The 52,851-nt window shown below is 39.6% G+C and overlaps 2 protein-coding genes across 28 annotated transcripts; both read right to left on the bottom strand.

The window, feature by feature from the left end:
- Positions 1-4,447: 4,447 nt before the first annotated feature.
- ZNF404 (zinc finger protein 404) lies at positions 4,448-6,534 on the bottom strand. The gene is given in 4 exon segments (XM_077979919.1): positions 4,448-4,780; positions 4,782-5,544; positions 5,547-6,123; positions 6,526-6,534. Coding segments are annotated over 4 exon segments (1,551 nt in total). The 3' UTR covers positions 4,448-4,578.
- A 20,792-nt stretch (positions 6,535-27,326) lies between these two features.
- Positions 27,327-49,920, bottom strand: ZNF45 (zinc finger protein 45). 27 transcript variants are annotated; one of them, XM_077983143.1, is made up of 10 exons: positions 49,873-49,920; positions 49,069-49,336; positions 47,272-47,350; positions 45,907-46,028; positions 40,610-40,768; positions 40,446-40,518; positions 38,455-38,501; positions 35,860-35,986; positions 35,159-35,251; positions 27,327-31,231 (listed from the first exon to the last, which is right to left on the bottom strand). In XM_077983143.1, the coding sequence occupies exons 7-10, from the start codon at positions 38,467-38,469 to the stop codon at positions 29,415-29,417; spliced, it is 2,052 nt and encodes a 683-aa protein (XP_077839269.1). In that variant the 5' UTR covers positions 38,470-38,501; positions 40,446-40,518; positions 40,610-40,768; positions 45,907-46,028; positions 47,272-47,350; positions 49,069-49,336; positions 49,873-49,920; the 3' UTR covers positions 27,327-29,414. The 27 variants fall into 27 exon arrangements, with proteins under 27 accessions (XP_077839269.1, XP_077839265.1, XP_077839262.1 ...); XM_077983139.1 differs by having other exon boundaries at positions 45,907-46,025; positions 47,268-47,350; XM_077983136.1 differs by having other exon boundaries at positions 47,268-47,350.
- Positions 49,921-52,851: the final 2,931 nt, after the last annotated feature.

The raw sequence follows: 52,851 nt of genomic DNA on the forward strand, positions 1-52,851 counted from the left end.
ACTCCCCATCACTCACATTACTGACTAAGGTCCCCTTCTGTAGATCAGTGGAGGCATTAAATTGTCATAGTAGCATGAACCCTATCATGAAATGTGCATGCAAAAGTTCTAGGTTGTGTGTTCTTTATGAAAATCTAATGCCTGCTGATCTGTCAGTGTCTCCCATCACCCCCAGATGGGACTGTCTATTTGCAGGAAATCAAGCTCAGGGCTCCCACTGATTCTACATTATAGTGAGTTATATAATTATTTCATTATATATTATAACGCAACAGTAATAGAAATAAAGTGCACAATAAATGTAATGTGCTTGAGTCATCCCAAAACTATCCCTTCCCTGGCCCCAGAGCACGGAAAAATTGTCTTCCAGGAAATCGGTCCCTGGTGCCTTTAAAAAGGTTGGGAACCACTGCTTTAAAGTGTTGGACAGGAGCTCTACTACTAATTTAAAAGAAGCAGTAATGAAGGACATTCTTGCTTTTTTTCCTGGTATGAAGTGAAATGAAATAGATTTCCCCAGTATTAATTTTTGCTAAAGGTTTTCTGACTATAACCTTGAATAACTCTTGTGAATGACAGAATTTCATTCTTTTTATGGCTTAGTACTCCACTGTGTATATATATATACCACATTTTCTTTATCTATTCATTTGTTGTAGGACACCCAGGTTGATTTCATGTCTTAGCTATTATAAATAGTGTTGCAATAAATATGGGGATGTAGATGTCTCTTGGATATATGGATATCCTGTCCTTTGATAAATGTCTGGGTGTGATTGCTGGACCGTGTGGTTACTCCTCTTCATAGGTTTTGTTGAGGAGCCTTCATACTGTTCTCCATAGTGGCCATACAAGGTTACATTCCAATCTGTCAAAGAAAAATTTCTGTTAGGTATGAAAAAATATTTCTATCACAATAGATGATACACCAGCTGTATTAGGTTAAAAATCTGAATTCCTTGAAATTTTAATGCAAGAGACTGATGTCTCCCTAACTGCTTTGCTCTACTGTATAAAGAGTATACCTATGAAGTATATACATGTAAATATTATGAATCATGACTACTTCATGGAACTGTTAAAAGACAGAGGCCAGGCGTGGTGGCTGACGCCTGTAATCCCAGCATTTTGGAAGGCTGAGGTGGGTGATCATGAGGTCAGGAGATCGAGGCCATCCTGGCTAACATGGTGAAACCCTGTGTCTACTAAAAATACAAAATATTAGCCAGGTGTGGTGGCAGGCACCTGTAGTCCCAGCTACTTGGGAGGCTGAGGCAGGAGAATGGAATGAACCCGGGAGGTGGAGCTTGCAGTGAGCTGAGATCGCGCCACTGCACTCTAGCCTGGGTGATAGAGCAAGACTCCATCTCAAAAAACATAACAAAACAAAACAGAAATAGAGAACAATTTATCTTATGTTCTTTCCCAATGCTCACCTGTTTAATGGTGTAAGAGATTTACAAAGATTTCTTGTACTTCGAACTCCGGTTCAAGACTTCCTTTAAGGAAAGTTTCCCAAACATTTAATAATCAAGGAAAAAAAGACAGTGATTTTTTTCTTACCAGTATCACATTGCGTATGAATAAACAAAATCTGAAACTCCAAGGAAAGGAAAAGCTTTTTTTGTGACCTAGTCAAAATAATAGGAACATTCATTGAAATGAAAACTTTTCACAGTGTAAGTTCATAAAAATGATTTTATATATTTTTCTAGTATGAATCAATATATAGAGGATTTTAACAGGACTCAAAAGCCTTGTGAAAAGATGCATGCAATGAAGACATAGGTAATCTTAGTAAAGAAATAGGAACTATAAAAGTACTAAAGGAAAATTCTAGAACTGAAAAATGCAATATCTGAAATTAAACAATTTGATAGATAGGCTTGGCAGCAGAACTGAAATGATAGAAAAAAAGAATAAGTGAACTTGAAAATAGAGTAACAGAAGTTGTCCAAGCTGAAGAACAGGAAAAAATTACTGAAGATAAATAACAAAGACAGTGACCTGTGGGACAGTACCAAAAGACTTAATGTATGAGTAGAGTAAATGCAGAAAAAATATTTGAAGATATAATGGCCAAGAATTTCTGGAATTTGGTGAAAGGCACATGTGTACAAGTTTCAGAGGCTCAGAGTATCCCAAGCAGAATTAACACAAAGAAAACCATACCTAGGCACATCATATTCAAACAGCTGAAAACCAAAGGTAATAAGAAAATCTGGAAAGCACCCAGAGAAAAAGGACACATTACATACAGAGAAAAAACAATTCAAATGACTTCTTCTTGCAATCTATGGAGACCTGAAGACCGGAAGTCAGTGATTTTTATATATATGAAACAATGTATATCTCTTTACCTTTATAAGTATATATATGTGTGTGTATTCTTTGTGTGTGTGCGTATACACACATATATATTCATATATCTCCAAAAAACTGCCAACCCAGAATTCTATAGCTAGAAAAAATCCTTAAAAAATAAGGGCATTTCAATAAAAGAAACTATGAAAATTCATCACCAGCAGATATTCACTCCAAGAAATGCTAAGTTAAGTTCCTCAAACTGTAGGGAAATGACACCAGAGAAAAAGTCAGATCTCTGGAAAGAAATAAAGAGCATGGGAAATAGTAAATATTTGGGTAAATATAAAAGATGAGGATTTTCATCTTAATTTCTTTAAGCAACTGGACGTAGCACTGTGTGCCTATAGTCCCAGCTACTCCAGAGGTTGAGGCAGGAGGATTGCCTTAGCCCAGGAGTTCAAGGCTATAGTGTGCTATATCACATCTGTGAATAGCCACTGAATTCTAGCCTGGGCAACATAGCAATACCCCATCTCTAAAAATAGAATACAGAAGACTGTTTAAATTTCCAACATGACTTTCCATGGATTACTTATTTAATTGCAAAGAAAAAATTCACCCATACAATGGAAGGAGCTGGTGGTCAATACATGAATCAAGGGATAAAACATAGTTTCACTTGTAGGCCACCTGACATTTTACAATATTAAGTACACAATACTATCTATGAAGTAGTCTTTTAAAAATATTTAATCTGAAACCCAATCAAGCCTCTAATCATAACCTCCAGGTCACAGTAAATATAGAGGACAAAGAAACAAGTTAATCACACCTTCAGAAACAATAAGACAAACACAGGATGTGCAACACTATTTAGGTCAAATCTAAAGTCTCTAAAAGTCTATGTCACAAAATGATGAAGGGTAGGCTCTTGACTAAAACAGACTTAATAAGTCATAATCATATAAAATATATGAGATTAGTTTAGTTCTTGGCTTGTAAAAAAGCCAGTCTAAAAGCCATTATTTTAAAAATTGAAGAAATTTGCAAATGGAGTAAATATTTTAAGACATTATAGGGTTACTTAATTTTTTATGACAATAGTTAAGTAGACATCTAGAAGATTAATTTTGATCCTAGCAGTTGTACGTTGCTTTTTAGAGGTGAATGATACCTAAAATATTCGCTCAAAAAACAGGAAAAATTATGTATGTAATATATATATATTCATGTGTAATAAGTATGATATATATGTCTATGTATATACATAGATATGAGACATGTATGGGTATATATGTATTTGTGTGTATATATGTGTTAGTATATACATATAAAAAAGAGAGACATCAGATGTACTAAAACTAGGTGAGGGGCAAACAAGCCTTCATTGCACCAATGTAAACAGTTACCTTTTCTCTAAGTATGTAAATCTTAACATTTTCATAAACTTGGGGAAACTTTTCCAAGTTAATATCTGTCTTTTGGCTACCTAACTGCTCATTTCTAATTTATTTTAATTGTAGAGGATGTCAAATGTATGTTATCTGTATTACAAAATTTGTGAAAAAATTTATTTAAACCACTCTCTAATTTTCAACAGCTATACTTTCATTATTCAGTAAATACACAGTATTTATTCCAGCATTAATCTTCAGGGGTATGAATTTTGAATTTAAAAATTTCTCATTTAATATATTCTACAGGATTTTGTCCAGAAAAAATTATATGAAGTGATGATAGAACATTTTCAAAATATCACGCTCATAGGTCTTCCTTCTATAAAATTTATTTTTAGTAATTCTAACAATTATCATAAAAATAATATATTTAGTAAGCAAATACTATGTGCCAGATGCCTTTCCAAGTGTTTATATTCTATATTAACTAGTTTAATCTTCTCTATAGGCTGGGCGTGGTGGCTCACACCTGTAATCCTAGCACTTTGGGAGGCCAAGGCAGGTGGATCATGAGGTCAGGAGATCAAGACCATCCTGGCTACATGGCAAAACCCCATCTCTACTAAAAAAAATACAAAAAATTAGCCAGGCATGGTGGCGGGTGCCTGTAGTCCCAGCTGCTCTGGAGGCTGAGGCAGGAGGATGGCGTGAACCTGGGGGGCGGAGCTTGCAGTGAGCCGAGATAGTGCCGCTGCACTCCAGCCTGGGCAATAGAGTGAGAATCCGTCTCAAAAAAAAAAAAAAAATCTTCACTATAGCATCATAATAGTGACAACGGTAAAAGATGTGCCATGGCTAAAGGCTTTCCCTCTTATTACATTAAGAATCTCTCACCACGGTGAAATCTTTGATGTTGACTAAGTTGATAGCAATGACTAAAGGCCTTACCAGATTCTTTGCATTTGTGTGGTTTCACACCAGTATGAATTCTCTGATGTTGAGTAAGTCGATCACTACGATTAAATGCCTTACCACATTCTTTACATTCATAGGGTTTTTAACCAGTATGAATTCTTATGTTGAGAAAGATCTGAGATAGAACGAAAGGCCTTCTTACATTCTTTGCATATATAGGGTTTCAAACCAGTATGAATTGTCTGATGATAAATTAGTTGAGAATTAAGTCTAAAAGTTTTTCCACATTCCTTACATTCATAGGGTTTCTCCCCAGCATGAATTGACTGATGTGTCTTAAGGTCTCTAACATGACTGAAGGCCTTCCCACATTGCTTACATTCATATGGCTTCAAATCAGTATGAATTATCTGATGTTGAATAAGATATGAATGAAGCTTAAAAGTCTTCCCACATTCTTTACATTCATATGGCTTCTCACCAGTATGAATTCTCTGATGCTGTGTAAGTTGAGAGCCTCTACAAAAGGCCTTTCCACAATCCTTACAATCATAGAGTTTCTCACTACTATGAATTCTCTTATGTTTAAGAAGGCTTGAGCCCCTACTAAAAGCCTTTCCACATTCCATGCATTCATGAGGTTTCTCACCAGTATGATTTCTTTGATGTTCAACAAGTAGATAGCTGCGAACAAAGGCCTTTTCACATTGTTCACATTTATATGGTTTCTCACCAGAATGAATTTTCTTATGTTGGTAAAGACCTGAATGATGACCAAAACCCCTTCCACATTCTTTACATTTATAGGGTTTCACACCATGATGAATTTTCTGATGCAGACACATATGTCGATATAATCTAAACGTTTCCCCACATTCCTTACATTCAAAGGGTTTCCAGCCAATATGAATTTTCTGATGTTCTATAAGTGAGAATAAAGTCTAAAAGACTTCCCACATTGCCTACATTCATAGGGTTTCATACCAGCATGAATTATCTGATGCTGAATAAGCTGTGAATAAAACCTAAAGGCCTTCTCACATCCATTGCATTCATAGGGTTTCAAATCAGTGTGGATTTTTCAATGTCTAATAAAATGCTGGGAAACTACAAATGCTTTTCCACATTCATTACATTCATAGGGTCTCACACCAGTATGGTCTCTCAGGTGTTCAGTAAGGTGTGACTATTTTCTAAAGCCCTTCTTATATTCCTTACACGCATATGATTTCTCTTTTGTGTTATTTCTCTGATGTAGGGGAAGGGATTTATGTTTTCTGAATATCACTTGACTAAAACATCCCACTTTAGGTCCCTATTGTCTCCCAAATTCAATTGTGTACCGTGGGTCATTTCTGAAAATAAACCTCATAAGGTTGAAGGTTTTCTTTCTTTTCAGTGTCTCCTGATGGTATGCATTTACCTCATAATTTCTTTTTTCTGAAGACAACTTGTCACTTTCAGTTGTGAAATCAAGGTCTGGAAGAAAATGAAAAAACAAATGCTATTTTCCAATAATAGGGGTAGGGAGAGGACATCTATATTAAAAATAGTGATAAACTAAAAGTGTATATCTTAGTAGTAAAAGAGTTTAGAAAATTCTAAAATACTGCCATGCAATTTTTAAAAGGCAAGAAGGGCTCAGAAAATTATGAAAGTGCACAGGAGGATGCAAGATTTATGAGTAGGCAAAGAAAAAGTCACTAGTTCACTGCTCTTGACAGAAGACTGAACATACAGAAGATTGTGAAAATCAGTTCAAAAAAGGAGGGCAAATGAGGAGGAATGTGAAATAGGTTCCAAGAGACAGCTTTCTGAGATAGGAGGTTTCAGGATAAAAAATGAAAATATTACATGAATTAAACAATCACAATATGTCAGAAAAGCAAAAGAGACATCTACTCACCTGGGCCATGGTTTTAGAAATGCTAGATCTCTTCAGGTATCCTCTACCAGAGAAGCAGAGTTCAGAGAAGCCAAAGCTAGGTAATCAAGGCATCACCTGCCAAAAGATACGTAACTTTACTGAAGAGATGATGTTTATAAGCAATAAGATACTGTCATTTTACAGGCATTTAGTTGTCAGATTTAAAAGGTTGATGATATACCACATATTAGTGAGGTTGTAGGGCAAAGTGCATTCTTATGGTGTCCTGTAGACTTGTGAAAATCAAGGGCATTAATACATGTAGGCAAATCTCTGCATAAGAAGAACTTAACCATGTAAGGTCATTTCTGAGACTCTGTCCAAAGGAAATAATTATAAAATGTGCTTGAAGATGTATAAAGGAATGTGATGATACATATTAGTTGTAATGAAAAAAGCTGGAGAAAAATCTAAAGATACAAAGATGGGTAGTTAATTAAATAAATGACTGTGTATTCACATAATGGAAAATAAGGTAGATATTAAAAACCATTGTGTAGATCACTGGTTCTGAACAGGCAATGAATTTGTTCTTAAGAGAACATTTGGCAATGCCTGGAGACACATTTGGTTGTCATAATGTAGGCAGAGGTGTTAAGGTATCTAGTGGGAAGAGACCAGGGATGCTGCTAAACAATGTACAATGCACGGGAAAGTCCCTAAAACAAAGAATTAGGTAGCCAAATATGTCAGCAGTGTCAAGGGTGAAAAACCCTGAAGTAGACTCATTAAAGGAAGATAACATAATCCAGAGTCTCTATAACATATAATAGATTATGCCAACACATGATAACTGCTAAACATGAAAAAAACAGGAAAAAGTTACTAATGAGCAGGAGAAAACAAAATATAAACAGAAACAGACTCACAAAGAATCCAGATATGGGAGCTAGCAGACAAGGGCTTGAAAATGTGATTAACATGCTAAAGAAAAGAAAGGAAAAGATGAGCAAAATGGAGTAAATCAATAGAGTATCAGATCTGAAAAGACAATCACATGAATATTTTAGAATTATAAAATTAATTAAGAGCTTATTGGGCTGGGTGCAGTGGCTCATGCCCGTAATCCCAGCACTTTGGGATGCCAAGGCAGGTGGATCATTTGATGTCAGGAGTTTGAGACCATCCTGGACAACATAGTGAGATCCTGTCACTACTGGAAATACAAAAATTAGCCAGGTGTGGTGGCACTCGCCTGTAATCCCAGCTACTTGGAAGGCTGAGGCAGAAGAATCACTTGAACTGGGGAAATGGGGGTTGCAGTGAGCTGAGATCGTGCCACTGCACTCCAGCCTGGGTGACATAGGGAGACTCCGTCTCAAAAAAAGAGCTTATTATGCAACATTAAGTCAAATTTACAATGATGTTTCTTTCAAAAAATCCTCTATGTTTATTATTATTATTTTAGAGATGGGGTTTTATTCTGTCACCCAGGCTGGAGTGCAGTGGTATGATCATAGCTCACTGCAGCCTCAAACTGCTGGGCTCAAGTGATCCTCACACCTCAGCTTCCCAAGTAGCTGGAATTACAAGTCTGAGGCAATGCACTGCGCCTCAAATTAACAACAATCTTATGCAGAGAGGGGAAAAAAAGAGAACACAATTGAAAAGAAAAATTCAAGAAACAGTGAAAATGTGACACTGAACATCTAGAAGAAAATAAGAGAGAATGGGACAGAAAAATTATTTAAAGAAATAATGAACAAAAACATTCCAAAGCTCAGGAAATACCTTGATATATAAATAAAAAACTTGTCAAACCTAATCAAAATAAAATGAGGAAATTCACACCTAGAGATATCATAGTCAAACTGCTGAAAAACAACATTGAAAAACATAACTTAAAACCACATAGTTAAAAAAAAAAAAGCTGTCAGCTATAAGAAAACAGTAAGAAAAATGGTTGACTTCTCAATAGAAACTATCATAGCCTAAAGAATGGAACGTATATCTTTAAAGTGCTGAAAGAAAAAAACTGAGAACTCTGAATTTTATACCCAGAGAAAAATTTTTCAGAAATAAAGGTGAACTAAATACTTGTTGAAACAAATGCTAAGAGAATTCTTTATCAATAGATCCACAATATAATACTAAAAGAAAGCATTAGGCTAAAGGAAAGTAATCCCAGATGGAAGCATGAATATGCAAACAAGCAATGAACAGCTGTAGATGGAGTAAAGACATGACTGATATGACTAAACAAATGAATTATTTAAAGCAATGAAAATAATAATGTTTTATGGGGCTTGTAATATAGGATCGAGGAATGACAATAAAAGCAAAAATGATGAGCAAGGAGGTTAATGGAGTTAACATATTAACCTCTATTAATGACTACTGAAAGGTCCTTGCACTATGGGGACTCTATTAAAGACACATATTATATTATAATATCTCAGCGGCCAGGAGTGGTGGCTCATATCCGTAATCCCAGTACTTCGGGAGGCTGAGGTGGGTGGATCACCTGAGGTCAGCCTGGCCAACATGGTGAAACCTCGTCTCTACTAAAAACACAAAAATTAGCTGGGCTTGGTGGCATGCCTGTAATCCCAGTTACTTGGGAGTCTGAGGCAGAAGAATTGCTTGAACCTGGGAGGTGCAGGTTGCAGTGAGCCGAGACTATGCCACTGCCCTCCAACCTGGGCAACAGAGTAAGACCCTGTCTCAAAAAATAAATATATAAAACAAAAGAATATACAAACATGTACAATTGAAAAACCTGATAGACGAGGCCAGGCATGGTAGCTCATGCCTGTAATCCCAGCACTTTGGGAGGCCGAGGAGGGTAGACCACCTGAAGTCAGGAGCTCGAGACCAGCCTGGCCAAGATGAGAAAATCTCGTCTCTTCTAAAAATACAAGAATGAGCCAGGCATGGTGGCGGGTGCCTGTAATCCCAGCTACTCGGGAGGCTGAGGCAGGAGAATTGCTTGAACTTGGGAGGTGGAGGTTGCAATGAGCCGAGATCGAGTCATTGCACTCCAGCCTGGGCAAGAGGGAGACCCCATCTCCAAAAAAAAAAAAAAAAAAACCCAAAACAACAACAACAAAAAATTGACAGAGGAGATGAAATGGAATAAAAAAAAAAAAAAAACTGAATTTATACAAAAAAGTCAGGAAAAGAGCAATTTAAAAACTAAAGAATGAGACAAACAGAAAACATATAGCAAGATGGCATTCTTAAACCAAAGTAATTATAGTAAATGTAAATGAACTAACCATTGCAATTCAAAACCAATATTAGCAGATTAGGTTAAAAAGAAAAATAGGATCAATTAGGCTGCTTACAAGAAACGTTCTCTAAATGTAAAGACACGTGTGTTTAAAAACATGGAAAAATCTATCAAACAGTATTCAGAAGAAAACAGACATAGCTATACTAATAACAGATAAAGTAGATTTTAATGCAAGAAGTATTGTAAGTAATAAAGAGGGTCATATTCTGCAATTCAGCAAGAATACAATGGTAGGCCTATATTTGTATGTACCTAATAACATAGTTTCAAAAAATATAAAATAAATGTCAACAGAATTAAAGGAGAGACAAATTTGAAATTAAAGTTAGAGATTTCAACACTCTCTATTGGTAACTATGATAGGAACATCAAAAATAAATCCACAAAGGCATAAAAGTTTGAACAAGATTAACCAAATTAAACCAAATGAACATTATACTCCCAAACTGCAGACTACACATTCTGTTCAAATGATTACATCATATTTATCAGAATAACATTCTGTGCTATAAAGCATCTATAAATTACAAAGGATTAATGTAAAACAATGTATATTTTCTGAGCCTTTACAATTAGCTTAGAACTCAAAAAGAAGAGGTTCTCAAATATTTCCAAATACAGACAGACCATGGAGATATTGCTGGCTTGGCCCCAGACCACCACGATAAAGAGAATACTGGAGTAAAGTGAGCCACATGAATTTTTTGGTTTCCCAGTGCATAGAAAAGTTATGTTTATACTGTACTATTAAGTGTGTAATAGCATTATGCCTAAAAATTAAGGTACATACCTTAATTTAAATATACTTTATTGCTAAAAAATGCTAATGGTCATCTGAGCCTTCAGAGAGTCATAATCTTTTTGCTGGTGGAAGGTAATGCCTTGATGTTGATGGCTGCTGACTGATCAGTGTTGCTGAAGGGTGGGATGACTATGACAATTTCTAAAAATAAGACAGTAATGGGCCAGGTGCAGTGGCTTATGCCTGTAATCCTAGCATTTTGAGAGGCCGAGGTGGGTGGATCACGAGGTCAAGAGATTGAGACCATTCTAGCCAACATGGTGAAACTCTGTCTCTACTAAAAATACAAAAATTAGCCTGGCACGGTGGCTCACACCTGTAATCCCAGCACTTTGGGAGGCCGAGGTGGGTGGATCACAAGGTCAGGAGTTCAAGATCAGCCTGGCCAACATGGTGAAACCCTGCCTCTACTAAAAATACAAAAATTAGCCAGGCGTGGTGGCGGGCACCTGTCATCCCAGCTACTTGGAGGCTGAGGCAGAGAACTGCTTGAACACGGGAGGTGGAGGCTGCAGTGAGCCGAGATCGTGCCACTGCACTCTAGCCTGGGCGAGAGAGAGAGACTCTGTCTCAAAAAAAAAAAAAAAAAAAAAAAAATTAGCTGGGCGTGGTGGTGCACAGTTGTAGTCCCAGTTACTTGGGACGCTGAGGCAGAAGAAGTGCTTGAACCCGGGAGGCAGAGGTTGCAGCGAGCCGAGATCACGCCACTGCACTCCGGTCTGGGTGACAGAGCAAGACTGTCTTAAAAAAAAAAAAAAAAAAAAAAGACAATAATGAAGTTTGCCACATCAATTGACTCTTCCTTTCCAAAAGATTTCTCTGTAGCATGCGATCCTGTTTGATAGCATTTTACTCACAGGGAATCTTTTTTCAAAATTGGGGTCAATCTTTTCCAACCCTGTTGCTGCTTTATCAACTAAGCTTGTGTACTATTCAAAATTATTTGCTTTCATTTCAACAACATTCACAGCATTTTCACCAGGAGTAGATTCCATTTCAAGAAACCACTTTAGCTGCTCATCTGTAAGAAGCAACTCCTCATCCATTAAAGTTTTATCATGAGATTGCAGAAATTCAGCCACATCTTCAGGCTCCATGTCTAATTTAAGTTCTCTTGCTATTTTTGCCACATCTGCAGTTACTTCCTCCACTCAAGTCTTGAACCCCTCAAAGTCATCTGTGAGGGTTAGAATCAGCTTCTTCCAAACTCCTGTTAAACATTTTGACCTCTTTCTATGAATCAGGAATGTTCTTAATGGCATCCAGAATGTTAAATCCATTCCAGAAGCTTTTCAATTCACTTTGCCTAGATCCATTAGAGAAATCACAATCTATGGCAGCTAGAGTTTTATGAAATGTATTTCTTAAAAAAATAAAACTTGAAAGTTGAAATTAATCCTTGATCCATGGGCTGCAGGGTGGATGTTGTGGTAGTAGGCATGAAAGCAAAATTTATCTTTTCCATACATCCCCATCAGAGTTCCCGGGTGAACTCTGTCGATCAGCAGTCATATTTTGAATCTTTTTTTTTTTCTTTCTGAGCAGTGGGTCTCAACAGTGGGTTTAAAATATTGAGTAAACCATGCCATAAACAGATGTGCTGTCATTCAGGCTTTGGCACAACAGTCCCATTTCTAGAGCACAGGCAGAGCAGATTTAGCACAATTCTTAAGGGCACCAGGATTTTCAGAATGGTAAATGAGTATTGCCTTCAACTTACAGTCACCGGCTGCATTAGCCTCTAACAAGAGAGTCAGCCTGCCCTTTGAAGCCAGGCATTGACTTCTCTCTAGCTATGAAAGTCCTAGATGGCATCTTCTTCCAACAGAAGGCTGTTTTGTCTACATGGAAAATCTTTTGTTTAACGTAGCCACCTTCATCAATTATCTTAGCCAGATCTTCTGGACAACTGGCTGCAGCGTATACATCAGCACTTGCTGCTTCATCTTGCACTTTTATGTTATGGAGATGACTTTTTTCCTTAAATCTTATAAACCAAGCTCTGCTAGCATCCAACCATTCTTCTGTAGCTTCCTCACATCTCTCAGACTTCACAAAATTGAAGAGAGTTAGGTCTTTGCTCTGGCTTTGGCCTAAGGGAATTTTATGGCTGGCTTGATCTTTTATCTGGACCACTAATCTTTCTCCGTATCAGCAGTATCTCCATATGACTCGAGTAGCACTTTTCATTTCCTTCAAGAACTTTTCCTTTGCATTCACAACTAGACTAACTGTTTGGCACAAGAGGTCTAGCTTTTGGCCCATCTTGGCTTTTGACATGCCTTCCTCACTAAGCTTAATCACTTCTAGCTTTTGATTAAAAGTGAAAAATGGAGGACTCTTCCTTTCATTTGAACACTTAGAGGCCATTGTAGGGCTACTAATTGGCCTGATTTCAATATTGTTGTGTTTTAGGAAATAGGAAGTCACAAAGAGAAGAAGAGAGACAGGAATAGCTGGTTGGTGGAGCAGTCAGAAGACACAGAACATATATTCATTCAGTTCACCATCTTATATGAGTGTGGCTCATGGTGTCCCAAAGCAATTACAACAGTAACATCAAGGACCCTGATCACAGTCACCGTAAAAATAATGGAAAAGTTTTAAATACTGCTAGAATTACAAAAATGTGACACAGAGACAGAGTGAGCACACACTGTTGAAAAACAGAGACAATGTACTTGCTCAATGCAGGGTTACCACAAATCTCAATTTGTAAAAATTGCAATATTTGCAAAGTGCAATAAAGCAACATGCAATAAAATGAGATGTGCCTGTGTAAAAGGGATGCTTCTAAATAGTTACTGGTCAAATAATAAATCAACGGAAGCTAGAAAATATTTTGAGTTAAATGATAGTGAATGTAAGATATATCAAAGCTTGTGAGATGCAGGTAAACCAATGTTTATGAAAACATAAGCTTTAAATATATGTTTTATCAAAATAGAAAGGCTGAAAACCAGTGATATACATCAAGAAGCTTGAAAAGGAAAAGCAAATTAAACCTATAGAAAGTATAACATACTAAAAGTAACGAATAACAGAAAAAACCCAGATATACAATAAAGAAAAATCAATAAAGCCAAAGCTATTTCACTGAAGAGATTAATAAGAATAATAAACTTCTAGTTACACTGATCAAGAAAAAACTGCTAATATCAGGAATATAAAAGAAGATATCACTACATATTTTACAGGCATTAAAATCAGAATTGTATGAACTTCATAACTTTTTAATAAACTTGAAAATTTAGATGAAATGTTAAAATTCCTTGAAAACACAATTTGAACTGATGTAAGAAATTGAAAATCTAAATATTGTTTTATTTATTAAAGAAATTAAATCTGTATTAAGGATCTTCTCACAAAAATAATGTCAGGCCAAGAGGATTCCGTGGCGAATTCTCCCAAACATTTAAGAAACGAAAAATGCCAATCATACTCAACTGGGTTCCCCAAGTTTCCCCTACTCTCTGTGTTTCATAGAGTGCCTTGACCTCCCTGTGACCTGTTCAGTTGCATGTTTTCCCCTGTAGGTTTGAACCCAAGGCAAGGCCTTGAACATTCCTAGGCACTGGTGAAGTTGTGTAGGTTATGACCTGAAACAGTGAAAGATGAAAATGTGTTGCAAGCTAGCTGTGATCCTGAGCCAAATTTCTTAAGCCCTCATGTAAATTTCATTTTTTTTTTTTTTTTTTTTTTTTGGAGACGGAGTCTCGCTCTGTCGCCCAGGCTGGAGTGCAGTGGCCGGATCTCAGCTCACTGCAAGCTCCGCCTCCCAGGTTCACGCCATTCTCCCGCCTCAGCCTCCCGAGTAGCTGGGACTACAGGCGTCCACCACCTCGCCCGGCTAGTTTTTTGTATTTTTTTAGTAGAGACGGGGTTTCACCGTGTTAGCCAGGATGGTCTCGATCTCCCGACCTCGTGATCCACCCGTCTCGGCCTCCCAAAGTGCTGGGATTACAGGCTTGAGCCACCGCGCCCGGCTGCCCTCATGTAAATTTCATAACCCAGCCCATTTATTGTGGACATACCTAAGCAGATAGGTCTTCGTTAAAATTAAGAACATCTATTTATAATAAGACATGATTAAGAAAGTGAATAAGAAGCACAAGAACTCTTTCCTCTCTCCCTCTCTACCTCTCTCTCTCTCTCCCTTCCCCCTCCCCCTCCCTCCATTTCTCTCCTCCTCCCCGCTCCTTTTTATGTCTGTATACACACACAAAAGACTTGTGTTCAAAATACATTTATAAATTCCTACAAATCAATAGGAAAATGACAAATCAAATTTAAAAATGGGGAAAATAGTTGATTGACCCAAGAGTATATAAAAATAGGTAATATCATATGAAAAGATGTTAACATCATTATCAGGAAGATGTAAATAAAAATAACAATGAGATACCACTACACATGCACCAGGTTGGCTAAAGTTAAAATGTCTGACAACACGAAGTATTGGCAAGTTTGAGGAGCAACTGGACCTTATACACATTGCAGTTGGAATGTAAACTAGGTAACACGCCCTCCCTTTGGTATGTACCCAAGAAAAACAAAAACATATGTCCACACAAAGACTTGTAAAGGATGTTCATAGAAGTTTTATTCATAGTAGTCAAATACCAGAAACAACCTTATTTTGTCCAGCTGAACACTCAGCTGGAGTCACTCCATCATTCTCATGATGATAGGTTTGTAAATATGATTACATTTATAAAATATATGTATTTATCAATATAGAGAGAAAAACTGACATCAATAAGTTGAAAAAAGTATGGAAAACATAAACCCGTATATTAACTTACTTAGTATTTATTTTACAGTCCTGGGTTTCTGCCTTTTCCTAAAAGTATATTTCATAAAATTAAACCTTTTCTTAAAAAAGCAACTATCTTACTTATTCCTATTTTTATTTATTCTTCCTTACTGGATACCAAGTCATTTGAGGATAGCAACTATATCTTTTTGTCTTGAGACGTAGTTAGATAGATTTCTGAATTTTTAACAGAGCAATCTTCTTTCTGAACAGGTGGGAAAAAATCCTCCCCGCCTTACCTTGTAAATATCTTTTGATCCGGAGGAAAAAGCTTAGAATACTCTAGAACAAAGGTCCTCTAAATATAGTCCCTGGGAACTTGTTACCAATGCAGATACTCGGCTGTACCTCAGACCTACTGAATTAGAAACTCTGCCGCTGGGGCCCAGCAAACTGTTTGAACAAGCCCTGCAGGTGATTCTGATGCATCCTACATTTGAGAACCAACGCTGCTCTAAAAACTGCTGCTGTGTTTTATTGAAAGCTTTTACTTTATTTTCATCAGTTCCCATTACCTGAATCCACCCTATGATTCGTTTGCCTGTAGAAAAGTTATGTCAGTGTAAATCGGAGACTCTGATATTTTGTATGCATTACTGGTAGTCTCAAAGCTGCTTCCTATTATATATTCCTGATAGATGGGTTTATTTTACTTCTGTATCTATCCTCCTAATCACAGGGTCCTGCAAACAGTTGTTAAGACATCTTGTTCCATTTAATGTCACTTTGCATTTAACATCATTAGAATAAAAACTCTAAGGTGTAAGACCCATTTTCTTTCACTGAATTCTCACAGTTTGATCATATCCTGACAATGCTGCTATAGTCAGAATAATGTCTCTTCCCTGTGAACTCCCAAGACAGGTCATCTGAATTTCTCTAGTGGCCTTTCACATCAACTATCTTTCTTATCCCTATTCTGATTTCATTTTCCTTACTGGATACCAAGTCATTTGAGGATAGTAACTATATCTTTTTGTCATTGTATCCCAACAAGTACAAGCATATGGTAAATATCTGATATTTGACTCACATTTTGAAACTAGGGTTTATACTTAGGGAATGGCTATAAAAGGATGCAAAGATCTCTGCAAAATGGTGTTCATTATAGACTAGTTTTTAGTCAACAATTAGAAATATAATAGCTCGCAGTAGGCAAAACGTTAAATTATGAAGAGAAGGGCTTAAGGGCCCTGAAAGGAGGCTGTAATGGCATATTCACAGATATGTCACTGTTAGGACATTTCCAAAGAGAAGAAAGGGTTTCCTGTCTTTAAAATTAAAGAGCATTTTACGAGTAATGAGGAAATATAAACTCACCTGGACTTTAGCTTTCAGATGTGTAACAAAAATTCTTTCCTCTTTCAGGATCATTTTTTTTTTTTTTTTTTTTAACAGAAGGGCAGCACTGGAAAAGAGAAGGCAATCATGAGACATCTGGGGTTTCTTGGATAGCACAGTAACTTAGGAAATACCCTCAATGATCATACCTGCTCAGCTACTTCACTGAGCACAACCAGATGGGAAGAGGAGGGAAACTGGAACAGTGTTGACCTTCCCAATACAAGAGAGGCCAAGGTCACTGATGTCTAGGGTGGAACCTGTCTCTAATTCACAGCAGGTTCCTGGGCTGGAGCTTTAGAAAGGCTATAGTTACAAACATAGCTGGCTTCTCGGAGCTTCCAAGGGGGAAATATCCAGGAGGGATTCCCATTGCTGAGAACTCGTTATCGAGTCTTCTCAGAGCCTGCCTTGAGGCCGCAGCCAACTTCAAAAATCTCATCTCAAGATCAAGTCTGTGTTTTCTTGCTGGGATTCTTCCTGCCTCCATGGATCTGGCTTCTCTCTTTATCTGCTGCAGATCCCAAGTGTCTGTGAGGCGACAGGGCTGAGGAATCTGCAGAGCCTAGAGCCTGGAGTCACAGTGACAATTCACACAGGTACACAACCCTATTCATTCGTCTAACACATACACACACATACACAACACTATTCGTTCATCACACCCACCCACCCACACACACACAACCACACAGTCTCTCACAGGCACACACAATCTCCTCCTCTGCTGCTCAAGAAGACAGGCCTGAAATTCCACTGAAACTCCAGGCATGACACCCTCGTCCACGCCCTGGGTCTTCCGGTCTTCAGCGCCTCTCACCCTCATCGCCGGTTCCATTCCAACCAGGGACCGTGGAAGCCTCCGCTGATTTCTTTTCTGTGGACACGATCTACTCACCACGTAGGGCCTACAACCGCTCGGACACCGGAAAAAGACCTAGAGCTCGAGGGCGATCCAAGCACGGTGACTTCTGGGAAATGTAGTCCATCTGGAACAACCATGTCCACGGCGCCCGCCATTCTGTAGACTATGCTCGGAGGGCGCATGCGCAAGAGCTTGGCCCTCTGGACCGTTGGTTGACTTGCACCGTTAAGGGCTATGATTTCAGGTCGTCCTGCGTGTTTAGAGGAGGCGAGTGGAATCTTGAGTCTTGGCCGGAGAATGCAGAGCACGGGTATGCAGACCTCAAAGCCTCAAACCTGCGTGTGAGAGAAGGTGGCGAGCTCCAGAGTACGGTCCGCGGTTGGTACTCTAGGTGCGAGCTCTCTGAGAACAGGGGCTTTTGTTTTTCGCGCTCCCAGGTAGCGCCAGCGCCTATAGTAGCTCCAGGAGCACAGCAGGCGTTAAGTGTGCATTAGTTTTCCAGCAAGAATGCCTGTGTGTTTTATATTTTCACTCTGTGACATTGTGGAATTCACTGCGTGAGACCATGAATGGGGTTGTATTCCTGATTATGGTTTGTTTCTAAGTGTGTTACTTTGGACATAAAATGGTTTGTTTCAGACTTTGAGATTATATAAATTTTTAAAGCCCTCTCCCTTCACTCCAACTCCCACTCTGAAATTTCCCATGCCCATTTGCCATCCTCTCACTTAAAATACGAATCTGGTTGATTTGTCCAAGGTGCATACTACTACGGCCTACTTATCCATTAGGCAGAATGGGCGAAGTACCAAGAGCCCACAGAAGTGTTTTCTTTCAAAATAAGAAAATGAATTTTAAGGTCAAAGAAACTTAATATCGTAGTTTACTGGCGAGTGTATAAATTGATACAATCACTTTGGAAAACTATTTGGCAAGATCTGTTGAATTCGAATATATGCATTTGCTATAACCTAGGAGTTCCATTCTTTAACCCAAAAGTGTGTATACATATTCACCAAAATACATGAATGGGGATGTTTGTGGCATTGTCATTTTAATTGGAATTGCATTCAATATATGGGTACTTTTCAGGAAAATTGGTATTTTAAACGTTGTGAAAAGGCTGGGTGTGGTGGCTCATGCCTGTAATCCTAGCACTTTGGGAGGCCAAGGTGGGTGGATCACTTGAGACCAGGAGGTCGAGGCCAGCCTGGCCAACATGGCAAAACCCCATCTCTAGTAAAAATACAAAAATTAGCCAGGTGTGGGGGCACGTGCCTGTAGTCCCAGCTACTTGGGAGGCCGAGACAGGAGAATCACTTGAACCCAGGAGGTGGAGGTTGCAGTGAGCCAAGATCATGCCACTGCACTCCAGCCTGGGAGAAAGTGTGAGATTCTGTCTCAAAAAAAAAAAAAAAAAGAAAGAAAGAAAAGAAAAAAAGAAAATTGAGAAGGGACTTCCAGGAAGATGGAATAGATGTACTTTTTTCTATTCATCCAATGAAGTACAATCAAAACCCTGGGCATTGGTTATTAAAAAAAAAAAAAAAAAAGAGAGAGAGAGAGAGAGAGAAAAAGAAGACTGAGTGGTAGAGAAAAGGTAGACTGGTGCTGAGTTCCCTTGGTTTTCTTTGTGCCTCCTTTGTGCCAGACTGAAAGCCAAAGAAGCCAGCAGTCCCAGTACACCAATGGGCACAGACAAAAAAGTCCCAGCAAAAGCCTGCTCTCTTTAGCCAAAAGACAAGGAAGAGGGCAGCCTAGCAAGAAGGAAAACTTTTAGACAATTACTGCCGTGCTCTAGTCAAACACCACAGGAAAAACCTTCACCACTATCCCCAGCATGCAAGCAAAGACCCATGCTTCCACTGTTGCCTGGAGAGTTAGGACTTTCCTCACCACACAGTGAGGAATGAGGCCACTCCCCACCCCTTAACCCAGTGCTAACAGTAGAAACCACATGGAGTGCAGTAATAAGGCACTCCGTTCCCTCCAAAGAAAGGTATCAGTGGAGGTCTAGTGGGAACTCCCATCCCTGCAACTAGTAATAAGCATCCCCGTGGGTATCAATGGAGGCTGAGTGGGAAATCTGGATTTCTGTCACCACCTCATAATAATGAGGCAGGACCCAATTCCCCTACCACAGTGATGTCAGAGGAGAGCAGGTGATATAAACTGAATTGTGTACTCCACTCCCTGAGTTCATATGTTGAAGTCCTAACTCTCAGTACCTCAACATGTGGACTGTATTTGAAGATAAGGTCTTTAAAGAGGTAATTAAGGTTAAATGAGGTCTTTGGTATGGGCCCTAATCCAGTATGATTCGTATCCTTATAAGAAGAGGAGATCAGGACACAGATACTCAAAGGGTGTGTGAAGGTAGCACGCCTCCCAGAAGAATATGGCCATCTACAAGCCAAAGAGAGAGGCCTCACAAGAAACAATACTGCTGACACTTTGATATCAGACTTCTACCCTTCAGAACTGTAAGGAAATTAATTTGTGTTGTTTAAGCTGCCCAGTCGGTGGTACTTTGTTAGGTATTATCCAAAGCCTCACATCATAAAACCAAAAATGTTCAGTTCTAACAGAAAATCACTTATCACACCAAGAACTAGGAAGATCTCAAACTGAATGAAAAAGACTCAATAGATGCCTACACTAGGATAGAAATACTAGAACTATTTGACAAGAATTTTAAAGCATCCACCTTAAAAATGCTTTAGACAGTAATTATGAACATGCTTGAAACAAATGAAAATATAGAATGGGTCTCAGCAAAGAAAGCAAAGATATAAAGGAACAACAAGGAATTCTGAGACCTGAGAAATTTAGTAACCAATTAAAAACTCATTGGATGTGTTCAGCAGAATGGAGAGAACAGAGGACAGAATCAGGAAACTGGAAGACAGAACAGTAGAAATGACCCAGGATGAACAACAGACTGGATAAAAGACCAAAAACACAAAAATGTGTAAAACTACACAGAAGTTGAAATAACAATTATAGTCAAACATAGCAACATTCTGCTGACACTAATTGATAGAATAGATGAAAAATCAATAAGGACAAAGAAAACTTGAACAATATTATCAACCAATTAAATGTAATTGACATAACATTCTGCCAAACAACAGCAAATTGCCCAATTTTTCCAAGTACATATGTCAAGATAGGCTATAACCTGGACCATACAACAAATCTCAGAAGCTTTATAAGGATTCAAGTTATATAGAATTTGTTCTCTATTCCACAATGGAATTAAATTAGGAATCAATAACAAAAAGACAGCAGGAACTAAATAACCTTTTTTTTTTTTTTTTTTTTTTTTTTTGAGACAGAGTCTCGCTGTGTCACCCAGGCTAGAGTGCAGTGGTGCAATCTCAGCTCACTGCAACCTCCACCTCTTGAGTTCAAGCGATTTTCCTGCCTCAGCCTCCTGAGTAGCTGGGACTACAGGTGTAAGCCACCACACCCGGCTAATTTTTGTATTTTTAGTAGAGACAGGGTTTCACCATGTTAGCCAGGCTAGTCTCCAACTCCCGACCTCAAGCGATCTGCCCTTCTGGGCCTCCCAGAGTGCTGGGATTACAGGTGTGAGTCACCAGACCTGGCCAGCATTTCACAGTCAATAGGTCAAATACAATAAAATTAAAAATAAAAACAACATATGAAAACATATAGGATGTAAATAAAATAAGACTTCAAGGAAAATTTATAGCATTAAATGCCTGTATTAAAAGAGAAGAGTGTTTCAGTGACTAATACGGTTTGGGTTTCAGATGATCTTCTTTTGCTCTTGTTTCTTAAGATAAACACTATTAGTCCATCAGTGACTGATATGGTTTGCATCTGTGTCCCCACCAAATCTCATGTCAAATTGTAATCCCCAGTGTTGGTGGTAGGGCCTGGTGTTAGGTGAATAGATCATGGGTGTGGAGTTCTCATGAATGGTTTAGCACTATCCACCTTTGGTACTGTATAGTGAGTGAATTATCAGGAGATCTGGTTGTTTAAAAGTGAATGGCACCTCCTCCCTCGCTCTCCTCCTCCTGCTCCAGCCATGTGACTTGTGCCGTAAGTAAGAGCTCCTTGAGACCTCCTGAGAAGCAGAAGCCACTGTGCTTCCTGTACAGCCTGCAGCACTGTGAGCCAACTAAACCTCTTTTCTTTATAAATTACTCAGTCTTAGGGATTTTATAACAGTGTGAGAACAGACTAATATAGTGGCCTAAGCTTTTACCTTAAGAAACAAGAAAAAAAGAACATCTGAAACCCAAAGTAGGCAGAAGAAAGGAAACAAACAAACAAACAAGACAGCGAGAAAGAGAGAAATCCATGAAATATGCATACCTGTTCATGATAAACAACACATTCAACAAATTAGAAATGGAAGAGAACTTCTTCAACATGATAAAGGGCATCTATAAAAAACCCACAGCTAATATCATACTTAATGGTGAAAGAGTACTAAGATCAGAGACAAGACAAAGATGTGCACTCTCACCACTTTTTTTTTTTTTTGAGATGGGAGTCTTGCTCTGTTGCCCAGGCTGGAGTACAGTGGCGTGATCTCAGCTCACTGCAACCTCCACCTTCCAGGTTCAAAGGATTCCCCTGCCTCAACCCTGCCTACCCCTCCTGAGTAGCTGGAATTAGAGGCGCCTACCACCACGCCCGGCTAACTTTTGTATTTTTAATAGAGATGGGGTTTTACCATGTTGCCCAGGCTGGTCTTGAACTCCTGACCTCAAATGATCTCCCTGCCTCAGCCTCTCAAAGTGCTGGAATTACAGGCATGAGCCACCATGCCCGGCCAACTCTCACCACTTTCATTTGATACACACTGGGGGTTCTAGCCAGGGCAACTAGGCAAATAAATGAAATAAGAGACATCCATATGGAAATGAAGAAGTAAAATGAAGTAAGGCTATATTTGCAGAGATGATTTTATACACATAAAGTCCTAAAGAAATCACAAAAAACTAGTAAGACTAGTAAATGAGTTCAGCAAAGTTACAGGAAGATAATATGCAAAAAAAATTGTGTTCTTACACACTAGCAATGAATAATCAAAAAAATGAAAGGAAAACAATTCCATGTACAATAGAATTTAAAGGAAGAAAATACTTAGGAATAAAGTTAACAAATGAAGAGGAAAGTTTGTACACTGAAAACTATAAAACATCATTGAAATAAATTAAAGATGACCTAAATAAAAGGAAAGACATCTGTGGTTCATGGATAAGAAAAGTTAATGTTAAGATCCAATCCCTCCCAAATTGATCTATGGATTCAATGCAATCCTTATCAATATCCTAGCTGGCTCCCCCCCCCCCCCACCACATCCAGAAATTGACCAGCTGATCCTAAATTCATATGGAGACACAAGGGACCCAAAATAACCAAAACAACTTTAGAAAGGAAGAACCAAGTTGGAGGACTCAATTTCCCAATTTCAAAAGTTACTAGAAAACTACAGTGTGGTACTGGCATAAGGGTAGACATACAGATGAGTGGAATAGATTTCAAAGTCCAGAAATAAGTCCTGACATTTATTGTCAATTCATTTTCAACAAGGGTGCTATGGCCATTTAGTAGGGGAAAGAATAGTCTTCTCAATAAATGATGGTAAGACAACTGGATATCTGTCTGCAGAGAAAGAATGAAGTTGGAATTCTACTTTATACCATACACAAAAATTAACTCAGATCACTGACGTAAACATAGGAGCTAACACTATAAAACTCTTCAAAGACAACACGGGCAAATCTTCATGAGTTTGGAATAGGCAGTGATATTTTAGATACACCAAAAGCACAAGCAAAATAATAAATAGGAGTATATCAAAATTAAACCTTTTTACTACAAATGATACCATAAAGAAAGTGACAAGATACCCACTAAATTGGAGACAATATTTGCCCATCATACGTATGACAATGGACTAGTATCTAGAATACAAAAACTCTTAGAACGCAACAATAATAATTTAAAAAAAAAACAGATAATCCAATTTCTGGAAGTCAGTCCGATTTCTGGGAGGATCACTCCCATCCTCACAACAACAAAAAACTAAAGAAATTAATTTTTTCTGGATCTGTCAGATAATAGAGGTCAAAAGGCAAACCACAAGCCCTAAATCTGGAGAGAAAAGCAAATAGAGATCAGCTTACTTGGAGCAGGATCAAGTAAGACCATTTAGGCAGGGAAAGAATATTGGTAACTAAGTGTTACCAATAACACTGCTAATTAAGTATTACCAGCTAATTGGTAATATTTATTAGCAGTTTAATTAAGTATTACCAGCTAATTGGTAACTAAGTGTTGGTAACTGTTACTAATTAGCTGGTAATAAGTAATTAGCAATGTTATTGGTAGGAATGCTTAATTGGTAATTTAGAGAATTCATTGGAGGCTAGCTTCAAAAATCTTCCAGGGACCCAGTCTTAGGGGGAGCTTCACATTTTCATGAAATTTACCTCCAGTAATGCTACTAGGTTCTCATGGTGAATACACAAGAAAAATCTCATGTTTTGGAGGAGGATAAAAGTAACTATTTTGAAATACACTGAGAGTGTTCCACGTAACAAAGGACTGCTCTCCAAGGGAAATGACTTTATCAAATACTTATATAACTTGGGAGAAAGGCAATATGCCAACTCCTGCCCTCTTTAGCCTTCCTGTCTCACCTAAGGGGAAAACAGAAAGACTAAGAACTGCGTCTGAAGGTCACAGGCCAGGGACTCAGGCCTACTAAAAGACAGATTAAATCGTATGATTGTAGAACACTTTCCCTCTCCCCACACTTTACCACATATCAATAGGATTCTTGTGTAACAACAGGATAATAAAACTGAGAAGGCTGCAAGACACAGATTCTGTTTTTAAACTTCTTAGGGAAATTCAAAGACAACAGGGAGGGAAAAAGAAGGGACATGAGAGAAAAGTAAAACTGCAACCTTTGACACCTTCAGCTAAATCAAACATTAAACACAGCCCAACACCTAGCCAGATTAACATAAAACCTTACACTTAACTGAAGCTCCCACACTGCCTGCTATATAGCTGTCTACAGTCATGTATTTTCCTGTCCTGCACAATGTAATCACACTCTGCAAGAAGCTAAAGCTTACTGGCAGGCCCTTACTTATCTAGGTATATCCAAACCCTGATGAATGACAGCACACAGGGACCTACCATTGCCAATGACCTACTCTGCTGCATCAAGGAACTGCAGTAGATTTGTCCTTGTCCCATTCTATTGGCTCCTCATGTGATGCCCTTTTGGTGTAAGCCAATGCCCTATAAACTAGCCAACTTACACCCATTGGTGCCCCACCACTTAATTTCATCCTTTGGGTGAAATGACCCCCACACAAAAGCCTTTAAAACTATACCTCCCTTCATGCTTAACGCTTGGGACCTGGACATGATAACTACTCCCTATGGTCTCCACAGTGACCTCCACCACTGCATTAGCACGAGTCCCATTGTCCAGCAATCCATGCTTCACTCTGCACTATTCCTTCGTCATGACACCACATCCTACTTTCTTCAACTTGCCAGATAATACATGTGAAACAGCAACAGAACATGTCATCCAAGAAATAAAACTCCAACAACGCTGGGCCTGCCAGCAGGCGTCCCAATCTGGGTAACCACTCGTACAACTAATTTCCACACTCTTGGGAGGTATTTGATATCCATACTACTATCTAGTTGCCATCCTCTCTGGTCACCCTCCAGCTCCTTTACTTCCCCAGGCACTCCCTCAACCTCACCAAGGTTCTTCCTCATGAAATTTCCCTTCACAGTCCCACCTTTCCTGCCCTCTATCAACGATAGTATATAAAGCCATTGAAAGTACAAGGGTCTCACACGTATGCACTGGTGAATGCCCTTCCCATAAAAGGGGATACCAGGCCACCTTTTTATATATTATAAATTGGGCCTCGTCACAATCTCTGGTATAATAGGCATAAGTCTAGATCTTTTCAGTTCTGTAGCAGACTTCGTTCTTAGAGCTGCTAAACAATGTCACAATTCCTGGCAGACCATATATACCAAATAGCCCAAGATTTAGAAGCCCTTAATGAGATAAAGCTCTGTAGCTGTCATGGTAGTTGATAAAATACTGCATTAGATGAACTAGTGGCATCTCAAGGTGGCCCTCTGAAGGGAACCTCTGGCTGCGTGTAGGTCAATAAAAACAGGAAAGCTCTCCGGAATCATTCAATAGACAAACCAAAACAGTCAACGATGTTACTCAGTTACTAAAATGTAGCAAGAGTTTCTGAATCCCCATTTCTTCTCCTGACTGCCTCCTTCTGCCTGGATTAACATCATCTGGTGCCACATTATCTTACAGGGAGCTATCATCGTTGTTGGCCTAATTTTATTGGGTCAACTTTGCATATTTGGCCTCTCTCAAATGCAAGTTTATTTACAGGAAACCTGGGAGTTTGCTGCTAACCCAAACATCAGGGGTGGATTGTTAAGATTGGAGGAAACTTGGAGTTTGACTTAGTGCAAGCCACCTCTAGGTATCTCTTGCCTATGTCCAGTCTCCCTCACAATCCTGATAACGTTCACTTACTGCTCCACAAGTGCATATGCCCTCCACCACCTCTTTTAAACTCTGTGCTGGCAGGACATCCCCCTTTATAAACTGACTGAACACTGACTATTCTTCCTCTCTGTTTTGGACCTTTTTCTGGGCAGCCCTCCCACCCCTGTAATCATCTTTCTTTGATCATTCCAAAGGACTACTGTCAGGAGTTTTGACATACAAACCTAATCTTGGAAGGACTTTTGACATTCAAACCTAACCTTGGAAGAAGTTTCCCCATATCATAGTAGAGGGGCTGTAATAGGCATATAAATTGGGAGGGAAAAGCACATTTTTTTTCCTTCTTGTTTTTTTGCAGATGACAGGATTGTCTACACAGAAAATCCCAAGCAATCAATAGAACAGCTACTTAAACCAATAACTAAGATTGGCAAGATCATGGGACACAAGGTCAACATAAAACAATCAACTGTATTTCTATATATTGAAAAAGAACAATTGAAAATTGAAATTTGAAAAACAGTACTAATTTAGAACCCCCAAAAAAGGAATGTGTAGGTATAAATCTAACAAAGTATGTGCAGGATCTGTAGGTTAAAACTACAAATTACTGAAGAAATAAGGGAGTCCTAAACAAATAGGCAGATACTGTGTATATGGTTTAGAACATTCTCAGTATTGCTAAAATGTCAATTGTCCCCAAACTCATCTATAATATTCATTGTAATCTCAATAAAAATCCCGGCAAATTATTTTTACAGATGACAAAGCTGATTCTGGAAATTATGATAAGGCAAACAAATTTGATAGCCAAAATAAAATAATGAGTTGGAAGACTCACACTATCTGGTTTGAAGACATTATATACAGATACAAAAGTCAAGATGTGCAATATTTGGCAAAATGATAGACACATAAATCAATGAAACTGCACTGAGGCCAGAAAAAGACCCATACACGTATGGTTAGTGGATTCATAAAGGTGCCATGGCAATACTGAAAGAATAGTTAATTGGATTCTCATATGCAAATAGTGGACCTCCGTTATATAAAGGTTCACATCTTACATAAATACTAACTCAAATATATCATAGACCTAAATATAAAACCTGAAAACATAAAAGTTGTGATAAAAAAAGTGGGAGAAAAATCTTTGTGACCTTGGATTAGGCTGAGTTCTTTTATTTGAAACCAAAAGCACAATCTACCAAAGACAAAAAAGGAACTTCATTAAAAAAAAAATTTCTAGTGTGAAAAATACTGTTAATGGAATAAAAACACAAGTCACATAATGGTATACAATATTTGCAAAACACATAACTGACAAAGATATCTATCCAGAACATATAAAGAACTCTCAAAAATCAATAACAAACAACTCAGGTTTTAAAAAAATGGACAAAAGATTTGAACATATTTCACAAAAGAAAATAGGCATATGGGTAGCAAACAAGCAGTAAAGATGCTCAATGGCCATTAAGGAAATGTAAATTAAACCAAAATGAAATCCCAGTATAAAACCTTTGAAATCCTAATAACAAAATAAAAACAAAACAAAACCCTGACATACCAATTGTTGGTGAAGTTAAGGTACTGGGACTTTCATACACTGGTAGTAGGAATGTAAAATGGTACAGTTATTTTAGAAAAGTCTGTCAGTTTTTCATAAATATACTGTTACCATACAACCCAGCAATTCCACTCCTAGATATTTACTAAGACAAAAGAAAATGTGGATACACAAAACTGTTTGCAAATGTTGACAGCAGCTCTCTTCATAATCACTACAAACTGAAAACCCAAATATCCCACCAGTGATAAATGTATAAACAAACTGGCACATCCATATGACTACTATTCAGCAATAAAAAGAAATGACTTCTGTACTGATACATGCAACAAGACAGATGAGTCTCAGAAGCATTAAGTGAAAGGTGCCAGACTCCAAAGGAAACATACTCTAGGATTCCATTTATATGACATTCTGGTAATGATATAAACTATACAGATGGAAAATAAGTCAGTGGTTGACAAGGGCTGGTGATGGGGAGAGGGACTGACTAAACAGAACAAGCAAGTTTCAGGGCAGGGGGTGCTAGAACTGTTGAATGTCTTGATTGTGATGGTGGTGTTCATATGACAGTACTTGCCAAAATGCATGATGATACACTAGTCAGTTTCACTGTATATAAATTATTCCCTAATAATGTAAAAAAAGTCAGTTTCACTGTATATAAATTATTCCCTCATCTGTAAAAAAATAAGGTTAGCTTGTATGATTTTCATGGATGCCTTTTATGAAAAATTTTTTCATCATGAGTGGATGCTGAATTTTGTCAAATGTTTTCTCTGAATCTACTGAGATCATCATACATTTGATCATAAGAATCTAGATATAAGAGTACATACTAAATCCATAGGAAGCTCAGGAACAGACCTAAGTAATTTATGGTATAGAAATCATAATACTTGGCACTGGAGGTGGGATTGACTGGAAATGGGCACAAGAAAACTTTTTGGTTTAATAGACATTGTATACATGGATCTTGGTGATTATTACATTTGTCAAAATTCAGGAAGCCATAAACTTGAGACTTGTGCATGTTACTGCATGCAGATTACACCTCAATAAAGTACTGTTAACATACAAAATTTCTAGTTGCTAGCCAGAAACTGATCTCTGGACCCACTAACAAGCTGCAACCTTCAGTTTGATAAACACTCATCCACGAGACCTGCAAAAATGGGAAAATCAGGCCATATGACTAACTTATATATCTTCCAAGCATTGCAGAATTCTTCTTCTGAGTACAATTTTAGAGAAACTTTTAGAGATAAATGTCAAATATTACTGAATTTCAAGTATGACAGTAATTTCAAATATTACTGAAAAATTACAATGTGTTAGGCACTGAAAAGGCAGAGTAGATTTGGCAGTCAACAAAGTCCCTACCCTCTTGGACCTTATATTCTAGTGGAATAGCGTTCAGCATTCCCATCTTAGTACTTCTGGTTTACTCCAGATCAGACTCATCCTTCCTGATCCTCTTGTCTGCATGTATCAGCTAATGGTCAGTGTTCTGAATGCAGTCCATATGTCTCCACTCTTGTGAGGTTTCTCTGCTGTGTGGTCTCCCAATCACTCGGCCGAACTACTGACTTTATAAAACAAATGTTTTGTCTATGATAGCTCTGATAATTAAAATATTTCAGCACCCATCTGAGATAGTAAAACATATTTTATCGAGTTTTCCTGTGTGAATCCTCTGATAAAGGAAAGTCCTTGTCACCCTCATCATCAACATGGACTCGCTGATGAATGATAAGACTTGAGCTCCAACTGAAGCCCTTCCCACACTCCTCACATTTGTATGGTTTTTCTCCAGTGTGAACTCTTTGATGGGCTTGAAGGTATGAGCTCCAGCTGAAGACTTTCCCACATTCCTCACATTTGTATGGTCTCTCTCCTGTGTGGACCCTCTGGTGGGCCTGAAGGTAGGATCTTTGCCTGAAGCGCTTACCACACACATCACATCGGTATGGTTTTTCTCCTGTGTGGACTCCACGATGTGCCAGAAAATTTGAGGCCCGACAGAAGCCCTTCCCACACTCCTCACATTGATAAGGTTTCTCTCCAGTGTGGCACCTCTGATGGGCTTGAAGCTGTGAACCTACACTGAAGCCTTTCCCACACTCTGCACACTGATATGGTTTCTCTCCAGTGTGGACTCTCTGATGCACCTGAAGGCTGGAGAACTGACTGAAGGCCTTACCACACTTCTCGCATTTATAGGGTTTCTCTCCTGTGTGGATTCTACAGTGTACATTAAGATCTGAGCTCCGACTGAAGCCCTTCCCACATGTACCACATTTGTAGGGTTTCTCTCCAGTGTGGCCTCTTTGATGGGCCAGAAGATTGGAGGCCTGGCTGAAGCCTTTGCCACACTCCTCACATTTATAGGGTTTTTCCCCTGTATGGACTCTAAAATGAATGTTAAAATCTGAGCTACGACTGAAGCCCTTACCACATGCATCACACTGATATGGTTTCTCTCCAGTATGGCCTCTTTGATGGTCCAAAAGATTTGAGGCCCGGCAGAAGCCTTTCCCACACTCCTCACATTTGTATGGTTTCTCTCCAGTGTGGCTTATCTGATGGGCCTGAAGGTGTGAACCCACACTGAAACCTTTCCCACACTCCTCACATTTATAGGGTTTCTCTCCTGTGTGGATTCTACAGTGAATGTTAAGGTGTGAGCTGTAACTAAAGCTCTTGCCACAAGCATTGCATTTGTATGGTTTCTCACCAGTGTGGATCCGCTGATGAGCCTGTAGTCGTGAACGCCAACTGAAGCTCTTCCCACACTCTTCACACTTATATGGTTTCTTTCCAGTGTGAACTTTCAGATGAACCTGAAGATACGATCTCTGACTGAAGCCTACCCCGCACTCCTCACATTTATAGGGTTTCTCTCCCGTGTGAACTATCAGACGAGCTTGACAATGTGAGCTTTTCCCAATGTTCCTCCCACACTCTTCATATTTGTATGGATTCTCTCCAGTGGGAACTCTCTGATGATGGTGAAGATGTGACCTCTGACTAAAACTCCTATAAGCTGCATCATCTGTGTATGATTTTGCTCTACTGTGGACTCTCTGATGGGCTTGAAGACTTGAAAACCGACGGAAGGCATTATCACATTTTTCACATTTGTAGGGCTTCTCTCCTGCATTAGCCCTTTGGTTAATTTGAAGATGAGGGCTCCAGCTGAAACTTTTCACACAATGTTCTCCTTTGTAGGGTTTTTCATCAGTGTGGACTCTGTGGTGAACTTGAAGATGGGAACTTTGATTACTGAATCCCTCGTCTTTATAGTGCAAATCATCTCGTTTTTCCAACTGACAGCCTGTTCTTTGAACGTTTACCACAGAATCTTGATACTTGGTTAACTCTCTTGTAATCTGTTGCCAGATCTGGGAGCAGAAAAATTCTTCATGAGACGGGTACCTTAATCCTACTTCTTGAAGAGTCTCCATCTCTTTTAGATTCTTGCCTCCTAAAAGGATAAAGAAAATTTGGAGATGGAGCATGTGAATAATGTTTTGTTCCAAGATGTCAAGTTTATAAACTCAGGCCCACAGCCTAAGGCTTCATTGAACCAGGAGAAGGTTCCGTTTCTCATTATCATCATGTACATGTACCAAGACACCAAGAGGGAGTCATCAGGTTCTCATTCATTACACATTGATGAGACCTGCTTAGAATCACACTAAATTTCTGTGTGAGCTACCAGGTAAAAATGTGGTGGTTGCAGAACAGGAAACATGTTTCCTAAGAAATCTTTACCAAGAAACTGCACCTTACTAAAAGCCTAATTTTTTGCTATAGCAGATGTCTAATGAATAGCTTCCACAAAATTTGCCTACTGCATAGACATCTGAACAAAGTGGCCCTGTTCAAAATGTCTAGCAAAACTCCTACCATAAATTATCAAAAACCTTTGCCTGGGATTATTTCATTGGAAGTTTATTCCAAGATTGGGAGATTTTGAGGCACTGTGCTAGTTAGAAAGACATACATTTTTCAGAAAATACCTTATCACCTAAGTTAGGGTCCCCAACCCCTGGGCCGTGCACCAATACCAGTCCGTGGCCTGTTAGGAAATGGGCCACACAGCAGGAGGTGAGCAGGAGGCAAATGGCCATTACTGCCTGAGCTCCACCTCCCATCACATCAGTGGCGGCATTAGATTCTTATGGGACCGTGAATCCTATTGTGAACTGTGTGTGTGAGGGATCTAGGTTGCGTGCTCCTTTTGGGAATCCAACTGAGGTCTGATGATCTGAGGTAGAACAGTTTCATTTCAAAACCATCCCCCCGCCCCCAGTCTGTGCAAAAACCATCTTCCAACAAACCAGTCCTTGATGCCAAGATTGGGGATTGCTGACCTACATACCTAAAGTTCAAGTGTAAACAGATAGTGGTCCTTTACCTCTTGCTAGGAAATATCCTCCATGAGAACACCTGGGAGAAGAGGTTTATGGTAATAACATACATTATTCTAAAACCTAATAGCAATTAAAGTTTCCATAACCACCAGGGGAGTTTCACCATGTTGGTCAGGCTGGTTTTGAACTCCTGATGTCATGATCCATCCGCCTCAGCCTCCCAAAGTGCTGGGATTACAAGTGTGAGCTACCGTGCCTGGCCCTTTTTGTTTTTTTGAGACAGGGTCTCACTCTGTCACCCAGGCTGGAGTGCAGTGGCGTGAACCTGGCTCGCTGCAGCCTCAACCTCCTGGCTCAAGTGATTCTCCTGCCTTATCCCCCCAAGCTGCTGGGACTACAGAGGCACACCACCACACCTGGCTAATTTTTGTATTTTTTGTAGAGCTGGGGTTTCACCATCTTGCCTAGGCTGGTCTCAAGCCCCTGAGCTCAAGCTATCCACCTGCCTCCGTCTTTCACAGTGTTAGGATTACAGTTGTGAGTCCCCATGCCCGGCCCAGTGAGGCCTCTTTCCCACTCAATATCAAATAGTAAATTCTCCCCATCTACCTCACTCCCCTGGCAAGTTCCATTCACGTGTTTTGTTTTGACAAAGCACGTATTACCCTCTGACAAACTAAATATGTCCCTTATTATTTTTTATGTCTCTGTTGAACGGATGTTGCCATCCATGAGCACAAGCATTTTATATCATTCACCACTTTATCATCACCCAAGAGCTCCGCCTGACACACAGTGTTCAATAGATGTATTGAATAAAAGAATTCCCACTTGTCTTCTCTAGGAGACTTTGAGCCAAATTACAAAAGTGAAAGAACTTTTTCAAGTAAACTATGCCTAATGGGAAAGGGACTGGAAAGAGCGATTCTTCTGGGAAGTTTTAAGGTTTTACTGGATGCAGGGCTAAGCTAAGTGGATAGTGCTGATGAGAAAATCATGCTGATCACAGAATCATGGTAACAATTACCTAGGAAAAAAAAAAATCGTAAGGCAGAAAAGTGGCCAGGGTATCTAGGGATTGATTGCTTCTAAAATTTTTGTTCTCTCATTGTTTTTGAAATTTTTCCTTTTTCAAGTAGGAGTCAATATTTAGAGACTCGGGAATAATGTTGTCTCTGAAAGCAGACTATGAAAATGGATGGATGTAAATACATTTTTCTATATGGATCACGCCATTGTTTTTCAAACTGAAGGCTAGGACTATTAGTGAGTTTGAAATAAATTCAGTAACTTGTGACAAGCATTAACAGAATAGAAAAATATTAGATGTGTTTTGTAAGCAGTAATGTATTTCTCTGCATAAATTATTGTTTAAGGCCACACACACACACATCTACCCATATGTGAATGTTTATATTATTTATGATATAAAATGTATTTCTTATTGTAACTCATACTCAAAAGTTTGACACCTCCTAGCCTAAATGATTAAGAAAGGTATTAATTTCTTAATCAAATAAATTGTTCAAATAGAAAGTTATATTGTAATAATGGAAACTTGGAAAACAGATAAATGTGTTTCCTTTAAGTTGAAGCCTACTTAGTTTGTCATGTCTGTATATATTTTGCAAGTTTTGACTTTTATGTTTATTCATTTTTTTTGAGATGGAATTTCACTCTTGTTGCCCAGGCTACAGTGAAATGGCGCGCTCTAGGCTCACTGCAACCTCCACCTCCCAGGTTCAAGTGATTCTCCTACCTCAGCCCCCCGAGTAGTTGGGATTACAGGCGCCCGCCACCATGCCCAACTGAGTTTTGTATTTTTAGTAGAGACGGGGTTTCACCATGTTGGCCAGGCTGGTCTGGAACTCCTGGTCTCAGGTGATCCACCCACCTCAGCCTCCCAAAGTGCTGGGATTACAGGCATGAGCCACTATGCCTAGCCGCAAGTTTTCACTTTTAAATGTGACTTTTTTTTTGTCTTCCTGAGAATGTGTCAATTTGAGTAGGGCAATTTCCCTATTTTGCCCAGGTTATAATGTTTCTAATTGAAAATGATATGTTAGCCCCTTATTACAATGAAGAGAAAACTAAAATCTACCTTCTTTAGAATATGTTTATTTAATGGCTATCTTCTATAACATTTATTTGCTTAGTGGCTAATTTTGTAGATAATAAAGGCATTGCCATACATACCATATTTGAATAGGGATGTCTAAAATGAGAAGTAACATTCTTTTCTGTAACTCTCTTTGGAAGAGGGGGATGGTTGCCACAAAGAACACTTTTAAAGGGAAAGACTTAAAAGCTATTCTCTAAACATTATTTTTTCCTTGTGTAAAGTGATTTTCTTTTATAGAGACTTGCCTCAAAAGTGGCTATGAGAATCTTTATTCTACAAAGTAGTTCTTCACCAAGTGAGCAAGATTCACTATTAATGGCTACAGGAAAGCCACAAGGGGGAAATGATACTCAATTTGATTACAACTAAAGCTAAGCTTTCATTAGATGTGGGTGCTATGGTCTCAATGTGTGTGCCCTTGCCATTTGTATGCTGAAATCCTAACTCCTAAGGCATTAGGAAGGTGATTAGGTCATAAGGGCAGATCTTTCATGAATAGGATTAGTGCCCTTATAAAAGAGGCCTGAGAGAGATTTCTTGCCCCTTCCATTTAAGGACGTAGCAAGAAGGTGCTGTCATTGGATCAGGAAGTGGGCCCTCAGCAGACATCGAATCTGCTGATGCCTTGAACTTGGACTTCCCAGCCCCCAGAAATGTCAGAAATAAATTTCTGTTGTTTATAAATTCCCCAGTCCATACTATTTTGTTTTAGCATCCTGAACAAACTAAGTGGGTTAATGAATACAGATCTTCATATATCCAAAAGCACCCAATAAATTAGAATTAGATTAGATATTTATCAGGGGGAAAAAACTGTTCTAGACTATGCCTTCATCACATATTTTTGTTTACCAACCTTGGAATATCTCCAAGACTAATAGAAAAAAGTCCAGCAGCCCCAGCCCCTCCTCACCTGAGGAGTTATCTCTCTGGGTTGCCATCTTCATCATCCACAGCTTTTCTTCTCTCTCTAACTGGGGCAGACCATCTGGTGTGGACTGATGCCCTGTGAAAAGGCAAGGACATAGGTTTATAATTAATACATTAGAGGCCAAAATTACTAAAAATTCTTGTCCTCATTTCATCGTCTTCAGGACATCAAAATTAGTGTTTTCCACACTTCTAATCATGACCCATTGGAGGAAGTATATTTCATGCAAAGACCCAAGATATGCAGATATAAGTATAAATTACTAGAAAAAAAATATGTTTTCATCATACCCTCTCCATTGTCTCTCACATTCTTCTTGGCAACAAGACATAGTCTTTGCTGCAATGTGCAGTTATTGCCAAGTGCTCTGACATTTTCTACCCCATTTTATTTCATTAAAAAAACCAATGGTACAATTCATCAAATGTATATCATGAGCCATTAATTGGAGATGACCACAATTTGAGAAAGTATAAAAGTGTATAGTTGTCATGCTGTCAAGTTATAGTTCATTAACAAAATACACACTTTTGCCAGGGGGAAAGACTAAAAATTCCATATCTGTCTTATGATGGATGATTAGAAAACTGAAAACCAGTTCAAGAGCTCCAAAGCCCTGTATACCCAAGGACAGAGAGACACCGGAGGGAGACAATGTTCAGTCAGAGAATGCCTGTCCTCACCCACTGAGACCACATTCCTGAAGTTCTCCAGCATCACATCTCGGTACAACTTCCTCTGGGCAAGGTTCAGCAGTCGCAGCTCCTCCTCAGAGAAGACCACAGCCACGTCCTTGAATGTCACTGGCTCCTACAACATCAAACACACTCCACCTAAATCTTGCAATATAGGTCCACTGGAAGACAGATAGCACTGAGAAATGTGAAAAAGATGTGTAGGGAAAGGTGCCAGATTCTTAAGAGACCATACTCAACTTTACTATCATATAGTTAAACATTCCATATAAAGTGTATTATATTTTAGAGATTTTTCCTTTTTATAATAAATGCTGTAAAGAACAACTTTTTACATAGATATTACCCACCTATTTTCTTAGGTAAGTTCCAAGAAGTGAAAAATCACAATGTCAGAGAATATGCAACTTCCAAATTATGATGTACGACAGATCTTCTTTTCAATTTTTCCCTATCTTATCCTATCCCCAAGAGAAAGTAAATATCATTGATTCTCCATACCATATATAACATTGAATATAACTGACTTTTTCAAAATCCTAGGCAATCTGTTCAGTAAGAAACAACTTGGTTTTTTGGTGTGTACTTAATTAGTAAGATCATATTTTCATATATTTACTGGACATCTTTATTTTTCTTTGGTATCTCGCCTGTTACTGTCCTTTTATTGATATTCCATTTAGAGTTTTATCTTACAACTCTGTAAAATTTCTAGTGATGATTTTAAGTCTTTTTTTTTTTAGCATATACGTTGTTGTTCACCTACATTTTGCTGGTGTCGTATAGCTTTGTGTAGAGGAGGGTTTCTCAAACTCAGCACTATTGCTATTTCAGGCGGAATAGCTGTCTGCTGTGTGGGGGTGTCTAGGGCACTGTAGGGTGTTTTGCAGCATCCTTAGCTTCTACCTACTAGATGCTGGTAGCACCCCTGACCTGTGGTACCAAAAATGTTTCCAGATATTGCCGGGGAGTGGGGGGCGGGGTGGTAAAATCACCCATGATAAAGAATCACTAGCATATCGTATAGTTTGTTTGTTTGTTTGTTTGTTTGAGACAGAGCCTTGTCTGTTCCCCAGGCTGGAGTGCAGTGGTATGATCTTAGCTCACTGCAATCTCCGCCTCCTGGGTTCAAGTGATTCTCGTGCCTCAGCCTCCCAAGAAGCTAGGATTACAGGCATGCACCACCATGCCAGGATAATTTTTGTATTTTTAGTACAGATAGGGTTTTGCCATGTTCGGCCACGCTGGTCTCGAACTCCTGACCTCAAGTGATCCACCTGCCTCAGCCTCACAAATTGCTGGAATTACAGGTATAAGCCATGGTGCCCAGCCAGCATATCATATTGTTTTAATCATATGAACGCTGTTCATCCCTGGAGCCCTGCACATTCAGGTGCCCTAAATGAATGACAGTGATCATAGAGAAGAAGAGGCCACTGGAGAGAGAATCAAGTAGAGGTGGTATTATCTGAGGCATCTTCTACTAACCAGGACAAGCTAGGCACCCACACAAAAAGGGCCAGGTCCTCTGAGTGAAGAATTCTTTTCCTTTGCCTCTCTCTCTTCAATTAAGTAAAAATCCTGGAGTCTTTTGAAATCAGTTGGATCTCTGGTATCCTAAGTGAAACTAAGCAACTTTCCACAATTCTACAATCTTGTTTCTTTGTAATTAAAATGCGCATGAGACCAAGTACTGCCTCATAAAGTTGGTGTGAGGAATAAATACAGTAAGAAAAGTATCTGGTAAGTCCTCTTGTACTACTGGACTTCTAAAATTAAGTACATTATTACTTGAATAAAATAAGTTAACATAAGAGTAAAACAATACAGATCAGTAAATAAACATACATAGGGTACAACTCAGGCCTGGGTAAGAAAAATCTAGCTTTCTTACATGGAAATACCTAATAATGTTTTCTCTGATCAGAGATATCATGTTGCACGATGTCATATTTGAATCATTGATATACGAAATACCCAAAGTACCACATATCAAAAGTACTTTTTCAATATAGTGTTTCTATAACATTAAAAGTAAATAATAGCAAAACTCCTTCAAATTGCTTTTTGGAAAAAAATGGTTATTTGTGGGAAAACTGTAGTAACCGTTTTCAGTAAAAATTCTAAACTACCTAAATGTTGATGAATGAGGAGAAAAGTTATTTCACACACACACCACAGAGTAACATCAATTCAAGGGACTATAAAAATATGCGGCAAATAATATTAATTAGAAAAGGTGTAACTTGAACATTTTATCTATACAATGCTTACAAATACACAGAATACATCTGAGGAAAAGAACATGGAAAATCAAAACAGTTGTTTTGTAAGGGAAATAGTAGGAAAATGAGAGATTTTTATTCTGTTACTGACTTTTCTATGCTTATTTATCAAATCATAAAGTCATAAAGTGAAGCAAGAAAAATTAACACAAAAGTAAAAAGCAGCAAGCATCTGGCACACAAGAGGTTCTTAAATGTCTACTGTTCTCCTTCATCTTCCTAACAAAAAGAATAAGGTGTGTGTAATCTTTCAGAAATGAGATGACAATTTTTATGGAGAAAGGGAGGTCCAACTCACCTTAGACTTCGTCATTTTGTCCTCCTCCTTCTGGAGAAGTGCCAAGTCTTAAGAGGGAAGGAGAAAACAAGGGGGAAGGAGAAAAAAGCCATGAGAGTTTGGCCAAGGATGTCACTAACCCACATAGCTGTTTTTTAAACATGAAATAGCAACAGTGTTCCTTCCTCAGGCTGGCTTGATGAACAGAGACTAGGCTGGATTCCAGATACTACTTGTCCCTCTGACTGTAAGACTCTGGCAAGCGAGTGACCTGCCTGACCACACACAGTGTGCCCCTAACATAGTATCTCCTTGTGGCTCTCAGGGTATGACTGATTCTAGGGGGAGTAGAAATTGAGAGTAAAATGCTCAGATTAAGAGTAACCTCTGGGGCCAAGTGCCTAGATTTATGGCATTGTTATTTGCTATGAAATCCTGGACAAATTATTAATATCTCTGTGCCTCAGTTCTTTCACGCCATAAAATGAAGAGATTAACAATGAGAGAATTAACCTCATAGGATTGTTTACGAATTAAATGAGGGGAAAAGCTCAAAGAACATTTTCAGGGTACCTTACTTCTTAGCTGCAGAAAAGCATATAACATTCAGTAACATAAAACCTGTCCTCATTAATGGTTTCTACCAATATATATATATATATTTTTTTGGAGACAGGGTCTTGCTCTGCTGCGCAGGTTGGAGTGCAGCGGCACAATCATGAACTCATACCTGGGCTCAAGCGATCCTCCCACCTCAGCCTCCCAAGTAGCTGGGACCACAGGTGTGCACCACCATGTCCAGCTAATTTTTTGACTTTTTGTAGAGACGAGGTCTTGCTATGTTGCCCGAGCCGGTCTCGAACTCCTGAGCTCAAGTGATCCTCCTGCCTCAGCCTCCCAAAGTGCTGGGATTACAGGTCTGAGCCACCACACTCAGCCAATGAATTTTTTAGTAGAGGTTTGTGCTTTAACCTTGCCTTTAACCTCTGAAATACCTGTTATTCTCTCTTGGTTTCCCACACTTAATTTGAGGCTTTTGCAATAATACTTAAGATTACAGAGGTCCTTCCTATCCATAGTTTTGCTTTCTGTGGTTTCAGTTACCTGAAGTCAACTATGGTCCAAAAATAGGTGAGTAGAGTGCAGTAAGATATTTTGAGAGACAGAGAGACCATGTTGATAGAACTTTTGTTACAGTATTTTATCATTATTCTATTTTGAGTTATTGTTAGTCTCTTACTGTGCCTAATTTATAAATTAAGCTTTATCATAAGTATGTAGGTAAAGGAAAAACATAGTATATTGAGGCTTCGGTAATATCCGAGGTTTAAGTCATTCACTGGGGCTCTTGGAAGGTATTTGCTGTGGATAAGGGGGGACTACTGTACATAGATGACTGCTTTTTTGATAGTAAAATACGTAGCATAAAATTTACCATTTTAACCATTTAAGTGGTTACGTTCGGTAAGTACATTTACATTGTTGTGCAACCATCACCACCATCCATCATCAGAATTTTTTCTGTACCCATTAAGTAATAATTCCCCATTCCTCCTCCCAGCCCCTGATAACCACGTTCTCTCTATGAATTTGACTATATGGACTGGTTTCTAAAAGGTATAAGACCCTGAAAAATTTGGCTGTGCATGGTGGCTTATGCCTGTAATCCTAGCACTCTGTGTCCAAGGTGGGAGAATTGCTTGAGGCCAAGAGTTCAAGACCAACCTGGCCAACAGGGCGAGACTCTATCTCTAAAGAGAAAGACAAAATCTAAAAAAAAAAGACCTTGCAAAATTTACTTTAACAGTACGGCCTTAAAAAGATTATCAGAGAGACAGAGGAAATTGAATAAAAAATCGTGACTCTGCAAGATTTATGCAGCTATAAATTAGATAATCAATGTCACTGAAATTAACAAGCTACAGTAAGTACAGTAATAACAACAAAAATGGTGATGTTTAACATATGAAGAAGCTGGTCCATGATGTTTCATTAAGGTACTTCACACATACCTGTGAAGAACCTACTGTTGCATCAGTTGTGTGACCTTGGTCCAACCACCCAAACCTCTGTGCCTATGCTCAGCTAAAAGAAAGGAAATGAAAACAGGATGTTAATCATAGGATTACTGTGAGGAATCAATGAGTGAATTTATGCAATGCCCTTGGCATAATACCTGGCATTTTAGGGAGTTCTCAACAAATATGATGATGGCAATTGTATCCATTTAACAGGCGAGGAAGCTGAGGCTCGGTGAGGTCAAGAGGCAGGAACAGTACCTGAATCTGGCTTTCATACAAGAGCCACTATTCCAAATCTTGTCTCTCTGTTGCTTCTAAAGACAAAAATAAGCAGATAGGAATCTAAGGTTTCATGGAAGGAGAAATGAGGGCTCCAGAGTTAGGGGTAAAAGGCAGAGAAATGGAGATTGGACTCTGAAGCCAAGGGAGCTGCTTAAGGGAGTAGAGAACAGAGTTGTGAACAGTCTAGACTCCAGAACCAGCCCACCAGTACTGGAATACAGGCATCTCCAACTTGCTAGTACTTTGTGCTCTAATGTCTAATCTATAAATTGGATATAATAATAATAACTACCTCATAGGAAGATCAGTGAAAGTGACTAAGTATACATAAAACACGTGGAACAGTTTCTGGCAGCTTAAACAATCAATAGAAGTTATGCATAAACCCATGCAGCTGCTTTACATGAAACAGTCAAGGAGCCCCTCCCTTGCTGCTGTGGACCAACGTCTGTGTCCCCTCAAAATTCTTATGTTGAAGCCCTAATGTGATGTTATTGGGAGGTGGGGCCTTTAGGAGGTAATTAGGTCATGAGGGTGAAGCCTCCATAATGGGATTGCTGTCCTTGTAAGAAAAGCAAGTAACCTAGCTCCTTCTCTCTTCCCCGCAGGAAGATACAAGACAATAGCTTCTGCAAACCACTAAGAGTGGCCTCATTAGACACTGGATTTGCCAGTGACTTGATCATGGACTTCCCCATCTCCAGGACTGTGAGTTATAAAGGTTTGCTGTTTAAGCCACCCAGTCTATGGTATATTTTGTTATAGCAGCACAAACGGACTAAGACACTCAGGGAGTCTGCAGCTTCACATGGCTTGATGATGGGGAAGCATGGGCTGGATTCCAGATTCCACTTGACCCTTCAGGAGAGAGCCCCTGCACAGTGAAAAATGGAGTTCTCCTTGTAGCTCTCAGGGTATGATTCTGATTCTATGGAGGGTGGAAACAGAGTAAAATACCCAGATTAAAAGTTTAGTATTAGTTAATTACTGTTTCATTTATTAGTAAATTATTCTTAGTTCTCTCAGTTCAGATAGAAGAACCCTTACTACGGAAACGGGAAACATAAAACCTTCCAATCTTAGAAGAAATATTTATTTATTTTTCTGAAATGGAGTCTCACATTGTGGCCCAGTCTGGAGTTCAGTGGAATGATCTTGGCTCACTGCAACCTCAGCCTTCTGGTTCAAAAGATTATCCTGCCTCAGCCTCCCCAATAGCTGGGATTACAGGCACCCACCACCATTCTTGGCTAATTTTTTTTGTTTCTTTTGTTTCTTTAGTAGAGAGGAGGTTTCCCCATTTTGGCTAGGCTGGTCTCGAACTCCTGACCTCAAGTGATCTACCCACCTTGGCCTCCCAAAGTGCTGGGATTATAGGTGTGAGCCACCACACCCAGCCTGAAATACTTTTAGAATTTGTAATTCACTTTGTTCTAACTCTATTATTTGCCCAGCAACCTCTTCTCAATAAGAATGTTTTGCAGGGGGCATATTTCCATTGCCTTGGGGAAAAAAGTGATAATAGCACATCAACCATCTGTCTTGTGATGAATGCTTATTCAGCTTTATATCCCAAGTACCTAAAACAGTTCCTGTACAAAGTAATTGCCCAGCAGAAATGACTGAAAGAATGAATGAACCCACCATCAGACATGGAGATGCACATAGGAAGACTAGACTAGTTGGTCTAAGGTCTCTCTGAGTTGTATAATTCTGAGACTGACTCCAGTTGGGAGGATTTGGAGAGCAGAGATTTTATTTCCAAGTTTTTCCTCTAGGTCTTTCACAATATTTGCTGTCCTTGGGCAAGATCAAAGTCATTTTTGGAAGGAAAAGCATCTCTGGATTTTGTTAAATACATCTTAGGACAGTACTCTCTGCTCTTCAAAGTCAATGCAGCATGAGTCACTGTTACGGAACCTACAGAATATGTCCCTTAAAATACTGAGAACGAACACTGTTTTACTGCCTGCATAATTAGCACTAGGCAGGTGAATTTATTACTACTTCATTAAATAGATGAGTTTATTAACTCAATGAAGACTTGTGGGAACCTTACTAAAAGAGATGCAATTCTCCAGCCTCAAGATGCTCACAGTCTAGTGATGAGGAAACTGGCAATTCCACTACACATGGCTAAATGCCAGAGTAGTGCACAGCATCCTCTGGCAGCATGAGGAATGGGCTCCTAAGCCCACACTGGAATGCAGGGGGTTCTACACAAACGTGGCTTAATCTGAGCCCTGGAGGATGACTGAGCTGTATTAGCCAGAGAATCCAAATCACTATAAAACTCCCAGAGAACAAATGTCATGATGTGAAGACAAATAATAGGCAGAAAGAGATGGGACAGGAAGGCAGAATTCAAACCATGATGATGTTCAAGTCACAATATTATCTGCAAGTCAGCAGGAGAGCACTGAAGAACTTCCGGAAAGGAGTGTTAGAAACAGATTACTCTCTCAGACAGGAGGAGGCTTGATGGGGAGGAGGCTAGGGCCGGAGAGACTATTAGAAGAGCCACACTAAGAACCTCTTCCTTCTTTATTCAAATGTCACCACCTCAGAGTCTCTAGCCATCCTGTAGATAATTTCGGTCTCCTAACTGCACCCCAACACTTCCTATCCCTCATCTCTGCTTAATTCTTTTCTCTAAGCCCTTATTCCTCTCTAACATCCTTCTAGATATTTACTTACTTATATGCATTACACCTCTCTAATGGGGAGTTTCGTTTCCTGCTCCATCCCCAACACCTATTATATTGCTACAAGCATTTGGAAGGAACTCAAAGATTTGCACAATGGCTACTTTAATGATGTAGTGAATAGTTGATAGATACACCATGTGGATCAAGGCCTCATTATTTATCACCTGAACCATTCATTCCACATATAATTGTTGAAGGGTCTACTCTGTGCCAGCCAAGGGTCCTAGATGTGAAATATACAGCAGTGAACAAAGACCTTGATCTCACAAAGCTGATATTATAATGGGCCACGAGGGCATAACAAACGCCCAATATATAGTGAGAAACACTTTTAAGAACAAGAAGGCAGGGTAAAGAAATAAAAAGAGATGAAAGGAGGGGCTGTCACAGAACAAGTTTTTGTCATGAAAGATTTCTCTTATATTTGAGCAGAGACCTCAAATATAGGAAGAGAAAGCCATGTAGATATCTGATAACTGAAGGCATGTAATTCAGCCCTGAAGAACACAGAAATTTTTTTTTTTGTTAAAAAGCCATAGGTCTGGTATTTAGCAAAGACATGGAATCAACCTAAATGCCCGTCAACAGCAGTCTAGATAAAGGAAATGTGGTGCATATATACCATGGAATACTATGCAGCCATAAAAAAGATATCCTGACTGGGTGCAGTGGCTCACACCTGTAATCCCAGCACTTTGGGAGACTGAGGCAGGTGGATCACCTGAGGTTAGGAGTATGAGACCAGCCTGACCAACATGGAGAAACCCTGTCTCTACTGAAAAAAAAAAAAACAAAATTAACCAGGCAAGGTGGTGAATGCCTGTAATCCCAGCTACTCAGGAGGATGAGGCAGGAGAATCGCTTGAACCTGGGAGGTCGAGGTTGTGGTGAGCTGAGATGGCACCATTGCACTCCAGCCTGGGCAACAAGAGCAAAACTGTCTCAAAAAAAAAAAAAAAAAAAAAAAAAAAAATGTCCTTTGCAGGAAGATGGATGGAGCTGGATGACATTATTCTTAGTAAACTAACACAGTAACAGAAAACCAAATACCACATGTTCTCACTCATAAGTGGGAGCTAAATGATGAGAACACATGGACACATAGAGGGGAACAACAGATGCTGGGGTCTCCATCAGAGCGTGGAGGATCAGAAAAAATAACTAATGGGCACTAGTGACAAAATAATCTGTACAACAAACCCCCATGTCACAAGTTTACCTATATAACAAACCTGCATGTGTACTCCTAAACTTAAAAGTTCTGAAGGATGGGAAGTCTAAGATCAAGGCTCCAGCAGGTTGTGGGTCCAGTGAGGGCCTTTTTGCTGTGTTCTCACGTGGCAAAAGGGTAGGGGAAAAGGGGGACGGGGGAATGCTGTGTCTTCACATAGCAGAAGAACAAGGGAGGTGAACTCTCTCTCTGAAGCCTCTTTTATAAGGGCATTAACTCCTTCATGCCCTCATGACTTAATCATTTCCCAAAGGCCTCACCTCTTAATAATACCACAATGGGGATTAAGTTTCAATGTCTGGGGGACTCTTAGACAGTAGCAGGTGGGGAATCCCTCCTTTACCAATGGGGTGAATAGGTGACCAGAACACCTGAATTACTAATAAAGAACACAGAGGTTCAAGCTCACAGAAGGAGTCTAGGGCCTGGGTCTTGTGATTCTGATGTGACCACAGTTCAAGAACCACTGCCATTATTCTACATTGCCTCTTAAAGAGTTGACGGAACTGTCCACGGGCACCCGGGAAGCTGGGGGCATGGCTCTGCCTGGCACTCAGGCCTACTGATTATCAGCTCCCTGCTTCTCTCCAGTATAAGATGCCCCTCGAGCTCTCTCTAAGAGGAAAGAGCTGCAGAATGACTGGTAATGCTTCTGGAGGCAAATTCTCAGAGTGAAAGGGGAGGCTTCCCTTTCTCTTGGACCAGTGCTGTCCAAGAGAAATATAATGCAGGCAAGCTATTTGTGTAATTTAAATTTTTCTCATAGCTACATTTAAAAAGGTAAAATGAAGCAAGTGAGCTTAATTTCAACAATATATTTTCTTTAACCCAACATATCCAAAATATTATCCCCTCAACTTGTAATCAGTATAAGAATTACTGAGGGATTTTACATTCTTTTTTTCATAGTAGGTCTTTGAAATCTGTTGTGCCTTACGATTATAACATATCTCAATTCAGAGTAGTCATGTTTCAGGTGCCAATAATAACATGTAGCTAATGGCTACACTATTGGATAGTGCAGGCGTAGACCTTTTTATTAAGGCAATATAGACCATAGAATCATCCCACAGGGACTCGCTAAGTTCAAAAGACAGCAAATTAGACTTCGTTATAGGTTTCAGCAATCACTATCATAGAAACTATACACATTTGTTTAAATATATAACAGAATTAAAGCATCCATAGAAAAAGCAGAAAGTGGGGAAGAAAAGAATACTTAAAAATATACCTTTGAGGCCGGGTGTGGTGGCTCACGCGTGTAATCCCAGCACTTTGGGAGGCCCAGGCAGGTGGATCACGAGGTCAGGAGTTCAAGACCAGCCTGGCCAAGATGGTGAAACCCCATCTCTACTAAAAATACAAAAAAATTAGCCAGGCATGGTGGCGGACACCTGTAATGCCAGGTACTCGGGAGGCTGAGGCAGAGAACTGGTTGAACCCTGGAGGCGGAGGTTGCAGTGAGCCGAGATTGTGCCACTGTGCTCCAGCCTGGATGACAGAGCGAGACTCTGTCTCAAAACAAAACAAAGCAAAAAAATATATACACACACACACACACACACACCCCTTTGCTCCTTCAATAACTTGTTGCATTTTTCAATTTATCTGTAGAAGATGAAGGCCAGCTTTAGTCTATAATACACAGAGGACTTACTACATGCGAGGCGCTACTTCAAACATTGTTACATATCTGTTCACAGAAACTTTACGAGGTAGTTATTAATATCATCCCTACTTAACGGGTAAGAAAACTGAGGCACAGAAAGTTCAAGTAACTTGCCCAAGGTTATTCAGTTACTGAGTGTTCCGACTTGCTACTGAAGTTTGATTCTGGTTCTGCCCCGCTGACTATGCCACCGGGTCATCTGTATAGTTAACTTGTCTGTGTTTGCTCTTCATCTTTAAAATCAGAATAAAATAGAACTGTCATAAAAAACAAATAAGCTAGTGCATGGAAACCACTAGAAATTCTCCAAGTCATAAGAAACACCCAACAAATGTCAGCAGTCCTTACCATAATCTCCATGTGATAAATATTAAACCTGGCCAGGCATGGTGGTTCATGCCTATAATCCCAGCACTTTGAGAGGAAGAGGCGGGCAGATCACTTGAGGTCAGGAGTTCGAGACTAACCTGACCAACATGCCAAAACCCCGTCTCTACTGAAAATACAAAAATTAGTTGGGCATGGTGGTGCACACCTGTAATCCCAGCTACTGGGGAGGCTGAGACAAGAGAATCGCTCAAACCTGGGAGGTGGAGGTTGCAGTGAGCCAAGATCACACCACTGCACTCCAGCCTCGGCGACAGAGCAAGACTTTGTCTCAAAAACAAAAAAGACTGTACCTTAACAGTGGTTTGATTTGTCTTTAAGGCAGTTTGTTTTAGATATTATCCACAATTGTACAATATTATCCACAATTGTACTCAACTTTTGAATACTCTGAAAAAGTTGATGGATTCTACAGCCCATCAAACGTGAGATAATGGACAAGGACTATGGGTAATCTTTCTATTTTGTTCTCTAATTGCAAGCTGTAGCACCCAAAATCCAGATGCCTGTTGGAGAGCTACATGAATCACACTTACTCACTGAATAACTCCTCTTTGCAAACCTCTTGCTGGGTACTCTGAGAATATGATAATGTCCATGAAACAGAGGTCCCTGAAGTCTAATGGGAGAGAGATAAGAAACCAAGAGTTATATGCCAGTGGCAAGTGCAACTCCAAAAAAGCAAAGAAAATCAATCTTCTTCCTTTTCCTAAATTGCAACTCTTTCTAGCTTTCTCACATAAGTAGCATTCTCCTAGCTGCCAGGAGTCAAAAACCTTAGAGTTGCTGCTAATATCTATTATGGGCTGAATTGTGTGTGCCTCTCTCAAAATGTTAAAGTCCTAATGATCAGTATCTCAGAAAATAACTGTCTTTGGAAATAGGGTCTTTAAAGAGGTGATGAAGTTGACATACAGCAAGGGAGCTCAAGCACACAGAGGGGAGAGGCCTTATAAGATACCAAAACTGGCGACACCTTGATCTTGGACTTCTAGCCGCCAGAACTGTAACAAATACATTTCTGTATAATCCAACCAATTTTTAGTATTTTCTTATGGCAGCCCTGGCAAATGAATAGAATCTCCCCTCCCTTGGCCTTCATATATAAACAATTAATGAGGCCCGGCATGGTGGCTCACACCTGGAATCCCAACACTTTGGGAGGCTGAGGTGGGTGGATCACTTGAGGTCAAGTTTGAGACCAGCCTGGCCAACATGGAGAAACCCAGTCTCTACTAAAATACAAAAATTAGCCGGGCGTGGTGGCGGGCATCTGTAATCCCAGAGGCAGGAGAATTGCTTGAACCCAGGAGGCAGCGGTTGCAGTGAGCCGAGATCACGCCATTGCACTCCAGCCTGGGCAATGGAGCAAGACTCCATCTCAAAAAAAGCAAAACACACAAAACACAATGAATGATAATTATTAGTTTTTAAGCCTTACTGACTGAACATCTGGGTTTGTTTTGAAATACTCAAGGCAAAAAAAAAGTTGGTGGGAGAGGCAATAAGATTAGCAAGGATGGAAGCAGGGTGACTGTATGTAAGAGTTCATTATATTTGGGTATGTTTGGATATTTCCATAGTCGAAAATAAGGGAGTAACAACCCACTATGAATAGTGTGATAACAATTTCATAAAACAGACAAAAACACATTAAAAACTGCCAAACAGAAATGCATTAAAATGTTGATAATAATCTATATCCTAGTATTAAGAAAATTGGTAATATTTTATATTTCTGTATTTTCTGCATCCTGTACAGAGAACATGCATCTCTATGATTATAATATGAACTACTAATATTGCTTAAAATTAAATTAAATGAGAATTCTTTCAAAATTTTATAAAGAAGTCCAAACTCAACCTTTCTTTCAAAATCTTCTACAGTAAAATTCCAACCTCCGTCCCCAACTTGATCTCAAATGGCTCCTCTGTAGCCAGTTTCCTATGCTTATTTATATGGATTGTTTATTTTATTTCCTAATTCTAAATTGGGATTTCAAACTGTGGGACCAAGGGTATTCAGATGTAAGGAACCCAATTCTAGGACACAAATCCCACTGTTCTTACTAGCACTGTGACATAGGAAAGTAAATTAGGCTCTCTCCATTTCCTCGTCTGCAAAATTGGTGTAACAACAGTACCCACATCACCTTTGTAAGGTGAACAGAACCCACAACACAAAGCCTTTGTGAAGGTTCAGTGTGTTAGTTTTTATAAAGCCCTCAGAGTGATAGCACCCAATGTTTAGTGTGACTAATATCCATGTCACATTTTCCCCAATTACTCAATAACGGGACACTTCTGTAGCAGACACATTTGCAATGAATGAAATACCTTCTTCCACTCGGAACAGAAGAGAAAGGTGAATGCTAGGTCCTGTCACAGTGGGGCTCTGCTGCTAGGAGCCAGGATGCTCTCTTTCCTCCTCTCCGCAGCATTCTTTCAGAAGCCAGAGCAGGGGAAGGAAAGGAGGCTGGGAGATTGCACGATCTTGTCTGAGATCCTGGAAAATCCACAGAGGATAACTCCAGATGCCACCTGTTGAGTGATGCACTCTTTCTTAAAAAACAGGTCAGAAATAGTCCAGGAACAGCCTCCTCTCCTGCAGGAATCAGAAAGGAAAGCCAGGCGCTTGCTGAAAAATGAATATTTTTAAGGTTATTACCATAGTTTTAATATTAATAGCCAACATGTTGCCACATTCCTGTACTATTCTATACACATTTTACTTGTACTATATTACTGTCAAAACAGATACATAAGGTTAACATTCCGTTTTGCAGAAGAGGAAACTAAGACCAGAAACTAAGCACCAAAAGATTAAGTTCCCACCCAACGTTATACCGCTAGGAAGCGACAGAGCTGTGGGAGGTGAGGGCAGGCGGGTCGGGCCGCTGAGAGTCCAGGAGACCCTCAGACGCCGCCCCATCCAGGTCCACTCCCAATCTGGGGACTCTCGAACCGCCCCGAACGCAGCGGCTCCGGATAGAGTAAGGCAATCAGCTGCCCTGCCATTCAACTCCGCCCTCCGCTGCTCGCCGCAGCGTCTTTTCCTGCTGACCGAAGAGCGAGCCCCGCTGATCCTACGACCAAGCCATAAAAGTTAAAACAGGTCGCGGGATCCCAAAGCTCACTCACCTCCACGAGAGGAATGAAGGCCGCGCTCTCAACCTCTTGCAGCGGAAGTGCCTGGGACGGCAGGGAGCTCTGGAACTACACTTCCCAGCATCCCCGGGAGGAACGGCAGCCGCTGCCCCGCCCCTCTAGGCGGAAGTGCCGGCTTCAACTCCCACGGCCGAATCGTATTTCCCAGAATCCCCGAGGGGAGCAGGCTTCGTGTTCTCGTCCTCAAGTAGCCGAAGTACCACCGAACCCACTGAGCACTGGGTTATGGGTTCCTATTTCCCCAGTAGAGCAAATAACAAAGCCACGCTTTCCCAGAGCGGAAGTGCCCCCAAAAGTCTAGACTACACATCCCAGAATCCTCTGTAGGGCTGAGCTTCCCGCCAGCCTGCAATTTTCCTTTTGCATTAGCAGGTGGAATCTAAGTCACTGCTTGTAGAGCTCAGCTTGCGTTTTCCTTTTGCCATTGTTCCCTTTTATACGTGACAGAAGTTGCAAATATGAAAAAAAGGAAATTGCAAAGGAATGCTATGTGTGAGCTAAAAACAGAGCTAATAAAAGAGGTGGCCAGAGCCGCCCTGAGCAACAAGCCTTTTTATTATATGGGTCTGGATTCATCTGTTATTAAAAATGCTCAAAAAAGGAGATGCAATCGTCCAGCAGGACATGAAACAAAAGCAGCAAAATTTTCCACTTTTCTTGCACTTAGTTGTCTTTCATTCTCAGGATACTGAAGAAAGTATATAGTATTGAATAGGGTCTACCCTATATAAAATCTTGAAAAAAATCAGATTAAGGAATCACATCACTTCTTGCTCTCAAAATCAGGATCTGTAAAGATGTCCTATGATTTGCCAAAGTGTCTATGTATATTCACTAAGGAGAGGGAGGTGAAGTGAGGGATTAAGACATGAAATGCAAAAAATACAGAAAGCTATACTATTCACTTTTCTCCTAGGTAGAAACTAAATATTTCTCTAACTTTATTATGGAAGGGTAAAAAACAAAAAATAGAAGTTGACTACATAGGAGTAGATGTAAACATTTGACCAATGTTCCATTTGGGCTGAGACAGGGGACCAGCAGGGTGTGACTCCAAGACCAGATAAGAAACCTGCTGAAACTGGCAAGTGATAGAAAGCAACCTGTAAGTTCTCTTTGCTAGCTATCCGTATAAGACACTCCCACCAGCGCCATGACAGTTTATAAATGCTAGCTGTGGCCTGACCACTTTGGGCATATGTTCTCAGGGTCCTCTGAGGGCTATGTCCTGGGCCATGGACGCTTGCGTTTGGCTCAAAATAATCTCTTCAGATATTTTACAAAGTTTCAGTCTTTCCATTGACAGAAGCTTTACTGTTACTGAAGTCAGCCTCCCTAAAAATTTGGAGGGTGGGGTTTTTAAAAGATAGTTTGGTGGTCAGGGGGCTAGGGAATGGGTGCTGCTGATTGGTTGGGGATGCAATTGGTTGGGGATGCAATCACAGGGATGTGGACCTCTTCTGGGTGGATGCCACATGACTGGTAGAGTCAAGAATTGTGGGTCTGGGTGGGGTCATCTGGTCATCAAAAATGCAAAAGCCTGAAAAGATATAGCAAAAGGCCAGTCTTAGGTTCTGCAATAGCGATGTTATTTATAAGGATAACTGGGGAAGTTGCAAATTTGTGACCTCCAGAATAATGATTGGTAATCATTTATCCCTACATCTTAGCAGAATTCAGGCCTCTCTCATAATCCTAAACTTGTGGCCTTTTATTAGTGCACGTGTGAGCAAAGGCTGCTCCTTTCCCAAATAATGCAAATCTAAAGACAACTACCCTGAACATGTTTCTCCTATAAGTGTGTCTATATGAGATTTAAATATGTTACTTAAATTCAGATTCGAGAAAATAACCTTAATCTTTGGATGTCATTGGACATTTGACAAACTCAATTTCCTCTAACATTATTACTACTAGAGATAGTGGTACTGCTAATATCTTAAAATCCACTTTATTAAGTATAGTTTATCTTAAAACATACCCATTTTAAATAATAAAGTTCAATACATTCAATGAACGTGTACATTTGTGTAAAGCCACCACACTCAAGATATAGATATTTGCATCACACACCAAAAAGTTCTCGTTTGCCCTGCTATGATTGTTCTGTCATGTCCCCAGCCCCAAGCATTAATCTGCTTTCTGTTATGAAAAATTAGTTGTTTTCCTGCCAAAGAATCTCATGCAAATGAAATCACACAACATGTACTCTGATGTGTCAAGCTTTTTTGACACAGCATTTTTTTTTTTTTTTTTTTTTTTTTGAGTTGGCCTCTCACTCTGTCACCCAGGCTGGAGTGCAATGGCACGATCTCGGCTCACTGCAAGCTCTGCCTCCCGGGTTCACGCCATTCTCCTGCCTCAGCTTCCCAAGTAATTGGGACTACAGGCGCCCTCTATCACATCTGGCTATTTTTTTTTTTTTTTTTTTTTTGTATTTTTAGTAGAGACGGGGTTTCACAGTGTTAGCTAGGATGGTCTCAATCTCCTGACCTTGTGATCTGCCCTCCTCAGCTTCCCAAAGTGCTGGGATTACAGGCGTGAGCCACTGCACCCAGCCGACACAGCATGTTTTTGAAATTCATTCGGGTTGTACTACTTGTTCTTACTGTTGAGTACTCTTCAATGATATGGATATGTCACAACTTATTAATCCATTTATTTCTTGATAAACATTTGGAATGCTTTCAATTTTCTGCTATTATGAGCAAAGCTGACGTGGACATTTCACAACAAGGAAATTCCCCTTTCATTCCTCCAAGATTTTCTTTCTCGGCTCAAGGTTTACTCTTTCAACAATACTGTAATAATTGGACACGTTTAGTCTTCCAGTTTTGCCTGTGGACTATTTTGTCTGTGGACTATTTTACCTACAGAACGTAGCAGAGGGTAATTCAGGATCTCAGGGTAGGAATTCACATTACCACTCCTGAAGTCGGGAACGTGAACTTT

The sequence above is a fragment of the Macaca mulatta genome, chromosome 19, assembly GCF_049350105.2.
Source record: "Macaca mulatta isolate MMU2019108-1 chromosome 19, T2T-MMU8v2.0, whole genome shotgun sequence".
NCBI classification, from domain to species: domain Eukaryota; kingdom Metazoa; phylum Chordata; class Mammalia; order Primates; family Cercopithecidae; genus Macaca; species Macaca mulatta.

Excerpts from the sequence above, each read along its gene's own strand:
- ZNF45 (XM_015124171.3), bottom strand. Across the intron at positions 35,252-35,859 it reads CAGGAATGTGGTCTCAGTGG|GGCATCAGTCCACACCAGAT; the intron begins GTGAGGACAGGC and ends GCCTTTTCACAG. Across the intron at positions 31,232-35,158 it reads CCAGAGAGATAACTCCTCAG|GAGGCAAGAATCTAAAAGAG; the intron begins GTGAGGAGGGGC and ends TTATCCTTTTAG.